The 72,089-nt window shown below is 37.6% G+C and overlaps 1 protein-coding gene and 1 non-coding gene across 4 annotated transcripts; one reads left to right on the forward strand and one right to left on the reverse strand.

The window, feature by feature from the left end:
* Positions 1–9,197: 9,197 nt before the first annotated feature.
* Positions 9,198–14,621, reverse strand: LOC122278930 (probable protein S-acyltransferase 3). 3 transcript variants are annotated; one of them, XM_043089137.1, is made up of 6 exons: positions 14,262–14,619; positions 14,041–14,178; positions 13,709–13,888; positions 13,293–13,601; positions 12,095–12,316; positions 9,198–9,812 (listed from the first exon to the last, which is right to left on the reverse strand). In XM_043089137.1, exons 2-6 carry the CDS (start codon positions 14,152–14,154, stop codon positions 9,459–9,461), a joined length of 1,179 nt encoding a protein of 392 aa, XP_042945071.1. In that variant the 5' UTR covers positions 14,155–14,178; positions 14,262–14,619; the 3' UTR covers positions 9,198–9,458. The 3 variants fall into 3 exon arrangements, with proteins under 3 accessions (XP_042945071.1, XP_042945072.1, XP_042945070.1); XM_043089138.1 differs by having other exon boundaries at positions 13,709–13,845; positions 14,041–14,621; XM_043089136.1 differs by having other exon boundaries at positions 14,041–14,618.
* A 14,871-nt stretch (positions 14,622–29,492) lies between these two features.
* Positions 29,493–29,599, forward strand: LOC122280228. Its single transcript, XR_006229813.1, has one exon. It is a non-coding gene; the product is annotated as a small nucleolar RNA R71 (small nucleolar RNA).
* Positions 29,600–72,089: the final 42,490 nt, after the last annotated feature.

Genomic DNA, 72,089 nt, shown 5'->3' on the forward strand with positions numbered 1-72,089 from the left:
CATAATTTGATTTGTAAGATTCAAATTTTAAAATCTATCTTTCAAATAAAATTATATTACATATATGGTATATGGTGTAAAAACTTTCAAATAAAATTATTCTCGATATAACCATATAATGTGGATTGTAAAAAAAAAAAAAAAAAGACAAAAAAAAAAAAAATCTATGATCAATGGTCTTATAATTACATTCTACTAGATCCTAGAGTCAAAGACTCAAATGGATTGACCAATATAAATTAGCAGGAGATAGCACAAGCTTTCCAGGTGCATTTCCAATTAATATACTCATCAACCTCTCCTTCATAGCATGATCTTACAGCTTGTCTGAATTGATGAATGATGCTTTCTGTAAGGATATTACAAGGGAAGAAGTCCAAAGTACATTGAACCTGATGTCATCTTTGAAGTCACCTTATAAAAATGCAGTAGGAAGGCCAAGACGAGTGCTAGCTGTATAATTCAGAAACTGAAGGCTGTCATTATTTCATGTTCATGTTATCTAGCTTTTGTTCCTAATTACGATTGCTGATAGATACGGAAGTTTTTTTTATATCCATTGAGTCTGTAACCCTTTAAAAGGGTAATGCCTTCATCAAGTACAGGATGAATATATATATATATATATATATATATTAGATGTTGAAGTATATTTTGACAAAATTAAAAAAAAAAAAAAAACGATTCATGACGTTATTTGAAGATACCTAATTTTGGGATTCCATTAAAATTAGACATTTGGTGCCACCGGTACTACTGAAGGTTAAATACGCTCAAACTGCTATCATCAGCTGTTACATTCGATCACTTTCCTTCATCATGAGCATGGCCGGTGAGATCTGTTTGGTTATACAAGAGATCTGATGGGTTTGGAGTTGGTTTTTTCCAAAACCATTGGGAAGCAATAGGGGTAGAGGAATGTAAAGTTGTTCGTGATTGTTTCTAGTAGGAATCTGTGATAACCCGCTTCTTCTTTCTTCTATAATTATGAGTTTCGATTTACGTGTCGAGCCTCGATAGTGTGTTCTAAAAGATATCAAGCAGATTTTAAATCAAGTTCGCTATTTTAAAACTTATGAGTATTTTAAATATTTTGAAAATATTTATATATGATATTTTTAGTGTTATTGGACTAAACTTGTTTTTAAAATAACACAATTATAATATTTTGATGAGCTCTAAAAATATTATAATTGTGAAAAATTATTTAAATTAAAATATTTTAATCATTTAAAAATATTACGAGATTTAACTTTATGTTGAAAATTCTAAATTAATTTAAATAATTTTATTCTTTTTTAGTGATTAACGAGACTTCATCATTTTAATTAATGATGAAAGAATATTATTTTATAAATTTTAGTTTATAAAATAATATTCCATCTTAATTCCTCTCAGTGTTTTGTTTTAAATAAAACGCTTATGCATTTCCAAATCAGTATTTAAACTCACTGATAGATCATTTTGAAGATCTCAAAACGAAGGACCCGGATTAAATACCCAAGCCCCTACCTCTCTCTCTCTCTCTCTCTCTCTCTCTCTCTCTCTCTCTCTCTTAGCCCGACTATTCGGCTTCTTCATAGCCGATTCCTTCCCTCCTCCCAGCCAGTGCCACAGCCAACCACCTAGCTCCACCTCCACCACCGGCAGCCTCCTTCCCCGCCAGCAAGTCTCTATTTACACTACTCATGGCCGATTCGCCGCTGTGAGCCATCGTCCAGCCACCACCTCGCCGCCACAGCTCCACCACACCTCACTCAAACTCTTCCATGCCTAACCATAGTGTCCAGCCTCTCTCTTGCCTCACACGCACTTTCACTCTCTCAGGTGCACTGTTCATGACGTGATGTCGCAGTGCTCTACCATCTCAGACCACCACGAGGCCACCTTACGCCTTTCCAAGACCACGCCTACCTATTCCCAAGCTGAAATTGCCACTATAAGTGGCGAACCGCCACTGTACGCAGTGTTAACCACCACGTATGACTCCTTTGACACCTTGATCGTGATGGGCAGCGAACAACGAACGGATTATCTCGTTGATGGTATAACCCTCTATCTCTCATTATTTATGTTAATGTTAGTTGGTTGGTTGGACTGTAGACTATGTTGTTAGTATTGTGGAGTTCGCTATGAAGTGTGGCTGTGTAACGAAATGTTGGGCATAACTGTGTAGCGATGTTGATTGTGTTGCCAAGTATGGACGTGAGGTGTATGCTATAGTTGTGATGCGGCGTGGTGTGTGAAGGGAGTGCATGTGGAGCGACCCATCATGTGACGTGCATCATAGTGATGCGTGGTGTAGTGTGAGTGGAAGAGTGCACGTGGCGTGTGCTCTGTGTTGTGTAGCGATGCACTGTAAGATGTGTCGCATATAAAAGGATGGTTGCATAGTTGAGGAGCATAGAGTGTATTGTATAACGTAAAAAACTGTGTAATAGTGTCCCAAAGCAGCTGTGACGTGGCCTATAGTCCGAGGTGACGGGTGTCACTTGTGGTTGACTTATGTCTGAGAGTATGTGTGAAATGGTGGAAAAGTATTAGAGTAGTGTAGCGGAAGCATGACTGGAGTCGTGACATGACTCGGGATTAGTCTCGAGCTACGTGATTGAGCTGAAATATTGCATATTTTAGCTATTTAAAATCAATGTATTTTAAATTCATCATGACATTATTATTGGTTTTAAATGGAAAAATGGTTAATAAGAATAAATGCAAGTTGTGATTTAAATTGATTAATAGCATGAGTTTATGCTTAACTTGAGATTTAATTGGATAATGTTTATTCATATGCATATTTTATCTTATTTAGAAAGCTTGGTATGAGATAAATTTTGTGTATGATCCATATGTTAAACTTTTTGAATAGATTGGAAGTCATTAACGCATGCATGACTCAAAACAATGAATTTTGGCTTGTAGGTCTTATACACATGACATGGAAAGATATATTGAATTGTTGACCACCTCTAGATTGAAGAGTGCCGTATGCACTTCATCCCACCAACTCAACACAAGTCACTCTCATCAATCATCCACCACCTCTTCCATTCACACTCAAATAAATCCACCAACTCCTTTCCAACCCACAGAAAAATACCTCTTTTGTCTTCCAATTGGTTGCATATCACATGAATTTAATCCATTCACATGGCAATAACCTCACATGGCAACAACTTGGCAAGTTGGAAGAAGGAGCTGAAATGTGATTGAAGGCTGCTGTCCACCGAAATTATACATTAAAGAAGAAGGCTGCTGTCCACCAAAATTATACATTGAAGAAGCACATCAAAGGCTGCTGCCTTTCCACTGAATTGGACAAGAGCTGTTGGAGAAGGAAGATAGAGAGCTGCATGTGATGTAGTCAAAAAATTAACACCACCGAAAAGGGAAAATGGAAAGCAAGACAATACATGCAAGTTGGGTCAATGTTTACGGCAATGAGAAGAGAATAGAGAGAGGCATGTGAATGTTGTGCTGGAATTAAAGTGTGTGTGTGGCTGGATGGCAGAAATTGAAAAGGTGTGAGAAGAAATAAGAGAAGTCGGCTGGAGTGAATTGTAGTTGGGGGAGTTTGGCACCGACTTGATATATATATATTGCTGGATGGAATGGAGAAGCACTGAATTCAACCATCTATATATATATGTGTGTGTGTGTGTGTGGCTGGACGGTAGAATAAAGGTGTGAAAGGAGAGATGCCGTGATTGGTGTTCGGTGCATGATTTGCTTGAGCTGAAGTGTGATGTGCTGGAATTAATTGAGAGAAGTCGGTGGTGGGTGCTTAATGTGTTGTGCTAAAACTGAAAAATAAAAAAAGGAAAGAAAGCAAATTCGGTGCATGTGAGTGTTGTGCTGGAATTAATTGAGAAAAAGGGGTGAAGAGCAAAGTCGATGCATGATTGGAGGAAAAAGAGCCGTGCTTGACTTGTATAAAGCAATGGATGGTGAGAGAGATGTGGGATTAGAGGGAATTTTCTGGAGGTATACATACCGTGTTGGACTTGGTTGCTTGGTTTGAATTGAGAAACCAATTGAATAAAGAGTGTGAATGCAAGATTGAATGTGAATGCAAGAGTCGGCTGTAATTATTCTTCAAGTGAGGTGTGAATGCAAGATTGAATGTGAATCCAAGAGTCGGCTGGAATTATTCTTCAAGTGAGGTGTGAATGCAAGATTGAGTGTGAATGCAAGTGACTACTAGTGGAGTTGTTCGGCTATAAAAGGGGTGCAATCCGAAAAAAAAAACAACTTACAAAAAAACAACTTACAAGAACAACTTTGTGCTTTGTTATGTTCTTTAAATAATTGAGTCTTTCTTGTGTTCGGCAGTTTTGTTTTTCCTTTTGGCTTCAATGCTTTGTTGTTTTAGAATTTTTATTAAGTGTATTAAGAATTGTTCTAGAATTTTATTTCATTAAGTGTAATACCTTAATTTCTATTAAGTGTGCTAGTTTGTTTCATGCAACAAAAGAATTGTTTTAGAAGTTTTAATTAAATATGCTAGTTGGTTTTATGCAACAAAAGAATTATTTTAGAAGTTTTAATTAAATATGCTAGTTGGTTCCATACAACAAAAGAATTGTTCTAGGAGTTCTCATTAAGTTTGTTACCTTAATTTATTGCAAGAAAGGTTTGGTTGTAAGCTTTTGTTTTTGTTTTTGATTTTTCTGAAACATAATACATGGGAGTAGAGGGAATTGAGCTTTTCATTCGTAAAGTGAAGTAAGTTGGTTTAGATTTATTTTTCTAGAGGAGATTTAGTTGGTTTGAGTTATATTTTTTCAGAAAGTGAAGGAGAGAGCTTTTGTTTTTGTTTTAGTTGGGTAATTTATTTGTTGTTTACTTATTTCATGTTATTTATTTTTATTGTTTCTTTAAACTTTCATTTAACAGTGATTACAATTGTTATGTGTTATTTTGAGAATTTGTGATTTAAATACAAAGACGAATTCTAGAATCTTGGTTTTATGCATTTTCAATTTTCAGTGCATGTTTTGTCAATTACTTTCTAATTTAGTTTACTTCTTAATTTAGTCTTATTAATTTCTGAGTTTAATCTATTAGTCCTTTTGATGATTTGCAAAATTTCATATTGCAGATTTTACAAGTTCGCTCGAGCGGAGGCTTTTGGCTGCTCGAGTGAATTCAGCTAGATTCAAACGCTCGACTGCCGCTCGACAGGGAGCTCGAGCGGGTTGCTGAAAAACAAAGATCGCTCGAGCGGAGACATTGGCCGCTCGAGCGAAATCAGGCAGAGTCGAACGCTCGATGTGCGCTCGATAGGACGTTCGAGCGAAATCAGGCAGAGTCGAATGCTCGATGCGTGCTCGACACCCCGCTCGAGCGAACATCGTATTTTGACAGATTTTAGGTTTTCCGCCGTGAGACCATATAAAAGCAATTTTTCACTCTAGAGCCGCGAGTTTTGACTGGAGAACACTTCTTGGGAGAGAAAAACGCAGTTAGAGGGATTCAATTCATCTGTTTTTGGAGACGGAATTCCAATTATTGCACGTACGTTGGAATCATACACGAGCACGGACGAGAGAAAAGCGTTGAATCGTTCCCTTGAGCTTTTGACGACGAGTTGAGGCTGCAAGGAGGATTTTTCAGTGTTTATTTTCTTCTTCCCATCTTCTCAGAACAATTATGGTGAATTCGTTTATGTTGAATTCCATTTCTAGCATGAGCTAAATTTTCTTCATTCTAGGAAAATGATGTAACCTATTTCCGAACTATGCTTGATTGTCTATGCTAATTTAATGCAATTCTCTATTTGTTTATCTGATTTATTCTGAGTTTATTGCTTCTAATTAACTGGCCATTGATTAGATGATAAGTAATCTTGTGATTTGCTATCGAAAGAGGGAATCATAGGGTAGATCTTGGATATTTCAGCATAGGTAAGTATAGAGATCGAAAGACTTGTATGAACCTATGTAGTAATTAAATCTTTGGTCTTATTGCATTCTTGATTATTGAATTTGCATATTCTTGTGTGAATTGATAACCAAGAGTCAATTCCAATTGACTATCGAAAGAGGCTTTTGGATGAATTAGAGATTTGCTAATAGGCAAAAGAGATTTAAATTAAATTAGGTGGATGAGAAAAGCATAGTGAAGAAGTAGGTGAAATCGATTTCCTAGAAGTTTTCTTCCCATTAATTTGATCTTTGAACGTCAGTGTTATTTCCTTTGCACATTATTCTTTGAGTTGTTCTAGTTTAGATTGCAACTACAAAAATCTTAGTGATTCCTCTAGATAAAATCAAGTTTAGTATAATTTTGGTATTTGGCAAACGTAAGGTACTAATCCCTGAGGACGATACTCTTCTTATTACTTTACTATAAAACTACGATACTGTGCACTTGCAGTTTTGCACCGGTCACCTTTACATTCCAATCCGACAATCAAAATCTAAAAACATGAATCTAGTCCATGATTAGTAATCTCTTCCATCTATTGCACATATCATCCTCTTGTTTTCTCTTTGTGAAGTTTTTCACATTTTTCAACGAGTTTAATTTTAAGTAACTTTCCCTAAGGAGACGATCTAGGAATTTATTCCTAATTATTACACAACATCCTCCTGCACTTGGGATAGCATTAGTGCTACTCATTATTGAGTGAGTCAAGTTTTTGGCGCTGTTGCCAGGGAAAAGTTGTTTAATTTAAATTTAAACTTGTTATTTTATTTTATTTTTCTCTACCATATTATCTCCGGTTACTCATCTCATTTGCATCAACCACTCATCTCTACCATATTAGATTGATGTTTCATGTCATGGGTAAGAGACACTTCAAATAGGTTGCTTAGAGTCACATTGAGTGTTGAGAGTAGTATACACAGCTTGGAGGTAGATAGCTCATCTGTCTTTTCTTTGAGTGAGCCAGGTGACAAAATTGAAATTGAACCAGAAAACATGGCTGCACCTGCACCACACACTCTTAAGGATTATTTGCAACCCACTCGTACCACTACACCTTCATGCATAGTTTTACCAGAAAATGCACCTAATTTCTCTATTAAGCATGGCATGATGTCAGTGATACCTCAGTTCCACGGGATGGATTCTGAGAGTCCTTACCAGCACTTGACAGATTTTGAGTTGGCTTGTGCTACTTTTATCACCAGGGCTGTTACTGATGAATTCATTAGACTTAGTTTGTTTCCTTTCTCTTTAAAGGATAAAGCGAAGATTTGGTTTAACTCTTTGAGACCTAATTCTATTTCTAGTTGGTCTGATATGCAGCGTGAATTCTTACAAAAAATTTTTCCTTTTCAGAGAACTCAGTTTTTGCAAGAGCAAATCAGCCAGTTCAATCAGAGACCTGATGAGACCTTTCAGGCCAGTTGGGAAAAATTTAAGGATTTGGTGAACATTTGTCCACATCATGGTTTTGAATCTTGGAGGTTGGTGAGCTATTTTTACACTGGTCTCACTCCAGAATGCAAACAATTTGTTCAGACAATGTGCAATGGGGAGTTCTTTAGCAAGGAACCTGATGAAGCAGTATCATTTTTTGACTACCTTGCTGAGAGCGCACAACAGTGGAACACTCGTACTGATCGAGTTCCATTAACAGCACAGCCACTGAGGGCTATTTCTGGAGGGGATAGATATGAGCTTAAGGGAGACACTGATGTTCAAGCCCGAATAACTGCATTGACTAGAAGACTGGAGGTCATGAAAATGGAAAAAGTGAAGGCTGTGAAAGTAGTGGAGGCATATTCTATATGTGCTGATTCAACCCATAAGACCCAAGACTGCCCGATAATGCCAGTATTTCAAGAAAGTGGGTCTATTTCAAGAAAGTGGGTCTGAGCCGATGCAATAAGCTAATTGGGTCAATAGAGCACATAATTAGCCATTCTCCAACACATATAATCCGGGGTGGAGGAATCACCCAAATTTCTCATGGAGAAATGATCAGCCTGGTCGGTCCCCACCACCTCAGCAGCAGCCATTCCATCAGGGTGCTCCTCAGCATCAATATCCGTCATATCAGAATCCTCAGAGTTATCCTCATGTAGCTCCTCCTGGATTTCAGCCTCATGTAGCTGTACAGAGTTCTCAGCCTTCATCATCTGCAAAGAAGACTCTAGATGACAGTATGGCACAGATGACCAATACACTTCAGCAATTCATGCAGATTCAGGCCACCACAAATAATCAGAACACTCAGGCCATAAATGAGTTGCGTGGCACTGTTAATAAGATGAGCACAACCTTGAGCACCTTAGAGAAGGGGAAATTTCCAGCACAGCCTCAGCCTAATCCTCAAGTATACAGACAACAACAATATCAAGTGAATAATGTCTCAGGAGACGTTATTGAGACAGCGAAAGCTGTTCTTACTTTGAGAAGTGGGAAGGAAGTTTCCCGACCTGAGATAACTATAGACACAGAGGTAATTGCTCCTACGCCTAAAGATGCAGCAGAGATGGATGAAGTTGAAAAAGAACCAGAGGTAGTAAGACCAAATTTATATAAAATTAATTTTTAATTAGCAACGAACTTCAAATTCTTGCTAATGAGGGAAGACATATTTGTAGCAATTCATTTTCATTGGTAATGATATATATATATATATATTCATTGGTAATTGAAGGAAAGTTATATAAAATACATTTTTAATTTGCAAGGAATTTCAAATCGTTACTAATGGGGAAAAATTTATTTGCAATGAAATTATACCTTTGCTAATAGGTATTTGTCATCTTTTTGCGGTTGGCATCTAAAAACTTTTTGCAACACATATATGTTGTTGCTATTATCTCAAAATCGTTGCTAATTAAATTCGCATACCAAATCCAATTTTAATTGAAATGATTATTTTGCAAAAAAATATTTCTTCGCAAATGTATATATTTGCAAGAGAAATGCACCGTTGCAGAAAAGGCTATTGTTAGCAAGGAAAAAAAATTTCGGCCTTTCCTATTGTAGTGGTATGTATATATATATAAGGTTTCAATATTAGTTTATTTTTTTCCAATTCTAATTGATAGAAGAATATATAGTCTAAGTTTGCAATTTTATCATTCTTCTAATTAAATGGGGTGCATTTTCCACTACAACAGTAATTTTGACATAATTTGAGATGATTTTTATGAGTACTTTAAAATGATTATTGACAATTCTATATTCTTACCAAACTACAAATATTTTCCTTACTAAAACTACATTATGCCTCATGCAAAAGTATTGTTACATCTATTCAAATAATAATAACATGACATTTATCCAAAGTTCGGAAAATGAAGAGGAAATAGCAGTGCTAGCTTGGTATCCGAGATCTGAAGTTAGTGATGTAATTCAATAGAATCCACTAAGACATGATCTTATCAATATTAATGGTATCTCCAACAGTAGTACTGGTGGTTCATTGTGAGTATCTTTGTTCCTGACTATATACTGACTCAGTAGCTATGGAAAAATGGATCAAATCATGATCAAGCTGTATGATCTCCATCTTCCATCTTTTTCTTCAAATTATCATCAATACCAGTGTAATCCAACTTATGTAAAATATCTACAACCCGCAAACTTCCATCATTTTCAATCTTGTTTCCAGCTTGGATATGAAATTTCTCTTTTAATGATCCATCGTCAAAGGCTTGATCACCAAGTTCTGAACTAAAAGATCCCAATATCGCTGCATCATCATCTTCCGACACCCAAGCTCGAAAATCGATCATTGAAGGTGGGATCTTAGAAAAGAAGACCTCTTTCAAGTTCTGTATTATTCCCATGGTGAAAGGGTTTTCATTCTTATCATAGCGGTACCGAAAATTCTCATAAGTTGTCTGAAAAGGAAAATGACATGAGATTAGAAAATCTAACATAATAATAAAAGACATTTATATTTCAAAAATTCTATATACAGTCATTTTTGTGTATTCTTTACATAGTCTACTAATGTGATTTATATGCATATATAGGTTTATCAAAAGGCTACAATTGGTGATAAATTTGGTTATATATATGTGGTGTTTGCTATATAAACATAGCACACCCGGCCAATACACAAAGTTTCACTCGCACTATTGAAAAAGTACCTAAAATCATCATGAAGATAAAAAACCCTAAATATAAATGATGGTGCATGCAAGCATGCAGGTGAATATATGAACATGTAGATGTCTTAAGAGGCATTAGTAATTATTAGTTGTAAAATGTAGAACTAATTTAATTCGTATTATAACAAAATAATTGAATACACATACATATTTCTAGTATTTTCCATAAAATTTAAGAGAACAAATATTATCCATCTTTCTCTCCCCAATTCAATTCTCTATCCTAAGATAAGGAGAGAAGCCAGCTTGAGTTGGAGATCACCTAGCCTAGCCACTGATTGAATACTTGTGAGAAGGCTGTCCATAGATTGAGTGAAGTCAATAAGAACGTTAATTAGTGTCAAAGCTAGAAGGTATATATATACAACATACATGGTGGATGGGGTCTTGTATCATCGAAGATTAATTAGCCCTCACGCTTGTTTCGTATCCCTTAGCTCCCAAAGGAGTACAAAAAACAACTTGCTAGGGGCATAGGCCTTGTCCCATAAGATCGTTTGGGTGGGTTACTATTGATCGACCATGCACATTCCCTCGAATGAGACAGGCACAAAGATCTTCAAACATCCAAGACTCTCACCTCAAGATGTGACCTTGATATGATTATAACTGTGAACTTGGCGCAAGAGGGTTGACATTGTGTGTCCCTTTCTCCGAAAAAGAGGTGAAGTTTATAACAGTGGCCATCATTACTAAAACGAATGGCTCTTCCATTTTGCTTGGAAATCTATTGTTTATCAATTCGATACTCCCGATCGAGGTCCTAAATGACCACTGTGGTTTTGACAATGGAATCCTAAATGACCACTTTGGTATCACAATACATAGATTCTCCAATGAGAATTTGCTTTTATTGTATAGTATTTATGTAATGCCTCAATGTAAAACCCAAACTACATGACCTATATAGATCTTAAAAAGACTAGTCAATAATACAATTGGATTTCCATTGGAACATTATAAAAAGCAAGAACTTCTTATTCCTAAATAATGTGAGATCTCATATGCCACCTACCATTATCCTTATCATATGAGATATCACAATTATCTATTCCCTTTAAATTTCTGACGTCCTCGTCAGGCCAGTCTGTCGTTGGTGGCATGGCTCAAGTCCCACATTTCTGGTTGAGATGGACTCTAATACTATTTGTAACGCTCCAATGGAACACCCAAATCACATGATGATGTATACTCTAAAATGACTAGTCAATGATATAATTGAAGCCCCATTAGAACTTTATAAAGAGCAAGAACTTCTCATTTCCAAATAATGTGAGATCTCATATACCACTTACGCTTATCTTTATCATATGAGGTATCACCATTTGCTATTTGACAAGATGCAAATCATAATTGATAGTACTGCTTCTTTTGGAAGGATTGATCTACTCATCAAATCAATATGTGTTCTTTGTTATGGACTAACAAGCCTTCATGTGGAGAGATTGGTTGTCGGTGGTATATTGTAACACCTAATTTTATTAAGTTTAAGAAAAAAGTTATTTTTAGAAATTAAGGGAAACCAGAATATTACTAACATTGTCCTAAAAGATTCTCTTTTGAAAGGAGCACCTACAAAGTATAAAAAGATTTTATAAAATAAACAAAATCATTTTGTATTAAAATACCTAAAATATAAAAGAGAGTTTACGTAAGTCCTAGCTATAGCTTATTAAAAATCGTTCAAGTCTCACATACATGCTTGACAAAATAAAACTACGTGCCGGGTGAATCTAAAAACTTCAATTGAAGTACATGAAATTTTAATTAAAAGCCAACATGATCATTGCATGGCCCTCAAATGTAATTAACTTCTATGGAAAATCGATGACTAATAAAGGATCGTCAAGCAGATAGACATGCATACTTGCCATGGCTAAGTAAGATTATCAAGACAACTATGAGATGAAAAGAGCACAGGAAACATCTAGAAATGAATTAAAGGGAAATATATATATATATATATATAAGAGCAGCAAGAAGATCAAGAAGCTAGGGTGATTAATTACCTGGTTGGTGCAGATGAGATAAAAATGGAAGAAGGTAAGTCCACCAACAAACCAGAAAACTACGAAGCAATATACTATGAGAATAACTGAAACTATATCACGTGACATGGCGCTCCACAAATTGCCTTCTCTCCGTAGAACATTCATCCAAGAAAACGTAAACACGTATATACACAAGAGGGTTGACGACAGTATAAACATGATGAAGAATGGATAGTTACGCTGCAAATACAACATATAATATCCACGTGTAAGATAGATAAATAGTTATGTAAAATCAATTATTTAATTAAGAAATCGAAAATAGTTACACACTACAAAAAAAATGATTTTTTATGTCACTTAAATTGGATGCGAAAAATATAAAATAGTTGCCAAAGTTTTTTTCCAAACTATTTTATATTTTTTGTATCTAATTTAGGTGATGTAAAAAGTCATTTTTCTTGTAGTAACATAAACTTCATAAATATGGAATATATATATATAGTCCCTATAAACTATTGGTAACAAGAACATGAGTGCAAAACCAATGATATTATATCTCCCACTTTATAATTGGTTTAAGGTTTTCCACCCACAATAATTAACTAAGTCTTGTATGCATTTTCATACTTGATGTACTCCGTCAAATTGTAAAACTCTTTTAATTGTAAATGAATTCTGCTACCTACAAACCTAGCGTATTAACAATTGACGACTTCTTGTGGAATCCCTTTTAGTTATTAAAATTCAAAATTATGTTTTTTAGTTGATATGGTATGTCTCGATACGCCACATCACTGGTGTGTCTTAGGTGCCGTTTAGATAGTAAGTTGAAATGAGATAAGTTGAGATGAAAGTTGAAATTTGAATAAAATATTATTAGAATATTAATTTTTTTATTTTATTATTATTTTGAGATTTGAAATGGTTGAATTTTTTATGATATTTTATGTGAAATTTTAAAAAAATTGTAATGATAAGATGAGATAAAATGATATAAACCACTTCTTATATCCAAACCGAGCCTTTGTGCATCAAAATATGGGTTTGCAAATAGAATTTTCATTGTGAAGTAAATCTAGTGTCTCGTTCTAAACTACGTCAATTTGTAAGTTTGTTTTAATATAATTTATTTGAAGATCTTAAATAGAGTATGCAGACAATCTAATACACTGACCCAATGCACTGATATATTCTTTTAGTACAACCAACTTACCAATCCAATACACTGACCCACCCAAGGGCAGTGGTGATCGAATTTCTGCACACAATTGTTGCACAGAGAGCAATGAGAAGCGCGTGGTGGGCGGTAAAGCAAGCAAGTGTTGCAGTACTTCACTTTTACGGTGTGACCATTCACTATTACATCCTTCATTCGAGGTAATTTCAATTTGCCGCCTTTGCTATTCAGCCACTCCATAGACATTGTTGGAGTGTCAAATGCTTCATCGGATTCAAGTGGGTGTAAGTTTCTTGGAATAATTCCTGGATCTCTCCCTGATGTCAAGAACAGAAACGTAAAATCCTGCATCCACCCACAACCATTAGAAAAAGATCGGATTTAAGCATCAATATCGATCTAACCCAAAACATTTGTTATGCCATTTGTAAAAGTCAAGATCATCTACCCACCAAAAGAGTCAGAACCAATCCAAAAATCAGTACAGGATAGCTAAAACGACGATCCTCTTCTTTGATCGTTAATATCATTCTTATGCAGAATGTGATTGCAGGGGCTCCAATTAGAAATGTAGTTAGAAATAGTGATCCTGCGTCATGACCAAAGATTATTCTCCCGCCACACAAAAATTTCTGTCATCATCAAAGAAAATTAAGTCTCCGTTAAGAGTAACATAATGTAATTAAAGTGCAACAAATAAATTAACCAAAGAACGAAGATTTATTACAAAACAAAGCAATGAAGAAGAATGAGAAGGGAAACAAATTGAGAGAAAAATTATTACATTGTTACCCTTCCAAACTTGGTAGAGCCTCTTGGTATCGGGTTTGGGAGAGGGAGAGGACATGGCCATAGGCATGGAGGGAGAGATCCAGCTCTGGTTTTTGTTCCAACTCATATTTATCTCTATGATCTTTCTGATCTGCAACAAAGCAATCTTCTTTATTCGCAAAAACCCACATTGAATTCAGATACGCTTTTCATTCAACCAGTTGGAGGTAATACGTAATAAGCGAAAGAAAAGTGATCACAGATCGTCTCTATCTCCGTCTCTCTCTCCCTCTGTCGTGGATTCAGAAAAGCAGCCACCCTCTCTGTCTATCTGCCTCTCTCTCTCTTCTCTGTATCTCCCCTGTTTCAGAAACAAACTTGCTTCGAGATAGTCCCCTAACAATATTCGTAGTCGACCGGGTTTGTCGCAACCAAAACCATTTAAGAAAAGAACTCACGACAATGTAAAGAGAAGAAGCGTGCGATCCAAACATTGTCGTTTGTTTACTTCTTTGTGATCCATCGCTTTTGATTAAAACTCAAGGATCTGATTCGTGCATTCGGCAAATATATATATGAGATTCATTTTCTTATAATTGGGAAAGAAGATATCTACTGAGATACATGCAAAAATAGGACTTCCGGTGAAAAACCAATTATCCTCGTTCACTCTTACGATAACCTACTGCGCTTTGTGCGGACTTCAATAGTTTGTTTGTTTTTTAGTACCTTATCTTATAACTCATATGTGTATAATATATAAGCATATGTGTATGTATATATATATATGTGATAACCTAAACTTAGCTATGCCCTTGAGCATGTTTCACTATTGGGTTATGAACTTATGCATGGTTGTTGGGCCATGCAAGATGGTAGAACACTTGGAAATTTTGACTTGATGCACTAGTATCTACGCCTACAAGGGAGACCAACAAGGCCCAAGCAAATTCGGCCTAAACACTGATATAAGTTTAGAAACCCTTGAGGACTCTAGGGAAAAATCCTAGCCTATCCCTTAGTGCAATCTGTCATCCACTTGTGACCCACACTAGATGCCATGAACTTGGACATAATGTAAGGAAAGGGGGAGGTGAGAGATTTTAGGGTTTGCTGACCTAAGAAGCCCCACACACCCACCCAAGAGCTTTTCACCTAATTTCTGCCACTTGTCACGCAAGTAGAGAGCTTTGTTTGTAGATAAGTGCTTTTTGACATATGTCACTAGCTAGAGAAAGCTTCTAGAGAAAGGAAATGATGAGGTACACGGAGAAGTGGCACCTTGGGGAAAGCCAAGAAACAAGGGGCACAACACACACAAGTGATTTTCGGTTTCAAGAAGGCATTGCCAAGTGTCATCTATGCAAGATGTAATGATGAAAAAGGAAGAAGATTGGGATTGGAAAGGGGCAAAATTTTGCTAGGAGGAGAATGACCTACACGCCTATGGAGGCTTCTAGAAGGATTTTGTGAGAAGGCTAGAGGTGAATAGTTAGGGCAAGGGAAATTATGCTTGTCATCCACTAAGGACCAATCACACAATGCTCAAGACCTTGGTAGAAGAGAGGTCTTCTTGGGAAGAAGAAGGGCATTTCGGCACACACATACACATCACTTGCCACATGGCGAGCATGCATGCATGTAAGGCATTGAGGAAGATTTGAGTTTGAAGAAAGACTCTTTTGCCACTAAATACAATGAACCAAGACACATGGAGAAGGGTAAAAGGGGGATAGGATTTTGGTTTTGAGGAAGCCCACGCCATTGGTCCAAAAATGCATATTTCATAGAAATCAATCATGAAGAAGGGGAAGAGGCACATGGCTAGGATGTCAATTGCCATCCATGCATTGGGTTTTGGTTTTTCAAGGAGGGATTACACGCCTATATAAGGGGGAGGAGCCAAAAATGTGAGTCCTTTGGTCACTTGGTGAAGCACTTTTCTTGAGTCATTTAGCCATACTACTCTTTCTCATTTCCACTACTTTCTCTCAATCCAAATACCACCCACGCCACTACCATCTTCTTGCAAAACACTATTCTAAGTGGACCACAATTTGGAGACACATCTAAGGAGGAAGGCCATGCAAGGTAAGGGAACCAACCACTCTTTTCTTACATACATACATGGCCAAGAGAGAAAGAGGGTTTCAAATTTGATGAAGCTTTTCATGAACATTTGCACAAACACACACACACAGCCCAACAGAGAAAGAGGGTTTCGGATTCATGAAGCTTTTCACATGAACCCTTGCATGATCACACACGCACGATTGGGAAGGCTAGGTTTTCTTTTCAAAGGATCAAGACCTGAACCTCACTTGCCTTAAGCACATGGGTGTGATATCTTTGGAGAGAGGAATGCCATGACCTCAGCTAGGGTTTTTGTTTCGTGAGAGTTTCGGAATTGAGAATTGGGAGTCCGAATATTGAGAATCATTTCTCATCTTGGAAATGAACTTCATGAGCCAAAAACACAAAATTTACTCACACACACGGATTAGGGTTTCAGATGACCATATCTTGTAATACCCAAGTCCTATAGCGTAGACTTACATGTCATCTTATTAATTATTTTGAATAAAATATTCTTTATGTATGTTAAAATAAAGATCTTAGTTATTTTATTTATTATTTTAATATGGGTGTGCTTGTATTTTTATATAGTTTATTAAAATAAATCAAGGGTATGATTTTATGACCTTGTAATAGTTTCCCTTAAGTCCTCTAGTTTTATTTATTCAAGAATAGCCCCAATTATTCCCCACCATTGGATTGGTAGGTGGGAAAATATCTTGAGGTAGATAGATTCCCACCGTTTATTCCTTAGCTTATGAGGTAAGATTGACCAAAAAGGGATAACTAGCTATTGTAAAGGGCATGTTTTTCTAAATTGATTAGCTTGTCCGAGATGCCAAATTTGTCCTATGTCCCTTTATTAAGCAAATTTCCAGATTTGAGCCTTTATTTCCATTAATTTCAAAGTAATCTCAAATCCAATAAACTTTCTTAAGCCCATGAGTTCTCAACTATCTTTCCATGTAAAAGACCCAATTGGCATTTTATGGACAGTTAGCATGCTTTAGTATTAATTATATTATTTTTGTAAATGTTAGAGGAGAAGTTAGTTAATTGGGTTAACACTAAGAGTAGAAGGGGAGTTACGTTAGTGTGAAGCCCCCATATTTTTGTTTGGGATCGGATGGACATCCGAAGAGTCGGGACATGCAACACAAGATTACATGCTTCCGTTCATGACATATAAGATGCAATGTTCCTAACATGCATCTAGCATTATGCAATATTCATAGCAGATAATTCTTTCTTAAGGAATACTATACACCAGACTTAAAATATCCCAAATAGTTAAAACATAATCTACGCATATTTAACAAAATAAATATCCATGATTATAGTATGTGACGCCCCTAGATTCCGTTTGGTATCGAACGGACATCTGAAGCGTCGGGACATGCAATACAAGGTTACCTGCCCCCGTTCATGATATATAAGATGCAATGTTCCTAACATGCATCTAGCATTATGCAATATTCGCAGCAATAATTTTTTTTGACCAATACTATGCACCAAACTTATAACATCCCAAATAGTTAAATTGTAATCCAAGTATATTTGACAAAAATAAACATCCACGATTTCAGTATGAATCTCAGAAGACTGTAATCTAAAAAACATGGGAGGCCAGACTCCTTACTTACATTACCAAAATACACTATTGAAGAAGTTCGTTGAGTAACTCGTATAACTCGACTAACGAGATCAAAATACTGTCCAAAAACTAATTATGGAAGCTGTAAGCTTCGCGTCATGTCTGCGGGATCTAGTCAATCTCCTTCAGTCTACCAATGTTCGCTCCCTGCTCTGATCCTGACACATCACTTACCATTTGAGGGGAATGATAGTTGGGACTACCACGGTAAGATTTGATTACAAATCTCAGTAAGTTAACAGGAAACTCCCACACATGTTAATGATACATGCATGGCAGTAAAAACATGAATGCATAATTAAAGTTATAAGTAAGCATAGCATAACTTGACATATAGCATAGCATAACTGACATAACCTGAACTGAAACATGAATTGAACTAGACTTGACATGACATGAACTTGAACTTATAATATAACATGGACTAGCAATATAACATGAACGTGAACTTGAAACATAACATAGACTTGAACCATAGCATGAACGTGAACATACATAACATAAACATGAACTTGAATTTAACATAAACCTGAGCATAACATGACATAAACGTTAACTTGATACATAATGTAAACATGAACATAACATAACATGTACGTGAACTTGAATATAACATGTACGTGAATATAACATGACATGAACATACACTTGAAACATAACGTGAACATAAACATAACATAACATGAATGTGAGTTTGAACATAACATAAACGTGACCATAACATGATATGAACATGAACTTGAAACTTAATGTGAACATGAACATAACATGTACGTGAATATAACATAACATAACATGAACTTGATCTCAAACTTATTCTTATCTCGTGGAGTCACCATGATTGCTTATTCTTATCTCATGGGGTCACCATGATTGCTCATTCTTATCTCATGGGGTTACCATGATGGTGTATTCTTATCTTATGGGGTTACCATGATTGCTTATTCTTATCTCATGGGTTCACCATGATTGCTTATTCTTATCTCATAGGGTTACCATAATGGTATATTCTTATCTCATGGGGTTACCATGATTGCTTATTCTTATCTCATGGGTTCACCATGATTGCTTATTCTTATCTCATGGAGTTACCATGATGGTGTATTCTTATCTCATGGGTTACCGTGATTGTTTATTCTTATCTCATGGGTTCACAACAATTGCTTATTCTTATCTCATGGGGTTACCATAATTGCTTATTCTTAACTTCTTGACATGAACTTTAAATCTTGTTCCATAGACTTAATTAATAACGTGACCATATGGGTGCTACACGGGTCCCTTTGAGCCGTGTGTCCCTGCCAATTACTACATCACAACACAAATATCAACACTAGCTGGGAGTGCGTTAATACGTACTCCACAGTTGTTGTGGCCCCATGTATTCTACGTTTTATAATTACTGTGTCATACGTAGTGTATGCTCCACAGTTGTTGTGACCCTATATTGTGATACCTCATTTTTACGTGTATTTTCACTGAAGGAGTTTTTTAATTTAATTTATATATTGGTTCTTTTATTTTAAATTATTGTATTTTAATTGGTTTTATTTTAGTTTGATGTGGTGTTTAATTTATTTTAGTCCTTTTATGGTTTTTAAAATTGTTTTCGTCAGATCAGTTTTTGGACTCCGGAAGTGAGGACTGGACTTCATTTTCTTTCTCCATCTTTTCTTTTCTCTTTTTCTTTTTTCCCTTTTTCCTTTTTTCTTTCCTTTTTCTTTCTTTTCTTCTTTCTTTCTTTTCTTCTTCTTCTTTTCCTCTCTCCCACGCGCGACCTGCTCCCTCTCCCTCTCTCCCATCGCCGTCTTGTCCTCAGCCCAGACCTGCCGCTCACCAGTGACGTGCCCGGCACCACCCACCCAGAAAAATCCCCCACCGGCCAGTGAACCACCCCACCAAGTTTCAGCTCCATCCGTGCCGCCGTTAACCCCTTAGAGCCCATCTAAGCTGCGGCGTTTTTGGCCATTTCCGGCGCCGTCGCTCCACCTCCGGCCACCACCTCTTCACCACTTCTTCCCCTACCTCTTGCCGTCCTAACCCACCCGTTTCCGGCCTTGATCTTGCCGGAGCAGCTCCCACGAGCTCAACTCTGATTTGCTCTTTTTTTGCTTCCACCGCCACCCATGGCCAAAACTCACTTCCATTAGCTTTATAAATATCTCTAGGCCATTCCTTATCAATTCCAAGTCTTGGTTTGTCCCCGTTAAAGTGGGTAATTTACAACCCATGGCCACAGTGTAAAATATATTGTTATGTTGCTTTTTCTCCATCAGGATTTAGTGGACTTGGCCACTTTTGCAGAGCGAGAGAATAATTTGAGTATGAGCTCCCCTCAAGGACAAAAGAGGCGGAGTTTTACTGGTGAATGAAGTAGTTCAGGTTCGCCTCAGAAATTTATTCAGCGGACTGGGACTCGACTACAAGCGGCCTCGGGGGTACGTATGGGAGGATGGGTGCCAGTTTGCAAAGATGTAATAGAGCTCATGAGGGTGAGTGTCGGCTAAGTGGTGGAACCCATTGTTACCGTTGTGGCCAAGAGGGACATTTCACTCGTGAGTGCCCTGTTAGAGTTCAAGGAAGCCGTGGAGGTAGACGTGGTGGAAGAACCAATCAGAGGCAAACAGTGCAAGCTCGGGTTTATGCTGTTACACCCGGAGATGTTGATGATGAGGCACCAGCGACCCATGATGCTGGAGTGATTACAAGTATGGATCTAATTTAATTTTGGATTTCATTCTTGGTGTGATTTGGTTTCTTCTTTGTATTTGGATTTCATTGGTTAATATGATTGGTTCAGGGAGAGTCCGTTTATATGAATTTTATGCTTGCACTTTGTTTGATTTGGGTGCATCTCAGTTGTTTGTATCTTCCACTTTCGCTTGGATATGTAATTTGGTTACGGGACCTTTTCCAAAGTCATTGGTAGTGGCTCTACCAAATGGTGAAGTGGTGTGGTGTTCCAAAGTTGCTTTGGGTTGCCCTTTGAATTTTGGTGGAAGGTTTCTAGATGCAGATTTGGTTGTGTTTAAGCTACTAGGATTTGATATCATCCTTGGGATGGATTGACTATATCGATATACTACGAGTATTAATTACAGAAGTTGGGTAATTAGCTTTCAGCTCCCAGATGGTGATTATTTAGAATTTGACTCAGTTTCGAATGTGCTTCCAAGTGTAGAAGTGTCAAGTTGTATCAAGGATAAGTCCAGGATCGTATTCCACAGGGACAAAGGGTTATCAAAGCGTATATGAGATTTTTGAGTAATAAATGTGTCGACTATGAGATGAAAATAAAATTAAAATGCAATGCAAAAAAAAAAAATAATCGAAGTTGAAATGAGAGTTTCTAATCAAAAAGGCAAATTAACAAACACTTGGGTTGGGTTTGAGACTCTTTATTTTGGATTCTTGATAATTTTCTCGATTAACAACCCAATCAAGGCATTGATAATCGGAAGATAAAAAGTTAAGCTCAAGTTTTACAATATTTTCCTAAGGCATTCTCTACTTTACTAGTCAAACACACATTAACAAACAACTGAGAGAGGCCTTGATAGTTTTCAAGCTTTTGTTGTGACTTACGTCAACAACAAAACAAGAGCAAGAGCTGCAATCTATTTTCAATTTAAATCCGACTAGTAACATAGTGAAATCAACAATTATCAACAAAATATTGCATCGATCTAGAATCCAAAACAAATCAAGCTTCATTCCACAACCCAAGCTTCAGAAATTAGTTACGCATGATATTTTTAGCAACAAAAATTAATCTAAACAAAGCTATTAAAAAAAATCTGTGAGAAGAAATATAAAAATAACCAAGAGAGAGCCCAACGCCGACTCAAATGTCTGAACCACTAAAAATTAATCAAGTAAAAAAAACAAGAAAAAGGTTGAAAACAGCGCCGAAGGTCTACGTCTCTACCCAAACGAAAAAAACAATACCTCAAATAATAAAATGCCGTCCGTCCGCACCACCATAAAATCAAGGATTGAAAATAAGTAATAGAAAGAAGAGAACCCACCGACCTGCGTTTGAACTAACAAGAACGAAAAAAATAATAATAACAATCAAGCCGCCCAACAGATGTCCAAAATAAAACATGAAACGTAAAAAAAATCCAGTAATCAAAACTAGCCGCCTCTCCTAGCTGAAAGCAAAGCAAGAATGAATAAAACAAAAGAAAGAATAATCAGCCTCTACTGTAGCGTCTAAAATGAAAGAAGGAAAATAAAACTCCAACTAAGCTACTGCTGAACAGAAACGAGGTGAAGTAAACAACAACAGCTGCCTCCATTTACATGAAAAAGAAAGAAATGAAAATCTACTCTCCTGCCTCCAACTACACGAAAACAAGAATTAAAAGTAAACTCTACCCTACTGCTATGCCGAAAAGAAAAGAGAGAAATAAAATTCTCAAACTACCTAACGTCTAAACGAAAAAGTAAAAGCCAAAGCTCTCTCCTCTCTGCTGCTGCTTCCAGCTAAATGAATAGCTAATCTCCTGCTGCTGCTTCCCGTCCAGCTATATGAAAAAGAAAGAGAAATAAAAAGCTCTGCTGCTGCACGTTCAACTTCCATGTGCAGAAGCAAGAAAGGTGAAGTGAACAGCTTGTCTTCCAGCCATGTGCTTGGTTCTATTTATCTTGCAATGGTCAGCACGTGTGGTGTGCTGCTGTCCGGCTGTGTTTGTTGATTTGTTTCCCTTCCATCTGTGAGTTCCAACATCCTACCATGTTCAGGCCATGTTCAGCAAAGTAAAGAGAGAATCAAGTTGTCACCTAGCCATGTGCTTGGTTCTGCTGCTTTCCATCCGTGAGTGATGATACTCCCAAGTTTTCTGCATGTGTGAGCTGCTGTGGTCCCAAGTTTTCTGCATGTGTGAGCTGCTGGTGCCACGTTTTCTGCATGTGTGAGCTGCTGTGGTCCCAAGTTTTCTGCATGTGTGAGCTGCTGGTCCCACATTTTCTGCATGTGTGAGTGGCTGGTCCCACGTTTTCTGCATGTGTGAGTGGCTGGCTGTGAGTTGCTGTTTTGATGCATGCGTGAGCTTCAGTTCTGCTTTCACCCTCACGCCTACTACCACTCAGCTCAAACTAAGGAAAAAACAATAAAATAAAATAACTGAAGAGAGGGCCTTCTACGGTCTGCACCTCAACAGCCAAAAGAAAGAAAAACAGAAAAATAACAAAAGAAACCCAGATGATCTCTCTCTCAATCTCTCGAAGCCCAGCACTCCCAGCAAAGGTTCCTGTCTAGCTACTAGCAAGCCCATCATGCCCGATATTGAAGAAATGTTTAGTCTCAAAATTCATCTACTCTTCTCCTCACATTCTTCCACACCTCGCTCTTTGGGCTTTTCTCGATTCTTCCATTTCTCTTCCAAACCTTTCTTGTTATAAGAGGAATAAAATTGAAATATTTATTTTCATGTGAAATAATTGCATTATAAATCTTCAAAAGCACTAAGAATATCAGAATTATCAATTGACTCAAGTATTGTGATCTATTGCATAATTAAGTACTTAAATCATTTTTTTATTAAACAATTTATTCACTTAAGTAACTTAATCATGCAGTTTTAGCGCTTCATCACACTCCACAACTAGCTTTTTGCTGGACTCTAGCAAATAAAGTGAATGAATTCATGCGAAGGTGAGATTTCCAACTACAATTTCAAAAGTAGTTCGAGAATCACATGACATGAAATAGACTTGTTGAGTTTAAGAACACTGGAGATAGATTAATCTGAATTTTGTATCAACTAAGAGATTTATACATAATTTAGTTAATCAATCAAGGAAATTACATGTAACAAAGCTTGTTTTATTTCAAGTGCATGGAAATGGGGTTAGAATTCCAAGATCGACTACCAAGGGACATTAACAGTTTCAATCACAACAACCAATCTGAGAAAACCACATGGTCTCACTCTAATTCAAAACCATTGTAGTGGCAGCTTTCACGCTATTACACTTTGAAAGGCACCTACTTCTTTTTTTTTTTGTAAGGACCCCAGTAATAGGCAACCTTTTCCAGTACACAAATGTAATTTTTGTTTTTTTATGTTTTTAGATTTCCTAGTGGGAGAATCGGACCTATGAATGTGTGCCTACCCACACTTTCACAAGTCAGCCCTTACCACTAGTCTACCAAAAGGATTCTTCTTCTTTTTTTTTTATTTTTTTATTTTATTTTTTATTTTTTATTTTTTTTTATTTTTGATCCCTGGCTTGTCTCTTTTCTCATTTAATTTATTTCAAATTTCTTCCTAAACCATTAGGATATGGTTCATTAGAGTCTTAAATAATTGAAGTGTAAATCAACCAACAATGACTCAATGTAGTCTTTCTAGGCCTTCTGGGTATGTGTTGTGTGAGTTTTAGCAAAACTTTTAACATCTTTCCCTTGGTTTAACAACTAAATAAAATGGATAAGTCTCTCTTTTGACATATACTCATATTTTCACTACATTCCACATGTTCCATGACCTCAACAAATCTTTTTCTTTTTTTTTTCTTTTTTTTTTTTAACTTTCTAGCATGTAAAATTCAAGAATGGGGAATTTAATCTGCTTTCAACTCATTACTAGCACTCCCAAAGGTGGACCAAAATATGTCTAAGGCATGCAAACAGAGAAATCAATTCTCTTCCACCCCCCAACTAGATTGTAGCATTGTCCTCAATGATGCAAGAGAAACGAAAGAATTTACACAAAGAGAGCAGTTAAGGGGCAAAACAACTAAAAGAAGAACCGAAAATTCAAAGAAAAACTGAAGGAAAGAGGAAAAGGAAGTACCTAGATAGCTTTGAAAGGAATGCAGCCAAAATAAAAGATAAAAACTAAAGAACAAAAGAAGACAATGAAAAGAAATGGATAGATCAAGAACCATCAATTAGGATCAAGCAAATGTAGAGTAGATTCCTTAGGTACAAAGTTAGAAATAAAAGGCTTGAACCTTTGACCATTAACCTTAAAAATGTTACCATTGAGAGGATTCATTATCTCTATAGCACCATGAGGAAAAACAGTTTGTACCACATAAGGCCCACTCCATCGAGACCTTAACTTACCAGGGAACAAGTGTAACCGAGAGTTGTACAATAAGACTTTTTGATTAGACTCAAAAGTCTTACGTTGGATGTGTTTGTCATGGAAGTTCTTCATTCTTTCTTTGGACAACTTAGAGTTGTTGTAGGCATCCATCCTCAACTCATCCAACTCAGACAACTGCAATTTTCTCACACAACCAGCTTTATGAATGTTAAAATTGCATTGCTTAATGGCCCAATATGCTCTATGTTCCAACTCTACAGGCAAATGACAAGCCTTACCATACACTAGTCTATATGGAGACATGCCCAAAATGGTTTTAAAGGCTGTTCTATAAGCCCACAAGGCATCAGACAATCTCAAAGACTAATTCTTCCTGTTTGGGCTAATTGTTTTTTCAAGAATGTTTTTAATCTCCCTATTTGCTAGTTCAGGTTGTCCATTGGTTTGAGGATGATAGGGAGTAGAGATTTTGTGATGGATACCATACTTCTTCATTAAAGCCGAGAAATGCTTGTTACAAAAGTGGGTGCCATTATCACTGATTATGGCTTTAGGCATGCCAAACCTTGCAAAAATGTTTTCTTTCAAAAATTTTAAAACTACTTGATGATCATTAGATTTGCAAGGGACTGCCTCAACCCACTTAGAAACATAATCAACAGCAAGCAAAATGTATAAATAGCCATAAGAAGAAGGAAATGGTCCCATAAAATCTATCTCCCAATAATCAAAAATTTCAATAACTAGTATGGGTTGCATAGGCATCATATTTCTCCTAGTGATTCCTCCTAATTTCTGACAAGGTTCACAAGTTTTACAAAAACTAAAGGCATCCTTGAACATGGTTGGCCAATAAAATCCGCTTTGAAGAATTTTGGCCACTGTTTTGTAGGCTGAAAAATGCCCACCACAAGCTTCCGTATGGCAAAAATTTAAGACATCAGAAATTTCATTATTGGGCACACACTTCCTAATGATTTGATCTGAACAATACTTGAAAAGGTAAGGATAATCATAAAAGAACGATCTCACCTCATGCATGAATTTTCGTATATCCTGAGCGCTCCAATGAGGTGGTGTTTGTCCAGTCACCAAGAAATTAACTATATCAGCAAACCAAGACAAATTTTCAACTAACATAAGATGTTCATCAGGAAAAGAATCAAGAATAGGTGTCGGTTGTTCAATTTTAGCAACTGTGAGCCTAGACAAATGGTCGGCTACCACATTCTCTACTCATTTCTTGTCCTTGATGATAATATTGAACTCCTGGAGTAAAAGTATCCATCTAATCAACCTTGGTTTTGCATCTTTCTTTGTCAATAAATACTTGAGAGCTGCATGGTCAGTAAAGATGACTATAGGAGAACCAAGAATATATGCACGAAACTTCTCTAAAGCAAATACCACAACAAGTAATTCTTTTTCAGTAGTAGAATACTTTTTTTGAGCAAAATTCAAAGTTTTACTTGCATAGTAAATGACATAAGGAAGTTTGTTCCTACGCTGTCCAAGAACAGCTCCTATAGCAAAATCACTTGCATCACACATGATTTCAAAAGAAAGTGACCAATCAGGAAGTTGAAGAATAGGAGTAGTGGTTAGCAAAGTTTTAAGTCGACAAAAAGCTTTTTGACACTCGGGTGTCCAATCAAATTTTACATCATTTATCAATAGCTTATATAGAGGCTTAGAAGTAGAGCTAAAGTCTTTGATAAATCTCCTATAAAAACCCGCATGCCCAAGAAAAGATCTAATGTCTTTTATTGACTTAGGTGTAGGAAGTTTAGAAATCAACTCAATTTTTGCTCTATCTACTTCAAGTCCTCTAGATGAAACAATATGTCCCAGAACATTGCCCTGTTGTACCATGAAATGGCACTTCTCCCAATTAAGTAGCAATTGCTTCTCTTCACAGCTGGCCAAAACAGCTTGTAAATTGGTTAAACAACTCTCAAATGAATCACCAAATACAGAAAAATCATCCATAAACACTTCTAGGGTGTTCTCAATCATGTCACTAAAAATGCTAAGCATGCATCTTTGAAAAGTTGTTAGTACATTGCATAAACCAAAAGGCATTCTTCTAAAAGCAAAAGTACCAAAAGGACAAGTAAAGGTGGTATTTTCTTGATCCTCTAGTGCTATTTCTAATTGATAGTAACCGGAGAATCCATCTAAGAAACAATCAAAAGCATGTCCAGCAACTTTTTCTAACACTTGATCAAGAAAAGGTAAAGGAAAATGATCCCTAGTGGCGGCATTCAACTTCCTATAATCTATACACATGCGCCAACCAGTAGGAATTCTGGTGGAAATCGATTCATTTTGCTCATTTTTAACAATGGTAAGCCCATATTTTTTTGGAACTACATGAATGGGACTTACCTACTTGCTATCCGAGATGGGGTAAATGATACCCACATCAAGCAATTTCAACACCTCATCTTTAACCACTTCCTTCATTGTGGGATTCAACCTTCTTTGCATTTCCTTAGAAGGCTTTGCATCATCTTCTAAATAAATCTTATGGGTACACTCCAAGGGACTTATACCTTTTATATTAGCCATTGTCCAACCAATAGATTTTTTATGCTTCTTAAGCACATCTAGCAATTTATCTTCTTGTTCACTAGTTAAGTGAAAAGAAATTTCCACAGGGAAGGTGCTTTGTGGTCCTAAGAAAGCATACTTCAATTCCAATGGAAGAGGTTTGAAGTCCAAAGTTGGGGATTGCTCCTCCGAAAGCTTGAGGGTTGATGTCAATGGTGGAAGTTGCTCAAATTTTGGCCTCCATGGTGGTGTAACTTGCTGACCTATTGAGGAAACAAGAGATGAGTTATTAACATTATCAAATATTTTCAAATCTTCTTCAAATTCCTCTAAAGAATCATTAAGTTGAAAGTAATGTGCAGAATTTTCATCAATGAAATTTTCCAGCAAATTCACTTCATGAACTTCTTGATCAACTTCTTGCGGTTGCCTGCAAAGATTAAAAATATTTAGCTCCAAGGTCATATTTCCAAAACTCAATTTTAAAACTCCACTTCTACAATTTATGAGTGCATTAGAAGTAGCCAAGAAGGGTCTTCCTAAGATAACAGGTGCTTGGAAAGTAGAATGATTAGTCAATTGCATGTCAAGTACAACAAAGTCTACTGGATAGTAGAATTTGTCTACTTGAACCAAAACATCTTCCACAACACCTCTAGGAATCTTTATAGACCTATCAGCCAACTGCAGTGTGATAGAAGTAGATTTCAACTCACCCAATCCAAGCTGAACATAAACATTATGAGGCAATAAGTTCACACTTGAACCTAAGTCTAATAATGCTTGGCCTATTTTTGAGCTCCCTATCATGCAAGCTATGGTAGGGGATCCTGGGTCCTTGTATTTGGGAGAAGTGTTGGTTTGGATAATAGCACTAACCTTCTTAGTAAGAAAAGCTTTCTTTTGCACATTCAATTTTCTTTTTACGGTGCATAAATCCTTTAAAAATTTAGCATAGGTAGGAATCCATTGAATAGCATCTAACAATGGTATATTAATCCTAACTTGCTTAAAAATTTCAAGAATTTCAGCGTGATGCTTATCTTTGTGCAAATGGGCGAACCTTTGAGGAAAAGGTGCAAGTGTAGTGCTTGGGACACTTTCAGATTTCAAAGGATCATGTGCCTCATTTTCAGAAGGAGGTTTAGAAGTGTTACCATTCTTTTCTACCTCTTGAGCTGGAATGCCAATCACCTTACCACTTCTCAAGGTTGTAATAGTCTTGACTTGCTTGACATTTGAATCTCCTGTCACACTTTGAAATTGGTGGTTTTGGCCTTGGGGATTAGGCTGAGATTGTGCAGGGAACTTCCCTTTCTCTTGAGCACTCATGGTTGTAGTCAACCTTGTGACTGACCCTCGAATCTCAGTAATGGCTTGTGAATTTTGACTGTTGATAGCAGCTTGGCTTTGCATGAATTGCTGAAAATTGGTGGACAGCTGCTGGAAGTTGGTAGATAATTGCTGGAAATTGTCTTCAAGGTTCTTTTTCTGAGCTGGGACCATGTGGTTGGCATATTGAGATGGTCCTGAACCTCCTGGAGTAGTGTAGGGGGTACAATTTGTGAAGGACTAGCTATGTTGGGTGCAGGTAAAGCAGCTTGATCAGCTCTCCAACTGAAATTAGGGTGATTTCTCCATCCCGAATTTTAGGTGTTGGAATAAGGACCTGAAAAAGATTTAGCAACCATATTAACAGCATTAGATTGATCCAAAAGAACTTCTTTAAAAGCTGGAATGGTTGGGCAATCATTAGTTGAATGCCCTTGGCCTTCATAAATATTACAGCTCAAGGTAATCTGAGGTACAGCTTGTACTTCATTCACTTTCTTCAGTTCTATGGTTTCTAATTTCTTAGAAATCATAGCCAACCTAGCATTCAAATCATCTACTTCTCTCAAATTATATTTCCCACCCTCTGAAATTGTCCTTGAACTTTCCGACCTATCATGAACATCAGATGTATCCCATGATTGTGCATTTTCAGCTAGATAATCAAAATATTCAAAAGCTTCCTCAGGTTCTTTGTTAAAAAACGCTCCATTACACATGGTCTCCACAAATTGTCTCATTTTTTATTGCAACCCCTCATAAAAAAAACTAATGACCCTCCAATTCTCATATCCATGATGAGGACATGCATTTAAAAGGTCTTTGAATCGTTCCCAACAATGATAAAATGTTTCCACATCCTTTTGGCAAAAATTCATGATCTGTCTTTTCAAAGCATTGGTTCTATGCATGGGAAAAAATTTCTTTAAAAACTCAGTTTGCATTTCTTGCCAAGTCCCAATGGATCTTGATCTTAAAGAATTCAACCATGTCTTAGCCTTGTCTTTTAAGGAAAATGGAAACAATTTCAATCTTATGACCTCATCAGTGCATGTTCTATCCATGAATGTGGAGCACACTTCTTCAAACTCTTTGATATGCAAATAGGGGTTTTCAGATTCCATACCATGAAAGTGTGGTAATAATGGAATCATCCCGGGTTTGAAATTAAAAGCATTTGCATTAACAGGTAAAATGATGCAAGAAGGTGTGCTAGTCCTAACAGGCTGAAGATATTCTCTAAGTGTCCTGTTTGGATTCTCCACTTCCCTATCATGATGCTCATTTTCAGCCATGATGCTATCAGTGTCTGATGATGATTCAATAGAAGATGATGCAGAGCTAAAAGATGTCAATGATTCTGTCCTAAACAGTCGAGATGTATGGTCTCTAGTCCAACTAGTCATACAAACAAGAGCGGATAATCAAATATCATGAAAAATAAACAGAGAGAAGGGAAAAAGATTAGATGTCACCCAGGCTGTGAAAAGGTTCACAGCTCCACAAACGTCCTCTCAGCAGTAGAGGAATGCTCTAATAAGCACCAGTTGTCCCCGGCGACGGCGCCAAAAACTTGACTCGGTTTCGAATGTACTTCCAAGTGTAGAAGTGTCAAGTTGTATCAAGGATTAGTCCAGAATCGTATTCGGGTTATCAAAGCGTATATGAGATTTTTGAGTAACAAATATGTCGACTATGAGAGATGAAAATAAAATTAAAATGCAATGCAAAAAAAAAAAATAATCGAAGTTGAAATTAGAGTTTCTAATCAACAAAGCAAATTAACAAACACTTGGGTTGAGTTTGAGACTCTCTTTATTTTAGATTCTTGATAATTTTCGATTAACAACCCAATCAAGGTATTGATAATAGGAAGATAAAAAGTTAAGCTCAAATTTTGCATTATTTTTCTAAGGGATTCTCTACTTTACTAGTCAAGCACACATTAAGAAACAACTGAGAGAGGCCTTGATAGTTTTCGAGCTTTTGTTGTGCCTTACATCAACAACAAAATAAGAGCAAGAGCCGCAATCTATTTTTAATTTAAATCCAACTAGTAATATAGTGAAATCAACAATTATCAACAAAATATTGCATCGATCTAGAATCCAAAACAAATCAAGCTTCATTTCACAACCCAAGCTTCAGAAATTAGTTACGCATGATATTTTTAGCAATAAAAATTAATCTAAACAAAGCTATTAAAAAAAATCTGTGAGAAGAAATATAAAAATAACCAAGAGAGAGCCCAACGCCGACTCAAATGTCCGAACCACTAAAAATTAATTAAGTAAAAAAAACAAGAAAAAGGTTGAAAACAGCGCCGAAGGTCTACGTCTCTACCCAAACGAAAAAAACAATACCTCAAATAATAAAAATCCGTCCGTCTGCACCACCATAAAATCAAGGATTGAAAACAAGTAATAGAAAGAAGAGAACCCACCGACCTGCGTTTGAACTAACAAGAACGAAAAAAATAATAATAACAATCAAGCCGCCCAACCGATGTCCAAAAAAAACATGAAACGTAAAAAAAATCAGTAATGAAAACTAGCAACCTCTCCTAGCTGAAAGCAAAGCAAGAATGAATAAAACAAAAGAAAGAATAATCAGCCTCTGTTGTAGCGTCTGAAACGAAAGAAGGAAAATAAAACTCCAACTAAGCTACTGCCAAATAGAAACGAGGTGAAGTAAACAACAACAACTGCCTCCGTTTACACGAAAAAGAAAGAAATGAAAATCTACTCTCCTGCCTCCAGCTACACGAAAACAAGAATTAAAAGTAAACTCTACCCTACTGCTATGCCGAAAAGAAAAGAGAGAAATAAAATTCTCAAACTACCTAGCATCTAAACAAAAAAGTAAAAGCCAAAGCTCTCTCCTCTCTGTTGCTGCTTCCAGCTAAATAAATAGCTAATCTCCTGCTGTTGCTTCCCGTCCAGCTATCCGAAAAAGAAAGAGAAATAAAAAGCTCTGCTGCTGCACGTTCAACTTCCATGTGCAGAAGCAAGAAAGGTGAAGTGAATAGCTTGTCTTCCAGCCATGTGCTTGGTTCTATTTATCTTGCAATGGTCAGCACGTGTGGTGTGCTGCTGTCCGGCTGTGTTTGTTGATTTGTTTCCCTTCCATCTGTGAGTTCCAGCATCCTACCATGTTCAGGCCATGTTCAGGCCATGATCATCCTACCATGTTCCAGCATCCTACCATGTTTCCCTTCCATCTGTGAGTTCCAGAATCAAGTTGTCGCCCAGCCATGTGCTTGGTTTTGCTGCTTTCCATCCGTGAGTGATGATGCTCCCAAGTTTTCTGCATGTGTGAGCTGCTGTGATCCCAAGTTTTCTGCATGTGTGAGTTGCTAGTCCCACGTTTTCTGCATGTGTGAGTGGCTGGTCCCACGTTTTCTGCATGTGTGAGTGGCTGGCTGTGAGTTGCTGTTTTGATGCATGTGTGAGCTTCAGTTCTGCTTTCAACCTCACGCCACCTACCACTCAGCTCAAACTAAGGAAAAAACAATAAAATAAAGTAATTGAAGAGAGGGCCTCCTACGGTCTGCACCTCAACAGCCAAAAGAAAGAAAAACAGAAAAATAACAAAAGAAACCCAGATGATCTCTCTCTCAATCTCTCGAAGCCCAGCACTCCCAGCAAAGGTTCCTGTCTAGCTACTAGCAAGCCCATCAAGCCCGATATTGAAGAAATGTTTAGTCTCAAAATTCATCTACTCTTCTCCTCACATTCTTCCACACCTCGCTCTTTGGGCTTTTCTCGATTCTTCCATTTCTCTTCCAAACGTTTCCTGTTATAAGAGGAATAAAATTGAAATATTTATTTTTATGTGAAATAATTGCATTATAAATCTTCAAAAGCACTAAGAATATCAGAATTATCAATTGACTCAAGTATTGTGATCTATTGCATAATTAAGTACTTAAATCATTTTTTTATTAAACAATTTATTCACGTCAGTAACTTAATCATGCAGTTTTAGCGCTTCATCAGAATTTGTGGGGAGTATGCTAAAAGAGAAGCCGGTAGTTATATCGGCAATTCAAGTGATAAGAGAGATTGCATGTGGAGCATATGCCTTCTTAGTCCAAATGGTGTCTACGCCGTTTGAGAAGAAGTCATTGGTAGATATCCCTATTGTGAAAGAATTTCCTGATGTGTTTGTGGATGACTTGCCTGGGCTATCCCTTGTTCATGAAATGGAGTTTGTTATTGACTTAGAACCTGGAGCGGCTCTTGTACATAAAGCCCGTTACTGTATGGCACCAGCTGAGTTAAAAGAGTTGAAGGTTCAGTTGCAATAGTTGGTGGATAAGGGGTTTATTCAACCAAGTACTTCGCCGTAGGGTGCGTCAGTGCTGTTTGTTAAAAAGAAAGATGGTACCCTCAGAATGTGCATTGATTATCGGGAACTAAATAAGGTGACCATCAAGAATAAATATCCTCTCCCATGGATCGACGATTTGTTTGATCAGCTTCAAGGAGCAGTTGTGTTCTCGAAGATTGATTTGAAATCAGGATACTACCAGTTGAGGATAAGGGATAAGGATATACCCAAAACTACTTTCAGATCGAGATATGGGCATTATGAATTTAAGGTGATGCCATTTGGGTTAGCCAATGCCCCTGCCGCTATTATGGATATAATGAATCGGGTATTTTGACCTTATTTGGATTCCTTTGTGGTAGTCTTCATTGATGATATTTTAATTTATTCCTGAGATTTTGAAGAGCATGTTTATCATCTTTGTCTAGTTCTTGGGAAATTGAGAGAACACCAGTTGTATGCCAAGCTCAGCAAATGTGAATTTTGGTTGGAGGAAGTCAGATTTTTTAGGCATGTGATTTCCCAAGACGGGGTGACTGTTGATCCTAGTAAGGTGGAAGCCATTTTGTCATGGTAGCGTCTGACGACCGTGCGTGAGATTCGGAGTTTCTTGGGGCTTGCTGGATATTATCGAAAATTTGTGGAGGGATTTTCTTGCTTATCCGGGCCTCTCACTTCTTTGACTAGGAAGAATGCAGAATTTATTTGGTCGGACAAGTGTGAGAGAAGTTTCCAATAATTGAAGAACAAGTTGACAACTGCACCAGTGTTGGCACTTCTAGAATCGCGCAAGCCATTTGTAGTTTTCAGCGATGCGTCTAAATTTGGATAAGGTTGTGTCCTTATGCAGGAGGGATGGGTTGTTGCTTATGCATCTCGTCAGCATAAGGATCATGAGAAGAATTATCCGACGCACGATTTAGAATTGGCTGCGATTGTGTTTGCTCTTAAGATCTGGCGGCACTTTTTGTATGGGGAAGTTTGTGAAGTATACACTGATCATAAGAGCTTGAAGCACTTGTTTTCCCAGAAGAATCTGAACATGAGGCAGAGGCGATGGCTAGAGTTAATCAGTGACTACCAGTGCGAGATCAAGTATCATCCGGGGAAGGCAAATATAGTTGCTGATGCTTTGAGTTGAAAGTCGCACTTGGAAGATGAAGCCGAATCGTTAGGACTGGATTCTTTACTTTGCGGGATGAGAAGACTTCTTATTGAAAGTTCACAGCAAGAGGAGATATTATCTTCAATTCTTGATATTCTAGTAGCTGATTTTGAAGAATTGAAGACTCTTCAAAGGAAGGACCCGAAGCTATTGGATATCAGAAAAAGAGTCAGAAAATCTCGAGGGCCGTTGCATTATAGTATGGATAAAGATGAAATTCTTCGGTTCTGAGATCGTAGAGTGGTCCCCAAAGATTCAGAATTCAAGGAGCAGATCATGGCAGAAGCTCATGCGGCCCCTTATTCAGTTCATCTTGGCAGTACGAAGATGTACCGAGACTTGAAGAAAAATTATTGGTGAGAAGGGATGAAGAAAGATATTGCCTTGTATATCGAGAGATGCCACACATGCCGTCAAGTCAAGGCCGAGCATCAAAGACCCGCTGGTATGCTCCAACCGCTCTCTATTCCTGAGTGGAAGTGGGATGACATCAGGATGGATTTTGTAGTGGGGTTACCGAGAACTCCTAGTGGGAGGAACTCAGTTTGGGTAATTGTTGACCGGTTAACTAAGAGTGCTCATTTCTTGCCTGTTAATAACACTGATTTCTTGGGTAAGTTGACTCGCTTGTACGTAAAGGAGATAGTGCGGTTGCACGGCATACCGAAGAGTATTGTGTCGGATCAGGACCCAAGGTTCACATCTCAGTTTTGGAAAAGTTTGCAGGCAGCACTGGGTACTAAGTTGAAGTTTAGTACTGCATATCACCCTCAGACGGATGGCCAATCAGAGCACACTATTCAGATCCTTGAAGATATGTTACGAGCATGGGTTATGGAATTTCAAGGGAGTTGGGAAAATCACTTGCCGCTCATAGAATTTGCGTATAGTAATAGCTTCCATGCGTCCATCCAGATGGCTCCTTATGAAGCTCTTTATGGGAGGAAGTGCAGATCACCTTTATGTTGGGATGAAGTCGGGGAGAATAAAATAATTGGGCCTAAATTAATTCAAGAAATGCAAAGCCAAGTTTGGATTATTAGGGATAAAATGGCGGTTGCTCAGAGTCGTCAAAAAAGCTACACAGATACAAGGAGGAGAAAGTTATCTTTTGAAGAAGGTGATTGGGTTTATCTCAAAGTCTCTCCCATGAAAGGAGTTAAGTATTTTGGTAAAAGGAGGAAACTGGATCCGAGATATGTTGGCCCTTTTCAGATTTTGGAGAAGGTAGAGTCCGTCGCTTATAGAATTGCCTTGCCAGAATATTTTGGGGAAGTTCACGATGTCTTCCATGTATCATCCTTGAAGAAGAGTTTTGGACAACAAGAGCCACGCTTTGTCGACCCAGAGCGCATTCAGTTGCAACCGGACCTTACTTATGAGGTTGTTCCTTCACAGATCATGGATTGGAAAGAGTAACAATTGAGATCCAAGACGATACCTCTGGTAAAGATGGCATGGGGAGATCCGTTAGCTCAAGATTTCTCTTGGGAGAGAGTAGTAGACATGAGAGAGCGGTATCCCTACTTGTTTGAGTACATGATGGTACGTTTCTTAAACTTGGTCTCAGTGGAATCATGTGGCTTGTTCAAGTTGGTGTTTGATCTTGCAAATTTCGAGGATGAAATTTGTTTTTAAGGGGGGAGGATGTGATACCCCATTTTTACGTGCATTTTCACTGAAGGAGTTTTTAATTTAATTTATATATTGGTTCTTTTATTTTAAATTATTGTATTTTAATTGGTTTTATTTTAGTTTGATGTGGTGTTTAATTTATTTTAGTCGTTTTATGATTTTTAAAATTGTTTTCGTCGGATCAGTTTTTGGACTCCAGAGGTGAGGATTGGACCTCATTTTCCTTCTCCATCTTTTCTTTTCTCTTTTCATTTTTTCCCTTTTTCCTTTTTCCTTTCTCTTTTTCTTTCTTTTCTTCTTCTTCTTTACCTCTCTCTCGCGCGCGACCTGCTCTCTCTCCCTCTCTCCCGTCGTTGTCCTGTCCTTAGCCCACACCCGCCGCTCGCCAGTGACGTGGCTAGCACCACCCACCCAGAAAAATCCCCAACCGGCCGGTAAACCACCCCACCAAGTTTCAGCCCCATCCGTGCCGTCGTTAACCCCTATAGCCCATCTAAGCTGCGACATTTTTGGCCATTTTCCGGCACCATCACTCCACCTCCGGCCACCACCTCTTCACCACTTCTTCCCCTACCTCTTACCGTCCTAACCTACCCATTTTCGGCCCCGATCCGTTGTCGGAGTAGCTCCCATGAGCTCAACTCCAATTTGCTCTTTTTTCACTTCTACCGCCATTTCCACGGCCACCCACGGCCAAAACTCACTTCCATTAGCTTTATAAACATCTCTAGGCCATTCCCTATCAATTCCATGTCTTGGTTTGTCCCCTTTCGAAAGTGGGTAATTTACAACCCACGGCCACAGTGTAAAATACACTGTTACGTTGCTTTTTCTCCGTCGTTTGCAACGTCGTGATCCTTCAAAAAATACCTTATAGCGCTGTAAGTTTTTTCCAAACTCCATTTTAGATTGAAATATATTTTGCTGTTACAATAAATTATTTGACTGGTTGGTTGATTCCGGATTGAGTCCGAGGAGTTCGGGGGTTGGATGGATTGAGGACGGAGTTGCTTGGTTTTGTTGGTTTTGTTGGTTTTGTGATTGGTTGGATGTTTGTATCTTGAGGCATGCATTGCATGATGCATTCATGTGCATTTTATTAAATTGAGAAAAAAAATCGGTGTTATTTGTGTAAATAGACTTTCGGGTGCGTGTGTATCACGACCCCAAGCCGAGATGGGGTATTATCTCGGTGGAGCTCCTTTGGTCACTCGGGAGCGTAATATACTGAGTGACGTCACCTGAGTTGTCGCTGGGAGACAATGGGAGCGGGCGGGATGGTGACGCTCTCGTATCGACTCTGTGGCCCTTCACTGGCGAGGGCTAGAGGATGCTTGGCTACGTACACGCGGGGCGCGGAACTGGGCATCGCTCGTTACAAAGTCACAAGCATGGTCGTTACTCGTGGCGTGACGATGGGAGCCAGGGTGTGCAGATGACCCCTAGGGGAGGTCATGGTGCATTCAGATTAATTGGTTATTGAATTGAGTTGGATTTGGGCCAAATAAGACTTTGGGCGTGAGTTGGAAAGTATTACGTTTTCGGGGCCAAATGGGATTTTTGGCATGCATGGGAAAAATGTGATTTTATAGAATATGTGCATTTGGCATTCTTTCACGCATATTGTTTGAGTTATAATATGTTTTTATCTAGTGGCATTTGGATCTTTACTTACCTGGGGCACCATTTTGGTACCGTAGATTTTGATGTAGAGGTCGAGGAGGAAGAGGAGGCTGAGCCCGAGGAGGCGGCTCCGCCGGAGTATTGATTTGGAGTTTTTGCTTTGTAGTTTGGTTTGAAATAATATTTATGACTTGTAATATTTTACTATGTATGCTTTGAACTGGTTTGTATTAAACATAGAAAAAATTCTGGTACTTAGTTATATGACTTTGTTTATCCGCTGTGTCTTTTTATTTGCACACTTGTTGCATGTACACACACTTGGCACTTGGCAATAGGGTGGTGACCCATGTTGTCATCATCCTGACGTCTCGATTTCCACGTGTCTGTATGTGGGAGTTGGGGGCATCACATATACTTCATTCTCCACAGTTGTTGTAGCCCCATGAATTGCTTGTACCACACTTGCTGTGATCACATGTAAATATGGCTCCATCGGCGTTAGTGCCCGGCGCACTCTGGTGACCAGCTAGTTAGGCCCCATTCACAACTTATTGACTGTACTTCATCAATCCAAGAAATTTTACACCTATTTAGACACTCCAGCGTGAACAAAGGAGTTCCACTAGGATATTACCTCATCTTATCACTTAGGGTCGTGATTAATATGAATAACTTAATATGAACGTGATTTGAAACTTAACTTAACATAAACTTGATCTGACTTCTTTACTTAACATGACATACTTACAACATAAGCAATATGTGACATAATAGATTGTGTAATAGATAAGCATTTGTGATAGAAGAAATCATGCGTAACAAATAAACATGTAATGATGTGGTATGGCATGGCATATATGATAACATACATACATAAATTCTAGTTCCCTTACCCATCATACATACACCATAAACTTATATTAAGTTAGAAGCTAACTTACTTGGATCGTTGCATTCTACGGGAATAAAGCGCGAAACACAAGAAATTGTAAGAGGGTATTTTAAAAGTTAGAAATTTAATTACTAACAATTAGAAATATGAAAACAAGCTAACTTAGAGTACAATTATCATTTTACCCTCTACATGTGAACAAATGACTATTTTACCCATAACTTAAGGATTTCAGATCTTAACTCCAAAAATTTTCAAAATTTACATTCCTCATGTAAATTTTGTCCAAAATTCAAATATCAACTCAGAAAAATTTAAAACAAATCACAACTATAGAAAACACACTATGGCCGAAACATCCATAGGCCATTTCTCTTGATTTTTGTTGCAATTTCCTCAAACTTCAAAACTCATGCTTAATCTAAAATTTTGCAACAAGGATCTTTCTATCCTAAGTTTAAAACCATGCTTAAAACATTCATTAAGAAAAAGCTAATAATCAACACCAAATTTTTTGTAAAAAGATCCAAACACTTGAATCACAAGCTTTGACCCTAAATCAAAACATCTCCAAGAATTCTAAAAAAATCAAATCTTACTTCTAACATATTCATAACATCATCCTAAGATCAACCATGCTTTAAATCATCAAACTAAAGTCACCAAAATCACAAAATAACACTTGGATTTTTTGGTTTTACACTTAGTCCAAAAACAGAAACTTTTTCCTCAACTAGCTTCGATAAATCTCTTGATCAATGGCTTAAGAATGTGAGATCTTCTAAAAAAAGTATCACATGGTTTAAAAATATGTAAATAATATCCAACCATCAAAATTAAAATTACATGACTAAAAATCAATAAAACATGAATCTAATCCAAAAAAATCAAATCTTAGGCCTAACTGAAATCTTCTTGAATAGAAAAATCATATCTTTGAAACTATACTAAATATGTTCAAAATAACATTTTAAAATGAAAATAAGAGACTTAGGAACATCATATAAAAATATCAAAGCCTTTAGAGTAAGATCAAACCTCAAAATATTCAAACTTTCTCCAAACAAAAACTGTTTTTCCACTTCCAGTTTTCAAGTTTCTAAATTTCAGAAAATCTATTCTGAAAGACTTTATTCATGAAAAAAAACCTCAATGAAAACTCATAAACATATTCTAAAAACACTCCATAAAATTTTTGGACCAAGATATGTCCAAATGGAGATGTTCAGACAATCATAGTGATTATATCGCAAGTATCCTAAACATAACTAACTTGACATGACTTGAAAGGTTGTTCCCAAGATACACAAACTGTATTTGAAATGAAATGTGACTGGAATACGAAAGGACTGAGGTCCTGACATAACAAAAAATGACTTGAACGTAACTCGAAAGACAGAACTTACTTGATATAAAAACATTTCGTAGCATGACATAACATGTAACAAACAACATATTAAGATGATGTATTTGCGACAATGAATATTACATGATATGACATACATGTAATATATGGCACACTTTAACATTTAAAAATACATGACATAATAGATTGTATAACAGATAAATATTCATGACAGAATAAATCTTGCATAACAGATAAACATATAATGACGTGGCATGGGATGATATATATAGTAACATACATATATAAACTATAATTCCCTTACCCATTACACATACATAGTAAACTTAAACTGATAATAAGTTAAGAGCAAACTTTTCTCGATTGTTGCATTCTACGAGAATAAAGTGCGAAACACGAGAAACTGTAAAAGAGTATTCTAAATATTAGAAATTTAATTACTAACAATTAAAAATGTGTAAAAGAGATAACTTATGGTAAAATTACCATTTTACCCTCTACATGTGAGAAAATGATCATTTTACCCATAACGTAAGGATTTCACATCGTTACTCTAAAAATTAGCCAAATTTACATTCCTCATGTAAATTTTGTCTTAAACTCAAATATCAACTCAGAAAAATTTAAAACAATTCACAACTATGGAAAACTCACTATGGCCGAAACATTCATAGTCAATTTCTCTTATTTTTGTTGCAATTTCTTCCAACTTCAAAACTCGTGATTAAACCAAAATTTTGCAACAAAGATCTTCCTATTCTAAGTTAAAAAAATATACTGAAAACATCTATTAAGAAAAAGCTAATCATCAACACCAAACTTTTTGTAGAAAGGCCCAAACTTTTTAACAAATAGCAAATCTTTGAATCACAAGCTTTGACCCTAAATCAAAATATTTCCAAGAATTCCAAAAAATCAAATCTTACTTCTAACATATTCATCAAATCATCCTAAGATCAACCATTCTTTAAATCATCAAACAAAAGTCACCAAATATCACAAAATAACATTCTTTAAATATTTTTAAATGACATCCTAGCATGCAAATAAGAGACTTAGTATAATCATATAAAAATATCAAAGCCTTTAGATTAAGATCAAAACACGAAATACTCAAACTTTCACAAAATAAAAATAGTTTTTCCATTGGCAGTTTTCAAGATTTTAGATATAAGAAAATCTATCATCAAAAGCTTTATTTATGCAACAAGACTTCAATGAACACTCATAAACACATGCTTAAAACACTCCACAAAATTTTTAGACCAAGATATGTCCATTAGCTCAATCAAAATTTTCAAAACATAACATACTCTCTAGTTTCACTCCCAGAATGATATTTCCATCGTTAAAAATACTTTTTACCGAACAAATGACCATTAAATGAGATGAATAAGATATCCATGGAAACTAAACTCAAAGAAGAAAAATTTTTATGAATGAGTAATTATGCAAAAATACATACAATGGGTTGAAAATCACCACACAAAAAGATCCAAAAATCTGCTTGAGAGAATGCTTTTGGGTTTCTCTCTAAGAATGAGGTGAAGAAGTGATGAAAGGGAATGAAATGTGTCTTGCACGACTTTAGACTTCTGGAGGGGGGAAGTATGGGCTTGAATGACCCTTAATTGGAGGTGACTATATTACATAAAGTACTGGAGAATAGTTAGGGGCAAGGACTACCTCCTGCAGCTGTGAGGTATGGAGGGTGATAAGTTGAATTTCTCCTTTACATCAAGACACTATTGGGTGCAGCCAAGGGTAGTGGATAGCCTGCCATGTGGGGAGGAAGCTTCCTCAAGAGGCTTTCTCAAGGTGGCCAAATTTATGGGCCTTGGTGGCCTCAACCAAGTAAGCTTCAACTTGGGGTTTAAAGGGGGTTTGGTTAGGGTTTGAGATTCTATCAAGCCCAAATCCAATTTCTCTTGGGCCAGTCAATTTTTCAAGGTTTAAAAGGTTAGATAATGATGTCATAACTAGAATTTGGTAAATTAATAGTACGTGGAAGTGATTTAATCAAGTGATTAAACAGAATGCTAGAAATTGGATCAAAAATGGTTTGAAGGCCAACTTTAGGGTTCCCAAACCGTTTAGGGTTTCGGTTTCAACCAAGATTTTTGGGTTCAATTGGATTCCAACCATTTATGGTTTCACTCGTGTTGAAACCCCCTTTGATCTGACTCAATTTGGTTGATTAGATAAAGGAATAGGGTTTTGCTTAGGTGGCATGATCTCATATTTTGATTTCCTTCACAAATCTATCTAATGGTTCCTCTTGTGCCAATTGTCTAATACTATTTATCAAGTATGGCTAAGATCTTGCTAAGTGTCCAAATAAAACTTCTTGAACCTAATTTGAACATTACACATTGTGATTTTAAAAAATAATGTGCTAGGTTACTATTCACCTTGGAAATGTGAAAAATAAACTTTGCATTGAAAAATTCTAAATGTTTATACAATCTAATTGTGAAACTTGTTTATAAAAATTCAACTCTGAAATGTCTTAAAAAAAGCAAAATGCATTTTCGACCAAGCTTATTGTTCGAAAACTGAAAATGAAATTATTGCACCATAAAATATTAAAAAATTAATTGAATCTAATGGCGTAGACCATAACATATTATAATACTTGTAGCTACCTCAAATAAATAAAATACACTCCTGGCACCATAGTGAGTGATAACACTGACTATACTAACATACTAAAACCTATAAGATTAGTTAATTCATGAAAACTTATAGGTTTTCACGAGTTTTGTAAAATCTATAGAAATTTCATCATTGAATTTCTAATGGGCTGTTACATCATCCCCTCCTAAAAAATAGATTTTGTCCTCCAAATCTACTCTAGTACAAACATTAAACAAGCTAAGGAGAAGATGTTGCTCACCAAAACTACTGTCCATCACTGGACGGATTGTCACTACTCAGCTCTTGTGGAGGTGCATCAATGTCCAACAGCATGGCATGCTGGCGTATATAGTAGAACACGTAGTCCTTTGAATCATATACCAAATTTTCAAAATGAACTAGGTCGGGGTGCTACATGACCTCTTCATCACATCTATCAGGCTCCTGACCCTTTCCTAGCAAACATCCATGGTGAGTTGATGGCATAGATAATCTTGATGTTACGACTCAGTGTTTGTTGCTTCGGCATGCTCTTCTATTGCTCTGTTGGACTTAACTCCATCCTATGCTGTCCTCACTTTGAAGCTATCCTGGTCTAACCATGTAGTCGAGTGAAGCATCGGGTGTGATACCCCGTTTTTTCGTGTATTTTTACTGAAGGAGTTTTTTAATTTAATTAATATATTATTTATTTTATTTTAAATTATTGTATTTTAATTGGTTTTATTTTAGTTTGATGTGGTGTTTAATTTATTTTAGTCGTTTTATAGTTTTTAAAATCATTTTCGTCGGATCAGTTTTTGGTTTCTGTAGGTGAGGATTGGACCTCATTTCTTTCTCCATCTTTTCTTTTCTTTTTTTTTTTATTTTTCCCTTTTTCCTTTTCTTCTTTTCTTCTTTCTTTCTTTTTCTTCTTCTTCTTTTTCCTTCTCTCCCCGCGCGTGCACGAGCTCTCTCCCTCTCTTCCCGTCGCCATCCAATTGAGCCACCCAGACCCACTGCCGCCAGTCGACATGGCCGACATCACCCCACCAATTTTCAGCCCCATCCGTGCCGCCGTTAACCCCTTATAGCCCATCTAGGCCGCACGACTTTGAGCCATTTCAGCCGTCGTCGCTCCACCTACGGCCACCATCTTTTCACCACTTCATCCCCTACCTCTTGCCATCCTAACCCACCCATTTCCGGCCCTGATTCATTGCCGGAGCAGCTCCCACGAGCTCAACTCCAATCTTCCCCTTTTTGCACTTCCACCGACTTTTCCACCACCACCCACATCCAAAACTCACTTCCATTAGCTTTATAAACATCTCTAGGCCATTCTCTATCAATTTCGTGTCTTGGTTTATCCCCGTTCGAAAGTGGGTATTTTACAACCCACGGCCATAGTGTAAAATACACTATTATGTTTCTTTTCTCCGCCGTTTGCAACGTTGTGATCCTTCAAAAAATACCTTATAGCGCTGTAAGTATTTTCCAAAATCTATTTTAGATTTAAATATATTTTTACTCTTATAATAAATTATTTGACTGGTCGGTTGATTTCGGACTGAGTTCGAGGAGTTCGGGAGTCGGATGGATTAAGGACGGAGTTGCTTGATTTTGTTGTTTTTGTGATTGGTTGGATAATTTGTGTTTTGAGACATGCATTGCATGACGCATTCATGTGCTTTTATTAAATTGAGAAAAATTGGCTTTTTCGCGTAAATGGATTTTCGGGTGCGTGTGTGTCATGACCCCAAGGCGGGATGAGGTATTATCTCAGTGGAGCTCCTCTGATCTCTCAGGAGTGGATAATACTGAGTGACATACCCTGGGTTGTCGCTGGGCGACGATCGGATCGCACGATACGGTAACGCTGTCGTGTCGACTCCTTGGTCCCTAGAGTGGCGGGGACTAGAGGATGGCCTGGTCCAGGAACTAGAGTGTCACACGCATAGTCGTTACCTGCGGTGTGGCACAGGAGCCAGAGTGTGCTAACGATCCCTAGGGGAGATCATGGTTCATGCAATAATTGGAGCGGGTTTTGGTTATTGGTTACGGGCCATTTTATGGGAAAATGGCGAGGTTACGATTGAGGCTTTGTGATCCATTTTCTGGGAAAATGGTGGTTTCTTGATTTGGGCCATTATCTAGGATAATGTCAAGGACTGGTTTAAAAGACATGTTTTTAGGCCAAATGGGATTTTGGCGTGCGTGGAAAAAATGTGGTTTTATGGGTCATGTGCATTTGCATTCTTTCATACATATTGTTTGAGTTTAATATGTTTTTATCTAGTGGCGTTTGGATCTTACTTACCTGCGGCACCATTTTGGTACCGTAGATTTTAATGCAGAGATCGAGGAGGAGGAGGAGGTTGAGCCCGAGGAGGTGGCTCCGCCAGAGTTTTGATTTGGAGTTTTTGCTTTGTAGTTTGGTTTGAAATGATATTCGTGGCTTGTAATATTTTATTATGTATGTTTTGAATGGGTTTGTATTAAAGAAAGAAAAAATTCTGGTACTTAGTTATGAGACTTTGTTTATCCGCTGCGTATTTTCTTTTGCACACTTGTTGCATGTACACATAGTTGGCACTTGGCGATAGGGTGGTGACCCGTGTTATCATCATCCCGACGTCTCGATTTTCTAGTGTCCGTACGTGGGATTTGGGGTCGTCACATTGGGTAACGTTCTTCATGAGCTAACGCCTTCCTCTCACAGTCCACACTAATATTATCTATAATGATGACAAAGTTTACTGCCTAAACTTAACAAGTTCTAGACTAACCTTCTAGGATATTGAATCCTTGCTTAAGTAAAATCACTAATTTCCTTATTACTCAAATCATCAATTTGTACTAGAATCCTTCCACAAAGTAGGTCAAGTCATACTGGTATTCTCTTTAAATCTAAAACTTCAAGTATTTGCGCAATTCAATTTGGAGGAATTTAATCCATACACAATTGAATTCACTTTCTCTATTTTCTCAGGGAAACTTGTCCGCCTAGGATTAGCTTACTCTTTCATAATCAAAACGAATTATTCCTCTTCCTAGGTGACACCTTGATAAACAATCAGCTATTAACCTAAACTCAAGGCTTTCTCTCTTATGATTGGCATAGCTCTTCTATCCATCATGAGCTGTCTCTTATTCTAACTCTAAATTGAAGGATATGTTTCTAGTGTTAGCGTAAATCCTCAAGACCAAGATTTTACTCCCTATATAATTGTCTCCAATATAAGAGCAATCTATGTTTTCCACAAACACAAATTCCATTGCATCCTCATAATCAAAACAAACTCCAAACACGTGGAATACAATTCAATACACTTCCTCTTACTACTAAAAGGCATTCTCTACCTACACTGGTATGAACAGTAATACTCATAGTGAGAATTGTTTCTCTTACCACCTGGGTAACAATTGGGCTTCCAAGCTGAACTTTAGTGCAATACTGCAATCACTAAAAATAGGGACTCGCTTGAATCAATGGCATACAAATTACAAACCTCAATGACTTGACATTCCCCAAAATAACAATAATGCAACAATACAATCAATTGCAATCAAATCAACCTTAATTAAGCTTAACAGTACAATATAGGTCTTAAAAAAATACCAAAAATGACATTTTCTCTATATGTTCTTGGGGCATCAGTATCTGCCTCTTTAGGAGTGGCTATATACACTCGAGCTAGCACTGGAGGCCGTGGCTTTGGTTTGAAATATTCGTTGGGAACAGTCCCCTTTCTTCGTGCTCTCTTGGGACAATTTTTGATCAAGTGGTCAGGTTGGCCACATTTGAAACAAAGTCCTATGGTAAGCTTGCACTTGCCTCCGTGGTTCTTTCCGCACATCCCACATATTGGATATGTGGTCGGCATTGTGCTTCCAATCTCGATCTCTTTTCCTTTATCTGATGCAGTAAACATCTTCTTCCTTTCAGACTTTCTTTAGTAGCATAAGATGAAGTCTTCTTTCTTTCCAAGATGATTTGGGCGGTCAAACCCTTATCCTTTGCCTCTGCTATGGCAGACACATTTACCAATTCTTGGTAAGTCTCTATTATAAGGCAAGCTATTTGACTACAGATCCAAGGTTGAAGTTCTGCTTAAAGCTTTTGCACCTGCATCCTTTGAGTAGATATCAGGTGTGGTGCAAATCTTCCTAACACCATAAACTTAGCAGCATATTGTTCTACAGTCAAATTGCCTTGAGTTAAAATTGCGAACTCCTGTACCTTCAGTTATTTGAAGGAATCTGGGAAGAATCTGTTATCAAACTCTTCCTTGAATCTCTGTCCATGATAGTGCAATGAGATTTCCTAATTCCCTAACTAGGAGCTGCCTGCAGATGTCCCACCATATTCCAGCTTCTCCTTGAAATATATATCCAGCATATAGAACCTTCTGGTCCTCAGTACATCCAGAAATCTCATATGTCCTTCTAGGATCTAGAATTCATTTCTTGACTCTCAAAGGTCCTTCATTACCAGAAAAGTTTGGATATTTGTGGATCATAAACTTCTCATAAGAACAACCCCAAACTTCGGGTTGAGATGCCTACACTTGCTATTGTTGCTAATGTCCAAGCACGTCAATCACCAAATGTATAGCCTCAGTAAACCCTTGCCCTCCATACTCTTGGGGATTCTGATTCACTTGATTGATGTCTCCCTCATGGTTCCAATGTATCCTATCGCGAATCATGTGTCACTTTCTGAAACACCTGAATACACGTATCACAACCATGTACTATCTCTTATACTTCAAGAAATTCAAGTTTAACAAAGACTAAAATTTCAAGCCTAATATTTGGTGTATTTTCTAAGGACATGTGGATTTATAACCCAGAGACGTATTGCTCTGAAACCACCCTGTGATGCCCCCAGATTTCAGCTTGGGATTGGACGAACATACTAACTGTCGGGACATGCAATACAAGGTTACCTGCCCCCGTTCATGACATATAAGATGCAATTTTCCTAACATACATTTAGCATTATGCACTAATAGCAGCGGATAATTTTTTTCCTTAAGCAATACTGTAGTAGCGGATAATATCTCAAATAGTTAAAACATAATTTATTCATTCTTACAAAATAAATATCCATGATTATAGTACGGGTCTCAAAAGATTGTAATATCAAAACAAAGGAGACTCGGCTCCATAATTATATTACCAAAATTCACTATTGGGCTAGTTCATCGAGTAACTCACGTAACTCAACTAGCGATGCTAGAATATTGTCCAAAAACTTAACTATGGAGGCTATAAGCTCTACGTCGCATCTACGGTGTCTAGATCTAAGAAAATATATCTTCAAAAGCTTTATTCATGCAATAAAACCTCAATGAACACTCATAAACACATGCTAAAAACACTCCATAAAATTTTTAGACCAAGATATGTCCATTAGCTTGATCAAAATTTTCAGAACATAACATACTCTCCTATTTCACTCCCAGAGTGACCTTTTCATGGTTAAAAATATGTTTGACTGAACCAATGACCATTAAATGAGAAAAATAAGATATCCACAAAAACTAAATTCAAAGAATTTTTTTTTTTATTTTTTTTTTATTTTTTTATGAAGGAGTCATTTTGCTAAAATACCTACAATGGGTAGAAAACCTCCACGCAAAAAGACCTAGAAATTTACCCAAGAGACATCTTTCTGTTTCTCTCTAAGAATGTGCCTTGCACGACTTTAGGCTTCTGAAGGGGGAAGGTATGGGCTTGAATGACCCTTGATTGAAGGTGGCTATGTCACATAAAGTGAGAATAGTGAGGGACAAGGATTGCCTCCTGTAGCTGTGAGGTTTGGAGGATGATGAGGTAGATTTCTCCTTTACATCAAGACACTATTGGGTGAAGCCAAGGGCAGTGGATGGCCTACCATGTGGGGGAGGATGTTTCTTCAAGAAATTTTGCCAAGGTGGTCAAATTCTTGGGCTTTGGTGGGCTCAAACCAAGTGGGCTTCAACTTGAGGTTTAAAGGGGGTTTGGTTAACTTTTGGGATGTTATCAAGCAAAAATTTAATTTTTATTGGCCTAATCAATTTTTCAAGGTTTAAAAGATTTGATAATGATTTCATAACAAGAATTTCATGAATTAATAGCATGTGGATGTGATTTAATCAAGTGATTAAACACAATACTAGAAATTGGATCACAAAGGGTTTGAAGGCCATGTTTAGGGTTTGGGAAAACCGTTTAGGTTTAAGTTTCAATCAAGCTTTTGGGGTTTCAATTGGATTTCAACCATTTAGGGTTTTCCTAGGGTTTAAACCCTCTTTGATCTGCTCAATTTGGTTGATCAAATGAAAGAATAGGGTTTTGCTTAGGTGACATGATCTCACACCTTGATTTCCTTCACAAATCCATCTAATGGTTCCTCTTGTGCCAAGTGTATAATACTATTTCTCAAGTGTGGCTAAGATCTTGCCAAGTGTTCAAATAAAACTTCTCTAATCTAATTTGAACATTCCACTCTGTGATTTTAAAAAACACTGCGCTAGGTGTTATTATTAACTATGGTAAGGTGAAAAATAAATTTTAGACTAAAACATCTTAAATATTTATACAAACCTAATTCTGCAATTTGTTTTTTCAAACTTCAACGCTGAAATGCCTCAGAAAAAATGAAAAAAAAAAAAAAAATGCATTTTCAAAAAAGCTTATCGTCTGAAAATTGAGAATGAGATTATTACGCCATAAAATCCTAAATAATCAACTAAGTCTAATGGCACAGACCATAACGTATTCTGTCATCTCTAACTTTCTCAAATAAATAAAATCACACTTGGCACCATTGTGAGTGATAACACTAACTATGCTGATAGACTAAAACCTATGAGGTTAGTTGATTTGTGAAAACTTATGGGTTTTCATGAGGTTCCTATAGTTTACAGAAATTCCACCATTGAATTTCTAGTGTGCTGTTACAGTTAATCTCATGACTTTCTCGTTTGAAGGGAGGCCTTAAAGATATTGAATAAGTATTAAAACACTTATTATTTATTGGAATAGGATGTATTGTGAAGTTGGAAGTACCGAGGTGTATTGAGGTAAGTTGCTATGACCATGCTTTTTACACCAAGTTCTCTATATGAAAGAATGTCTCTATCTCTTATTGCAAATGTTCTTCTAAAGAAAAGAGTAAATGAACATAGTATGTACAAGACTTTCTTGGCAGCTCCCTTTTATGCATCCCAAAGTATTATGAGTATGCATGTGAATGAATGGTAATATGTAGTACTCATTGTAAGTATTATGTTCATACCTTTCTACAGTTTTCTGAAAAGATATGAAATGCAAATGAAATGCTTTTCCTTTACGGTGCCTTACAAAATGACATGAACGATATTTTACAAAAGTATCCTAAGTCTAATGTATAAAGGTATATGTATGTAATGGCCCTCTTGGCAGCCCTTTTTTATGCCCCTTAAGTATCTAAGTGTATATGTGATGGATGAATATAAGTTGCATCTATTGTCTTTATTTTCAAGAAAAGAAATGTTGAGGCTTATGTCTTATGCTTAAACGATGCTTCAAACAACGTGAAAAAAGTGTTTTAAACTGTCCCTATGAATTAATGTTTTAAATGATGCCATGAACTGATATGACGTGAAGAAAGTGCTTTAAATGTTCCTATAAACTGATGCTTTAAAGGATGCCATGAACTGACATTTTAAATGATGCCTTGAAAGATGATGTTTAAGCTCATGCTTTTTAATGATGTTTATGAATGAACAGACTAATGAATGAAATAATGAAAGAAAGGATTGAAACGAAAGAAATGACTAAATGAATGAATGCTTTAATGTATGAAAATATGTGATGCCCCCAATTCCCATGTATGGACACGTAGAGATCGAGGCGTCGGGATGATGACAACACGGGTCACCATCCTATCGCCAAGTGCCAAGTATGTGTAGAATAAAAACACGCAACGGATAATAAAAGTCTTATAACTAAGTATCATAATTTTTTGTTTAATACAAACCCGTTTAAAACATACATAATAAAATATTACAAGTCTCAAATACTGGTTCAAAACCAAAATACAAGGCATAAAAGCTAGTAGAGATATTTTTTTGACATAAAGACTCCAAGTCAATACTTTAGCGAAACCCCCTCTTCAGGCTCAGCCTCCTTCTCAAACTCTGCATCAAAATCTACGGTATTAAAATGGTGCCACAGGTAAGTAATAAACCAAGCAAACCTCAAGATAGAAAATACATTAATGCCACAACAATATGCATGAAAATGATGCCATATATACATATATCCCAAAAGTCTACATTTTTCCATGCAAGCCAAAAATCCCATTTTGGCCCAAAACATTCCCTTTAAACATAACCTTGTCATTATCCCCGATAATTGCCTAAAAACCAAACCATCAGAGCACTGTAGGCGAGAATCACATGCGGGATTCTGTCACCGTCCCTGCTTACTACCATCCCTACGCCGAGTGCACCGTAGGTGGGAACCAGATGCGGGATTCTAACACCGTCCCTACTTACCACCATCCCTACACGTGCCTCTGACTCCAACCAGTCAACCCAAACATTCACATATACCATAAATCATTTCTCATTTACAAGCCCAGTTTTCATTTTACAATCACATTTACATGCATGCAATTACATGAAACCCCAGTTTTCCTTTTCTAAACAAGAACATGCATGCACTATACAATGCAAACATCAAGGCACAAAATCTCCAACAAATATCAACATCAACCAAATATAAATAGCTCCATCCTCAAATCCATCCAACCCCCGACTCCTCGGACTCAGTCTGGAATAACCAATCAGTCACAAATTATCGTTAAAGCAAAGATATATTTTAATCTAAAAGAAAGCTTGGAAAATACTTACACTGCTATATAATAATTTTTGAAGGATCAAGGAGCTGCAAACGGCAGAGAAAAAGCAACGTAACAGTGTAAAATACACTGTGGCCGTGGGTTGTAAAATACCCACTTTCGAATGGGGACAAACCAAGACTTGAGATTGATAGGGAATGGCCTAGAGATGTTTATGAAGCTAAAAGAAGTGAGATTTGGCAGTGGGTGGCGGTGGAAGTGAAAAAATGGCAAAACAGAGTTGAGCTCGTGGGAGCTACTCCGGCAATGGATCGGGGCCGAAAATGGGTGGTTTAGGACGACAATAGGTAGGTGATGAAGTGGTGGCCAGAGGTGGAACGACAGCGGCAGAAATGCACAAAAAACGTGCGGCTTAAAGGGGGTCTCGGCGGCAAACCACAGCTCAGATGGAGGTGAAATTTGGTGGGGAGGTGCGTCGGCCGGAGGGGAAGAGAACTGGGTGGGTGGTGTCGACCACGTCGCCGGCGAGCGCTGGTTATGGACGGAGAAGCTGAACGGCGATAGTGAGGAGAGAGAGAGAGAGCGTAGCGCACGAGAGGGAACCGGAAAGAAGAAAGAAAAAAGAAGAAAAAGGAAAAGAAGGAAAAGAAAAAGATAAGGAAAAGAGGAAAAGAAAAAGAGAAAAGAAAAAATAAAAGATAGGGAAAAGAAATGAGGTCCAATCCTTACCTCGAGAGTCCAGAAACTGATTCGACGAAAACAATTTTAAAAACTATAAAACGACTAAATTAATTTAAACACCACGTCAAACTAAAATATAATAAATAATTAGTAAAACTAAGAACTAAATTTTAAATCCAAAAACAAACTAAATTAAATAACACAGCAATTTAAATTCAAAATGATAATTGATATAAAGAAAGCTCCACAAAACAAATATCACAACTAACTAAATCCAATTACATACAATAATTTAAAATAAAAGAACTAATATTTTAATTAAATTAAAATACTCATTCATTGAAAATACACTTAAAAACGGGATGTCACATCCTTCCCCCCTTAAAAAGAAATTTCGTCCTCAAAATTTGTGAGGTCAAGCATCAGCGCCAAAATAAGATACAAGATACAACTCCAAACATATTTGAGAGATACATATCATCAACAACTCCCAACAAATTCTAATAGTTATTATCTTCACACCATAAATTGCGAATACCAATGATGTCTCTGTTTTACCTTCTGAACTTTCATCCTATTCCAACTTTGGTAACCTAATAGCCACTTCCAAAGTTAACCATCAATACACAAAATTTGCATGACCAAATGATTAATCTCCCATTAAAACTTCGAATCACTACTAATTCCTCAAAATCAACACAAAATTTGAATATCTAAGTATCTCCAAAAATCATGCTTTCGACCGCACTCTGATAACTCGCCAAGAAAACTTTTACCATATTTTGATAGAAAATAATAATATACTTCCAAAAATCACGAATTATCACTCATTCCTCAATTGGCTCTAGCTGCCTTAATCAAAATCAACATTCTGTAACTACATCCATGATCATGGACAGGAAGTCAGTACTAAATCAACATCAACATCCCAAATTGAAAACAAGTTATTTCATCCCAAAAGATACTCATCTCATCTAAGATAAGGAAAATCCCTTTAAAGGCTCATACCCAACCTGACCCACCACGAGGAGCGCCTAAAAAAAAAACTTCTACCCGACAACCTAATCCTAAAAACTCATCACCTAAATTCTAAACACCATCTAATTTCCTCAAACTTGGTATGGATCATTCCTAAAACCTGTCACTATAACCTCAAGCTATAAAAATTATTTGTTTTTTAAAAAAATAGATTGATATTTTCAATCCTTAGACAAACACACGAACTAGATCAACATCGTCAATCCTAAAAATACACAAACTAGGTCATTACCTTTAATTCTCAAATAAATATTCTCCTTGAAAATTCCTATATCCATCATCCCACTATGTTCAATCCCATTTTAATGTTACAACCTAATCAATCTCCAAAATAATTCATACTAGCACACCAATCCTGCAAAACTAAAAACTTCAATCTCATTAAAAATCAGTCCTTCAAATCTGCGACTCTATAACCTTAAATTATGCAAAATTCCTTCCCCCAAAATCCGTTAGGTCAATGAACTTATATCTAATAATAAAACAATCGACTCCACAAACTTTCAAAATCTAAAATCTGAAATAATAACCAATCATTTCCTAAAATCTGCAAAACCTTAAAACTTTGCTGAAACTTCATAAAATCAACCCTTGAAATTTGTTGAACTTACAACCTACCACGTTATAGACCATTTCATCAACTCCACGGAACCAAAGAACTTAATTATCCTACTTCCCTAAGAGATCTCCCAGATCATGCCATTCCCTTCAAGTCTCGATAATATAAAAACAAACCACAGAAGAAATTCATCACGAAAGATTAGGTTAGACCCATACTTGCCATGGCTCCTGCACCCTGAGTCTCTGGAACCTCGCCTGCAACGGTACTAGGAGTCATTGCATACATTCGAGCCTGAACTAATTGCCTTTGATTAGTTCTACCATCGCGATGAGCTCCATGGCTTCCTTGAACTCGACTAGGGCACTCACGAGCATAGTGCCCCATCTGACCGTATTCAAAACATTGGTTACTACCCAGACGACACTCGCCTCCGTGAGCTCTATTACATTTGCCACAAACTGGAACTTGGCCTCCCATATGCACACCAGGGGCTGCCAACGATCGGATTCCTGTCCTTTGCATAAACTTTTGTGGTGATACAGAATTGCTTCCATGATAAGGAAAAGAAGAAAGAAAAAAGAAGAAAAAGTAAAAGAAGGAAAAGAAAAAGAAAAGGAAAAGAGGAAAAGAAAAAGAGAAAAGAAAAAAAGAAAAGATGGGGAAAAGAAATGAGGTCCAATCCTCACCTCAGGAATCCAGAAAATGATCCGACGAATACAATTTTAAAAACTATAAAACGACTAAATTAATTTAAACACCACGTCAAACTAAAATATAATAAATAACTAGTAAAACTAAGAACTAAATTTAAAATCCAAAAACAAACTAAATTAAATAACACAACAATTTAAATTCAAAACGATAATTGATATAAAGAAAGCTCCACAAAACAAATATCACAACTAACTAAATCCAATTAAATACAATAATTTAAAATAAAAGAACTAATATTTTAATTAAATTAAAATACTCATTTATTGAAAATACACGTAAAAAGGGAATGTCACAAAATACGTAATGGCCATATGAATGAAAGGGTACTAAATGAATAGGCAGATTGCAATACCAGGTAAGTAGTACTAGTAGTGCACCCAGTGCTGCCCCCTGACTGAAAGAGAATTCCCAACTCATGGCCACGGGTAGACTCCAGGTCTAGAGGAAGATTGCTAACCCTCACAACAGGGCGTAATAGTGTGTATCAGCTAAATGAAAGTAAAACATGAAAGCATAGTTATTTCTCATAAATGTTTATTCATGAAAGAATTGTTTATTCCTTAGAATGTTTATGCATGAAAGCATTGACAAATTCTCAAATGTTTATGTATGCATGTTTTCAAAAGAAAAAGAATATATGATTATTACGTTAATGGCATGGTGCACTACTTACTAAGTATTCGACTCATTTTGTATTTATGTTTTAAACATCCAGGTAATGATGAAGAGGCTGTGGAGCAGGGCATTACTACAGAGGGAGAGGCATACACTTAGTGTCTTCCCTGTTGGTTCAACCTTATGATGAGAATAGGTTAAGTAGCGATTCCACCCTTCCCAGGGTGGGGTTGTTGCATATCTTGTGATGACCCCTTTTTACGTGTATTTTCATTGAAGGAGTGTTTTTAATTTAATTAATATAGTAGTTCTTTTATTTTAAATTATTGTATTTTAAATTGGTTTTTATTTTATTTTTTGTGGTGTTTAATTTATTTTAGTCGTTTTATGTTTTTAAAATAGTTGTCGGCGGATCAGTTTTTGGTTTTCGGGAGTGAGGACTGCATCTCACTTTCTTTCTTTCCTTTTTCTTTTTCCTCTTTTTCTTTTCTCTCTCTTTTTTTTTTCTTCTTCTTTTCCCTCCCCTGCTTTCCCCCCCAGCTCGTGCGACCCAAACACCCCCCTCTCCCCCCGCCCGATCCTTCAACTTGCCCAGCCGGTGCCACCTCCAGCCACCATGACCCACCTCCACCTCTGGCATGTCCCTCACTCACCATCGAGCTCTACTGCGCTGGTGGTGTGCAACGCCGGCCACCCAATCTCTCTCTTTTCTCCTCCAAACAAATGGGTCTTCAAGCCTTTTTCTCCTCTTTGAGCCACCATACACGGCCAAATCAGCCACCAAGCACCACCATCACATCAAGGGCTTCCTCCCCATGTCTTTCTTTTCCCCTAACTCTCTCTTTTTCTCCGATGGGTCTCCATAGCTAGAGTTTCGGTTGCACCACCGTACGCTGCTATGACGCCCCCAAATCCCCACGCATGGACACGGGGAAATCGAGACGTCTGGATAATGATATCACGGGTCACCACCCTATCGACGTGCTAAGTGTGTGTAAAATCGACGAATGTGCACGAGAAATACACAGCGAAAAGCAAAGACAATAACTAAGTACCAGAATTTTTCTTAATTCAAAACAAAGCTGTTCAAAACATACATAATAAAACATTACAAAATACAAATATAGTTTTAAACCAAATAACAAAACTTTAACTTTAACTTCAGCACCCCGGCAGAGCCGCATCCTCGGGCTCAGCCTCTTCCTCCTCATCCGCGATCTCTGCATAAAAATCTATGGTACCAAAATGGTACCGCAGGTAAGTAAAATCCAAACACCACCAGATAAAAACATATAAAACTCAAACAATATGCATGAAAGGATGCCAATGCACAAAACCCATAAAATCATATTTTTTCCACGCACGCCAAAAATCTCATTTGCCTCAAAAACATAACCTTTCCAAATATCAGGCCAAAAGTCACATTTGGCCCATATCCAACTCAAACCGTTAACCAATTAATCCGTATGCACCATGACCTCCCCTAGGGGTCATCTGCACACCCTGGCTCCAGTGCCACACCGCAGGTAACGACCACGCATGTGACACCTAAACGAGCGATGCCCAATTCCACGCCCTGCGCGTTCGTAGCCAAGCATCCTCTAGCCCTCGCCAGCGAAGGGCCACGGAGTCGGTGCGTAGAGCGATGCCCGGTTCCATACCCCACGCATTCGTAGCCAAGCATCCCCTAGCCCCCCGCTCCCGTCGTCGCCCAACGACAACTCAGGGGACGTCACTCAGTTCATTACTCTCCCGAGTGACCAGAGGAGCTCCACCGGGATAATACCCCATCCCGGCTTGGGGTCGTGATACACACGCATCCGAAAATCCACTTACACCAATAAAACAGGATTTTCTCAAATTAAATAAAACACACGTGCATGCACCATGTAAATGCGATTTCAATGCACAAAACGATCAACCAACCATAAATCAATAAATCAAGCAACTCCGTCCTCCATCCATCCGACCCCCGAACTCCTCGGACTCAGTCCGGAATCAGCCAACCAACAGCAAATAATTATAGAATGAGCAAAATATATTTAAATCTAAAAGTAGGGTTTGGAAATTACTTACAGCACTATATGGTATTTTTAGAAAGCTGGCGACGTTGCAAACGGCGGAAGAAAAGCAACATAACAGTGAAATTTCACTGTGGCCGTGGGTTGTAAAATACCCACTTTTGAACGGGGAAAAACGAAATCTCAGGATTGATAGGGAATGGTCTAAGGATGTTTATGAAGCTAAGGGAAACGAGTTTTGGCCGTGGGTGGTGGTGGAAATGGTGGTCGAAGGCCAAAAAAGGGCTGAACGGAGGTGAGCTCGTGGGAGCTACTCCGGCAACGGATCGAGGCCGAAAATGGGTGGTTTAGGTCGGCAAGAGGTAGGGGACGAAGCTATGAAGAGATGGTGGCCGGAGGTGGTGCAACGGCGCAGGAATCGGTGAAAAACCGTATGGCCTGAAGGAGCTCGTGGTGGCTAACGGTGGCTCAGATGGAGGTGAAACTTGGTGGAGATGTTCACCGGTGAGAGGGGAAGAAAATTGGGTGGGTGGTGTAGGCCACGCCGCCGGCGAGCGGCAGTTCTGGGCTGCAAAAGCAACCGGCAATAGGGGAGAAAAACAGGCAGGTGTCGTGACTTCCAGGGGCTTGTGGCGGCTAACGGCTGGTCCGATGGCTTTGAAAATTGGTGGGGATGATCTCTGGTAGGAGGGGAAGAGAATGGTGGGGGTGGTGTACAACACAGCCGCTGGACGGCGGCGCACCGGGTGGTCAAAGGGGCAGCAACGAAATGGAAAGGAGAGCTGCTGCTGCGCACAGGGAGAGGGAAAACGGGAAGAAAAAGAAGAAGAAAAAGAAAGAAAAGAAAGAAAGGAAGAAAAAGAAAAGGAAAAAGGGAAAAAGAAAAAGAAAGGAAAGAAATGAAGTCCAATCCTCACCTCTGGAGTCCAACAACTGATCCAACGAAAATAAGTTTAAAAGCAATAAAACTAAGAAAATATTTTAAACACAACGTAAAACTAAAATATAATAAATAACTAGAAAAAACAAACTATTTAATTTTAAATCCAAAGACAAGCTAAAATAAATTAAACAGCAATTTCAATTCGACAGCAAGTAAAATCTAATTAAAATCTGATAATTTAAAATAAAGGAACTATTATATTAATTAAATTAAAATATTCCTTTAGTAAAAATACACGTAAAAACGGGGTGTCACATCCTCCCCCCTTAAAATAAATTTCGTCCTCGAAATTTGTGAGATCAATATCAGCGCCAAGCAGGATACAATACGCAACTCAGAGTATACTTGAGAAAATCATACCATTAGCCATTTCCACACAAGTATAATTAAAGCTCTCTCCAATTATACTCCTAAAGCAATTCCATCATATTCGTACTAGTCTCCCAGCGACGCATCACGTCTAGAACTCCTAAAGCAGCCACGTAAACCAGAATCACCATATCGTCAAGAACTTCAAAACCATACCCAAGAAAATTCTAAAAATTATTACTTCTTAGAATGAATTGTATTAACCTCAATCAACCTTCATGCTATATCATCGAAACTTTCATTGTATACTATATCTTGGTAACCTAATAGTCACTTCCAAAATAAACCATCAATAAACATAATTTGCCCAAACAAAATATTACTCTCCAATTACAAGCACCTTCTTGAAATTTAAAGTCATCACTAATTACTCAAAATCAGCACACCTAATTATCTCCAAAATATCACACTTCCATGCGCACTCTGATAACTCACCAAAAAGCAAAAAGACTATATCCTCATAAATTAACACCCTTGAGTACAAGCTAACTCTAACACCTGGAAGCAAGAAAATCCTTTACCACATTTTGATAGAAAATAAAGTCTCCCAAAATCATGAACTATTACTCCTATTCCTCAATTATCTCTAGCTACCTTAATTAAATCAAAATTCCGCAACGACACCCATGATCATCAACAAAGAAGATGATATCAATCAATTGCAACCTTCCAAATTAAAAACAAGTATCATTATCTCAAAATACGCCAATCTCATCTAAGATAAAGAACATAGGGCTCGAATCCTTCCCGACCAACTAATAAAGCACCTATAACTCCTACCTAACAACTTACACTTTCAAGATCATCACCTAAATTCTGAATATCGTCTAATTTAGAGATAACTAAATTCACTACGAACCACGATTAAATTCACCATAACCTTAATGAACCCTTCTTGTAAACTCACTTACCTACTTCTATTCTCATAACCCTAATATTAGCACGACTATTTCCTTCAATTGCATACAAAATTAAATCTCAAGATAGGCCATGCTATTCAAACCTCCAATCCATCAAAACTATGGCACTACCCTCCTGACTCCTACTGCTTATTACCTTACGTACCTGTTTAGGCTAATCACCATTGATTCCCAAACTTCCACTTTCAAGATTTTATTATCCACTACACATGGCGACCCAACAATCTCTCTTCAAGTTAAATAAAATGTCTATAATTCTCCCAACTGGACACTCAAACTCCAAAGGAAAGTATAGCCTCAAAATTTAAATTCCTATGTGACCTCAAGTCACAATTAATTCTTGAAGATAGTCACAACAATAAATGCCAACCATCACTCCAATTGGCAACCCACTTCAACTGTACACTCCGATCAACTCACTAAGAACTCGAAGTTAAAATCTATTGAATTTAATACTATCACATCTAACCCACTTCAGTACTCACCAAAGCCACTTCTCTCAAGCCAAAAAGAGACTAGGATTTGTACTCTTTGAAATCCATACACCCTCACCACCACTATAAATGGATCTCATGTACCCTTAGCTAAGATCAATAATCATTCTAACGTATAAGTGATCCATCACTTCCATTTCCAACATCCGTACCTTATCCTCAAAATAAACAAAATTTCATTTCCCAAAACCTGCATCATCTATTATCCTCAACTCGGTATGAATCAATCCTAAAACTTGTCACTATAACCTCGAGCTATAACAATTATTGCCAACCAACATTCCATTGAGTAACACGCTTTGACTGAACGCTCCAATCGATTCACCACTATCACGTGTCGATCTCATACGTCCTTAGCCGAAACCAATAGTCATTCCAACATACAAGTAATCCATTACTACTATTTCCATCATCTGGACTTATATCCGTAAATCAACATGAATCATTTCTATATCTGCTTAACTTATACCCTTAACATCAGTAAATAGTTATCGCTTAAAGCTTTGTACTGAAAATGACCTTAAACCTGCTAATAATCCGTTCCCAAAAGTCTCTGGAACATAAGGTCTCAACTTCAATCGAATTCAATACCAACAATTAAACTATTGCTTTCAAAACCTCAATGGATCTATTTCTTCCGAACCGATAAAAATCATTTCCTAAAATCGATTACTACAACCTCGAGTTAACAATAGTCATTTTCTGAACTAAGTCAATATCTACAATCCTCAAAGAAGTATATGAGCTAAATCATTACCTTCCATTCTCAAAGAAATGTACCCCAGATAAATTTAATATTATTAACTAAACTCTGATCAACCCCATTTTAATGGTTGCAAACTAATCACTCTCCAGAGTGGATCAAGCTAGCACACCAAGTCTGTGAAACTAAGAACTCAACTCTTATTATAAATTGGTCCTTCAACTCTGCAATTCTAAAACCTTAGATCAAATAAGAATAATTTCTAGAATTTCTAAGATCAATGAGCTTACACCCCATAATAGAACAATCGGCTCCCAAAGCTTTTAAAATCTAATACATTAACGGATAATAAATCATTTTCTGAAATCCTCGAGATTGATGGCTTTAATCCAAAACATTCACCTTAAAACTTGTAAATTTTAAAGCCCCAATTGCCACCAAATTGTTCATCCGAATCAGCGAAATTTAAAACTTAAAATTTAATTATTTCCCCCAAAGCTTGTCGAACCTAATACCTTAATTACCAAAATCTTATTTCCTAAAATCTATAAGGCCTCAAACCTTGGATAAAATTATCTTAAACCAATCCTTAAAGTTCGTTAAACCTACACTCTCCTATTCTATAGCCTCATTACATAAATTCTACAAAACCTAAGACCTCAACCATCTTAAGCGACTTAAAGCTAACTCCCCTCCTTAGTTACAACTTACATTCCTACTCCCAAGAGATTGCCTAATCCATGTTGTTCCCTTCTAGCCACAATATTATAAAAGTAACCCACCTCTATAAAATTCAACCCTACTACACTAAGTATTTATTCCTATCAACGACATTCTCGATAGTACCGTCCTCCTGCCATAGCACAATCCTTAACCCCACTTTTTTAACTCTGGACAAAACAAAACAAAACAACTTAAAACAAAATAAATAAAACAAATAAAACAACATACTTGCAATTCAAATAAAATCAAATCAAACCAAACCAAATCAAATGGAATTAAATAAAATAAATTCAAATCGAATAAAATCGAATCAAGTTAAAGAAAAACAATTCAACTTAAATAAATTAAAATAATTTTAACACAAGCTTTTAAAACTTTCTGGTACTCCACCTATGGGGCATATCGTTTTATCCAGATCCGAACCGCTCTGATACCACCTGTGACGCCCCCAAATCCCCACGCAAGGACACAGAGAAATCAAGACGTTCGGATGATGACATCACGGGTGTAAAATCGACACGGGGAAATCAACATGCTAAGTGTGTGTAAAATCGACGAATGTGCACGAGAAATACGCAGCGAGAAGCAAAGTCAATAACTAAGTACCAGAATTTTTCTTAATTCAATACAAAACTGTTCAAAACATACATAATAAAATATTAAAAAACACAAATATAGTTTTAAACCAAATAACAAAACTTAAACTTTCACTTCAGCACCCCAGCGGAGCCGCATCCTCGGGCTCAGCCTCTTCCTCATCCTCGATCTCTGCACCAAAATCTACGGTACCAAAAATAGTGCCTCGGGTAAGTAAAATCCAAACACCACCAGATAAAAATATATAAAACTCAAACAATATGCATGAAAGGATGCCAATGCATAAAACCCATAAAATCATATTTTTTCCACGCACGCCAAAAATCCCATTTGGCCCAAAAACATAACCTTTCCAAATATCACACCAAAAGTCACATTTCGCCCATATCCAACTCAAACTGTTAACCAATTTATCCGTATGCACCATGACCTCCCCTAGGGGTCATCCGCACACCCTGGCTCCAGTGTCACATCGCAGGTAACGACCACGCATGTGACACCTAAATGAGCGATGCCCAATTCTGTGCCCCATGCGTTCATAGCCAAGCATCCTCTAGCCCTCGCCAGCGAAGGGCCAGAGAGTCGGTGCGTAGAGCGATGCCCGGTTCCTCGCCCCGAGCGTTCGTAGCCAAGCATCCCCCAGCCCCCGCTCCCGTCGTCACCCAGCTACAACTCAAGGGACGTCACTCAGTTTATTACACTCCCGAGTGACCAGAGGAGATCCACCGGGATAATACCCCATCCCGGCTTGGGGTCGTGATACACACGCACCCAAAAATCCACTTATGCTAATAAAAGAGGATTTTCTCAAATTAAATAAAAAGCAAGTGCATGCACCATGTAAATGCAAGTTCAATGCACAAAACTATCAACCAACCATAAATCAATAAATCAAGCAACTCCGTCCTCCATCCATCCAACCCCCGAACAATTCAGACTCAGTCCAGAATCAGCCAACCAACAGCAAATAACTATTGAATGAGCAAAATATATTTAAATCTAAAAGTAGGATTTGGAAATTACTTACAGCGCTATATGGTATTTTTAGAAAGCTCGCGGCGTTGCAAACGGCAGAAGAAAAGCAACGTAATAGTGAAATTTCACTGTGGCCGTGGGTTGTAAAATACCCGCTTTTGAACGGGGACAAACCAAAGCTCGGGATTGATAGGGAATGGTCTAAGGATATTTATGAAGCTAAGGGAAATGAGTTTTGGCCATGGGTGGTGGTGGAAATGGCGGTCAAAGGCCAAAAAGGGGCTAAATAGAGTTGAGCTCGTGGGAGCTACTCCGGCAACGGATCGACGCCAAAAATGGGTGGTTTAGGTCGGCAAGAGGTAGGGGAAGAAGCTGTGAGGAGATGGTGCGACGGTGCCGGAATCGGTGAAAAACCGTATGGCTTGGAGGAGCTCGTGGTGGATAACGGTGGCTCGGATGGAGGTGAAACTTGGTGTGGATGTTCACCAGTGAGAGAGGAAGAAAATTGGTTGGGTGGTGTAGGCGACGCTGCCAGCGAGCGGCGGTTCTAGGCTGCGAAAGCAGCCGGCAACAGGGGAGAAAAACAGGCAGGTGCTGTGACTTCCAGGGGCTCGTGGCTACTAACGGCTGGTCCGATGGCTTTGAGAATTGGTGGGGATGATCTCTGGTGGGAGGGGAAGAGAATGGTGGGGTTGGTGTACAACACAGCCATCGGACGGCGGCGCACCAGGCGGTCAAAGGGGTGGCGATGAAATGGAAATGAGAGCTGCTGCTGCGCACGGGGCGAGGGAAAAAGGGAAGAAAAAGAAGAAGAAAAGGAAAGAATAGAAGAAAAAGAAAAGGAAAAAGGGAAAGAGAAAAAGAAAAAGAAAAAGAAAGGAAAAGAAATGAGGTCCAATCCTCACCTCTGGAGTCCAACAACTGATCCAACGAAAATAAGTTTAAAAGCAATAAAACTAAGAAAATATTTTAAACACAACGTAAAGCTAAAATATATTAAATAACTAGTAAAAACAAACTATTTAATTTTAAATCCAAAGACAAGCTAAAATAAATTAAATAGCAATTTAAATTCAACAACAATTAAAATCTAATTAAAATCCGATAATTTAAAATAAAGGAACTATTATATTAATTAAATTAAAATATTCCTTCAGTAAAAATACACGTAAAAACGGGGTGTCACAACTACCGTACACGGCCACCCATGGTGTTTCACCACCACCATCTTGTTCCTCTCATCACCATGAGCTTCCCCAAGAAATTTCATGGTCAATAGAGTTGTGTATAGCCCTCACTCTCCCTCACTCTCCAAAGCCGAAATTAGCTTCAAGTGTCCGATCTGCCACTGTGCGCCGCCACCCACGGCCAAAGCTCACTTCCTTTAGCTTCATAAACATCCTTAGACCATTCCCTATCAATTTCGTGTCTTGGTTTGTCCCCATTCGAAAGTGGGTAATTTACTACCCAGGGCCACAATGTAAAATACATTGTTACGTTGCTTTTCCTCCGCCGTTTGCAACGCCGCGAGCTTTCAAAAAATACCGTATAGCGCTGTAAGTATTTTCTAAACTCTACTTTTAGATTTAAATATATTTTGCTCTTACAATAAATCATCTGTTGGTTGGTTGATTCTGGACTGAGTCTGAGGAGTTCAGGGGTCAGATGGATTGAGGACGGAGTTGCTTGATTTGTAGATTTGTGGTTGGTTGGTTGTTTTGTGCCTTGAGATTGCATTTACATGGTGCATGCGTGCATTTTATTTAATTGAGAAAAATCCTGTTTTATTTGCGTAAATAGATTTTTGGGTGCGTGTGTATCACGACCCCAAGCCGAGATGGGGTATTATTTTGGTGGAGCTCCTCTATTCACTCAGGAGCATAATATACTGAGTGATGTCCCCTGAGTTGTTGCTGGGTGACAACGGGAGCGAGCGGGATGGTAATGCTCTTCGTATCGACTCTGTGGCCCTTCGCTGGCGAGGGCGCGGAACTGGGCATCGTTTGTTTAGGTGTCACATGCGTGGTCGTTACCTGCGGTGTGGCACAGGAGCTAGGGTGTGCGGATGACCCCTAGGAGAGGTCGTAGTGCATACGGATTAATGGTTTGAGTTGGTTATGAGCCAAATGAGACTTTTGGCGTGAGTTGGAAAGTAATATGTTTTTGGGCCAAATGCGTTTTTTTGGCGTGCGTGGAAAATATATGGTTTTATGAGTCATGTGCATTTGCTTTTCTTTCATGCATGTTGTTTGAGTTAATATGTTTTTATCTAGTGGTGTTTGGATTTTACTTACCTGCGGTACCATTTTTGGTACCGTAGATTTTGATGCAGAGTTCGAGGAAGAGGAGGAGGCTGAGCCCAAGGATGCGGCTCCGCCGGAGTTCTGAGTTGGAGTTATGCTTTATATTTGGCTTTGAAACTATATTTGTGATTTATAATATTTTATTATGTATGTTTTGAACAGCTTTGTATTAAACTAAGAAAAATTATGGTACTTAGTTTATGACTTTGCTATCCGCTGCGTGTTTCTTTGTGCACATTTGTTGCTTATACACACACTTGGTGCTCGTCAATAGGATGGTGACCCGTGATGTCACCATTCAGACGTCTCAATTTTTTCGTGTCCTTGCGTGGGGATTTGGGGGTGTCACAGGTGATATCAGAGTGGTTTGGCTCTAGGTAAAACCACATGTCCCGTAGGTAGTACCAGAATGTTTTTAAAGTTGTGTTTTAAATTTAGTTTAAGTATAGTTGCTATTTGATTTGTTTTGAATTTATTTGAGCTTGTTTGCTTGTATATATTTATTTAGTTATGTTATTGCATGCTGGTTTCTTTTGTTTCTTGTTATGTGGTTTGGTTTTGGTTTTCAATTTTATGTTGTTAGTTTTTTGTTTTTCTTAAAGGGGGTCAAAGGCTGTGTTATGGCAGGAAGATGGTACGATCGACAATACTGTTAGGTGTGAATATTTAGCGTAATAGGCTAGAATATTTATCGATGTGGCTTGCTGTTATAATATCAAGACTTGAAGGGAATGATATGGTTTAGGCGATCTTGTGGAGTAGGAACTCAAGTCATAATAGGAGGGGGAAATTGGCTTTAAGTCACCTAAAATGATTGAGATCTTAGGTTTTGTAGAATTTATGTAATGAGTCTTTAGAGTAGGAGTTTGTAAGTTCAACTAACATCAAGAATAAATTGATGAGAGTTTCATTTAAGGTTTAAGGTTTTGTGGACTCTAGGAAATGATTTGTTATCAATTAATGTTTTAGATTTTGAAAGTTTTGGGAGGCGATTGTTTTATTATCGAATCTAAGGTCTTCAATCTTGTTGATTTCAGAGAATGATCTTTAGATGATCAAAGGTTTAGAATGACTTGATGAACTGCTTTATAGTAAGACTTGAGTTTTAGATACAAAGATTTGGTATGCTAACTCGATCTGTCTTAGAGTTTGATTACTCTGTAACCATTACCATAGGGGTGATTAGAGTTAAGTTTTGATATGGAAATTTTCGAGGGGCGTATTTTCTAAGGTTTAGGGGTCTTGCTCTAATTCAAAAATGGTTATTATTATGTTGGAGTTATAGTATTCCTTTGCGTAGATGGAGGTTTCAAACCTTTTAGAGTACAATGATGGTCCTAGATAGAGTGCGCATACTTGGGTTAGATGGCTATTTACTGATTTAAGTTTGGGCGGGGAAATGTTGTGGTTTAGTTGAATCCATAAGGACGAAGGCATGAGCCATGAATGAACGGATGTAACAACTAATAAGAGCGCAAAGAATCTAAAGTTAAAATTCTATAGGATTTACGGAATGAGTTTATGGAACCTAAGATGGTAGGTTCAACGAACATTTGAGGAGTCGATTAAATTGGAACTTTCAGATTTTGCCTAAAGCAAATTGATGACATTTGGTGAGTTAATTTGTCTACAGCCATTAAGACATCAATTCAGCTAATTTAAGTAATAGATGTGTAGATTTTCAAGAAGAGATTTTCTCTATGAGACTCGAAGGTAATGTTTTTGCTGACTCATGAAGAGGGTTGTTTTTTCTAAAGTTTTAGAAATTTATGGTTTAGAAGATGCTTATTCTCGAGTTGGGGGTTATAGGGTTGGTAAATTTTAGGAAATGATTCTTTTCAGGTTTCAGGACTAAGGTGGTGTAGGTTAGGAAATAATTTTGTCAATCCTAAAAATATAGGTCCATCCGGGGTGTTGGAGATGGTAGTTTATGTCTTGGTATTAAATGAGTATGTTAATTTGAGTGTTGGTGTTTTAGTATTTTTGGGTTTGGGGCTGTATGTTCGGCCGACTTTTAGGAATGGATTTTGGCATATTTAAGGATATAAGTTGAGCAGATTCAGGAATGATTTTTGTTGATTTGAGGATATAAGTCTAGATGATGGAAATGGTAGCAATGGATCACTTGTACGTCGGATGATTATTTGTTTTGGCTGTGAGTTTTGGTAAGATGATCGAAGTGTACAGTTGAAGTGGGTTACGCAATAGAATGATGGTAGGCGATGATTGTTGTGATTATTTGCAGGAATTAATCGTGACTTGAGTTCACTTAGGAATTTAAATTCGGGAGCTATATATAGTGTCTTAGAGACTAAGCGTCCAGTCGGAAGAATTATAGACATTATTATTTAGTTTGAAGAGTGTTTGTTGGGTCACCATGTGTGGTGTATGATGAAATCTTGGAGGTTGGAACTTAGGCATCAACGGTGGATAACATAAATAGATTTAGAAGGTAATATCGCTTTAGGATCCAAGAGTGATGTGGAATAATTTTGGAGGATTGAAGATTTGAGTAGAGTGGCCTGCTTTGAGATTTAATGGGATGTGCAATTGAAGAAACTAGTCGTATAAATACTGGCTTATAGAAGTGGATATAAGTGGGCAAGTTACCAAAAAGGTTTCAATAATGTTTTGGTGAGTTTTATGGTGGTTCATATTAAGATTAGTCATTGTTAGGTTATATGATATTCAAAATTTAGATGATGAGTTTTTAAATATAGATTGTCAGGTAAAAGTTCATAGTCGCTCTTGTGGGTTGGTCGATATAGATTCGAGCCTTTTAGGTTATGTTCCTTACCTGAGATGTGGTAGTTTTAGTTTGAAAGGATGATGCTTGTTTTCATTTTGGGATGTTGAGGTTGATGGGTACTGATTTCTGTCAACAATCATGGACGTCTTTTTTGCGGAATGTTGATTTTTGATTAGAGCATCGATGGCCAACTGAGGAATGAGTGGAGATTTGTGGGTTTTGGAGGTATATTATTTTCTATAGAAATGTGGTAAGGGTTTTCTTGTGATTAGGTGTGGATTGAGCTTGTACTTGATGATGTTAATTTATAAGGATATAACCTTCAGGTAATTTGGCGAGTTATCAGAGTGCGCGCGAAAGCATGATTTTTGGAGATACTTAGGTATTCAAATTTTGTATTGATTTTGAGGAATTAGTAATGATTTGAAGTTTTAATGGGAGATTAATCTTTTGGTCGTGCAAATTTTGTTTATTGATGGTTAATTTTGGAAGTGGCTATTAGGTTACCAAAGTTGGAATAAGATGAAAATTCGGAAGGTAAAGCAGAGACGTCGTCAATATTAGCAATTTATGGTGTGAAGATAATAACTATTGGAATTTGTTGGGAGTTGTTGACGATATGTATCTCTCAAATATGTTCAGAGTTGTATCTTGTATCTTTTTGGCTCTGATGGTTGATCTTGCAAATTTTGAGGACGAAATTTGTTTTAAGGGGGGGAGGATGTGATGACCCGTTTTTACGTGTATTTTCACTGAAGGAGTGTTTTTAATTTAATTAATATATTAGTTCTTTTATTTTAAATTATTGTATTTTAAATTGGTTTTTATTTTATTTGTTGTGGTGTTTAATTTATTTTAGTCATTTTATATTTTTAAAATCGTTTTCGGTGGATCAGTTTTTGGTTTACTGGAGTGAGGACTGGATGTCACTTTCTTTCTTTCCTTTTTCTTTTTCCTCGTGTTCTTTTCTCTTTTTTTTTTTCTTTTTTTCTTCCTATTTTTTTTTCTTCTTCTTTTTCCTCCCCTGCTTTCCCCCCCAGCCCGTGCGACCCGAACACCCCCCTCTCCCTCTGCCCGATCCTTCAGCCCGCCCAACCGGCGCTACCTCCAGCCACCGTGACCCACCTCCACCTCCGACATGTCCCTCCCTCACCGGCGAGCTCTACTGCGCCGGTGGTGTGCAACGCCGGCCACCCAATCTCCCTTTTTTCTCCTCCAAACAAATGGGTCTTCAAGCCTTTTTCTCCTCTTTGAGCCACCATATACGGCCAAATCAGCCACCAAGCACCGCCATTAGACTCACCACATCAAGGGCTTCCTCCCCATGTCTTTCTTTCCCCCTAACTCTCTCTTTTTCTCCGATGGGTCTCCATAGCTAGAGTTTCGGTTGCATCACTGTACGCCGCCGTACACGGCCACCCATGGTGTTTCACCACCACCATCTTGTTCCTCTCATCACCATGACCTTCCCCAAGAAATTTCATGGCCAACGGAGTTGTGTATAGCTCTCACTCTCCCTCACTCTCCAAAGCCGAAATTAGCTTCAAGTGTCTGATCCGCCACTGTGCGCCGCCACCCACGGCCAAAGCTCACTTTTTTTAGCTTCATAAACATCCCTAGACCATTCTCTATCAATTTCGTGTCTTGGTTTGTCCCCGTTCGAAAGTGGGCAATTTATTACCCACGGCCACAGTGTAAAATACACTGTTACGTTGCTTTTCCTCCACCGTTTGCAACGCCGCGAGCTTTCAAAAAATACCGTATAACGCTGTAAGTATTTTCCAAACTCTACTTTTAGATTTAAATATATTTTGCTCTTACAATAAATTATTTGTTGGTTGGCTGATTTTGGACTGAGTCCGAGGAGTTCGGGGGTTAGATGGATTGAGGATGGAGTTGCTTGATTTGTTGATTTGTGGTTGGTTGGTTGTTTTGTGTCTTGAGATTGCATTTACATGGTGCATGCGTGCATTTTATTTAATTGAGAAAAATCCTGTTTTATTGGCGTAAATGGATTTTCGGGTGCGTGTTTATCACGATTCCAAGCCGAGATGGGGTATTATCTCGGTGGAGCTCCTCTGTTCACTCGAGAGTGTAATATACTGAGTGATGTCCCCTGAGTTGTTGCTGGGTGATAACGGGAGCGGGCGGGACGGTAACGCTCTTTGTACCAACTCCGTGGCCCTTCGTTGGCGAGGGCTAGAGGATGCTTGGCTACAAACGCGTGGGGTGCGAAACTGGGCATCGCTCGTTTAGGTGTCACACGCGTGGTCATTACCTGCGGTGTGACACATGAGCCAGGGTGTGTGGATGACCCCTTGGGGAGGTCATGGTGCATACGGATTAATGGTTTGAGTTGGTTATGAGCCAAATGTGACTTTTGGCGTGAGTTGGAAAGTAATATGCTTTTGGGCCAAATGGGTTTTTTTGGCGAGCGTGGAAAATATATGGTTTTTCTTTCATGTCCATTGGCTTTTCTTTCATGCATGTTGTTTGAGTTAATATGTTTTTATCTAATGGTGTTTGGATTTTACTTACTTATGGCACCATTTTTGGTACCGTAAATTTTGATGCAGAGTTCGAGGAGGAGGAGGAGGCTGAGCCCAAGGATGCGGCTCCGCCGGAGTTTTGAGTTGGAGTTATGCTTTGTATTTGGCTTTGAAACTATATTTGTGATTTGTAATATTTTATTATGTATGTTTTGAACATCTTTGTATTAAAATAAGAAAAATTCTGGTGCTTAGTTTATGACTTTGTTATCCGCTGCGTGTTTCTTCGTGCACATTTGTTGCTTATACACACACTTGGCACTCGTCGATAGGGTGGTGACCCGTGATGTCACCATCCGGACGTCTCGATTTTCCCGTGTCCGTGCGTGGGGATTTGGGGGCGTCACATATCTAATGGGTGTTAATACATATTTTTAAGCTTGCTCATTGTTGATTGTTAGACCTTTCTAAGTAGATCTTGAACTTACACTCGGATAATATAAGTATATGATGTAAACTTGCATTGTTGTTATTTGATTGGATAACATTTCTTATCCTGCTATGTATTCATTTTCCATGGAATATTTGTTGCCATGTTATTTGTTGGTTATTATCATGAAGTTTACCATTTGGTTTTACCATGCAAATAATTTGTGATGTACTACACTTAGTGCTCGGATCTACATGCTATGATACATATGTTGATTATTGATGCACAACCAAATGTTTTAGAAGTTCCAAGTTCATGTAATGGTTGAATACTCATGTGTATAAGCACTTGCATGCTTCATCCCTATATATGTTGGTTATTGATGCATTACCAAATATGTTAGAAGTTCCAAATTCCTGTAATGGTTGAAAGTTCATGTCTATAAACACTTGAATGATTCAACCATGCCTATGGTGATTATTGATGCATTATCAATTATATTAAAAGTTCCAATTTCATGCAATAATGAATATCCATGTGTATAAATAGTTGTGTTTCAGCCATGCATAGTATATCATGTAGTGCAATTGTTTTGTTTCTTGTTACTCATTGAATATCTTTGTTTAATTGAATAAGTAAAGCAATCACATGTTCTAATATTTTTAAGCCATAACGCGGGATGTATATGGATGCGTATAATTATATGTTGTATGATTTATATAAGTCTCAGCATACATGATTTCATAATTTATTAAAAGAGCAATGTATCATAGTCCATGTCACATGCATTAGGCTTGTGTATTGCTTTTAAAAGAAAAGACTCAATAAAAGTTTTTATCACGACCCTAATTGCTAGGATGGGGGAATATCCTTGTGAAACTCTTGTCCACTTGGGAGTGTTTAAAATAAAATGGTAGCCCCTAGGTCGACGAAGCATAGTCAACGAATCTTGAATGGATCCTAAAGGAAAGGACACTGGAGTGGGGTTGCAACTAAAGCTAGTAGGTATTTCAATCTACACGCAAGCTTTTTTGACCAAAAAAAAAAAAGTCGGCATAAAAAAAGCTCACAATTTCATAGTGGGTTTCACTTTCTTTTTTTTTTTAAATAGACTGTACATAAAGCTTGCACAAACTAGACCTCATTTAACATTACTCAAAAATTGAAATTGGGTGGTTCTTTTGTAAAAATGTTTGTTTGTCTTTTCTATGGATATTCCGTCATGTCTCCCACACCAGTGTTGGATCTACATAGAGCTTGGTGGGCCATGACCACCCTAAACTTTTTGAAAATTCAAAATGACCCCTATATTGGCACCCCCAAAAAATTATAATTTCTATATGCTCTCTAAATTTTTTTATAATTTCAATATACATAGAAATGCCCGCCAATTATTTTTCTTGTAGCCCATGAATTTTGTATAATTTCTATATCTTCTCTAATTTCAAGGATATGACCCCACAAAAATTAAATTAAAACCAAGTTTAGAAGAAATAATAAATTATTAACATGGATTTCAAACTAAGTTTAGGTTTCTTAATATGGGATTAATATGGAATCCTAACTGAAAATATAAGAAAAATCATTTGTCG

This window comes from Carya illinoinensis, chromosome 10, assembly GCF_018687715.1.
Source record: "Carya illinoinensis cultivar Pawnee chromosome 10, C.illinoinensisPawnee_v1, whole genome shotgun sequence".
NCBI lineage: Eukaryota > Viridiplantae > Streptophyta > Magnoliopsida > Fagales > Juglandaceae > Carya > Carya illinoinensis.

Coding starts and splice junctions, on each gene's coding strand:
- LOC122278930 (XM_043089137.1), bottom strand. CDS start 14,154: ATGAGTTGGAACAAAAACCAGAGCTGGATCTCTCCCTCCATGCCTATG. Junction 13,889..14,040: donor AAGTTTGGAAGGGTAACAAT/GTAATAATTTTT, acceptor TGATGATGACAG/AAATTTTTGTGTGGCGGGAG. Junction 13,602..13,708: donor GATTGGTTCTGACTCTTTTG/GTGGGTAGATGA, acceptor GGGTGGATGCAG/GATTTTACGTTTCTGTTCTT.